The sequence below is a fragment of the Solanum lycopersicum genome, chromosome 1 (assembly GCF_036512215.1).
Source record: "Solanum lycopersicum chromosome 1, SLM_r2.1".
Lineage (NCBI taxonomy): Eukaryota > Viridiplantae > Streptophyta > Magnoliopsida > Solanales > Solanaceae > Solanum > Solanum lycopersicum.
The window spans coordinates 39,414,915-39,487,003 of NC_090800.1; positions in this window are offsets into that span (position 1 = coordinate 39,414,915).

Here is a 72,089-nt window from a genome sequence, read left to right on the forward strand (position 1 = left end):
CCTCAGACCGCCCAGGGAAAGCGTAACAATGGGCCCTATCGTTCGTCTGTCTGTTGCCCTTACCATGTTGTGATGTAGTGGCCCCAGTTATCCCATTACCTCTGCCGTTTTGGTGACCACCATTACCTCGACCACCACGTCCTCCAGAATAACGGCCTCTACCATGACCACCTCTACCTCTAGCTATTGGGGGTCTATAACTTGGTCTGGGACAATTTCTCCTAATATGTCCAATATCCTCACATCCATAGCACTCTCTGGGTTCATGCATAGGTCTCTCAGAGAAGTGTTGACCGGTCGGAGGTGGACCCCCAACTACAGTCTGTAGTGAAGACGAAATGGGTCGAACGGCGTAACTTCCCGAACCCTGTCCTTTAGTGTAAGAACCATTAAAGTCACCTCCCTTTCGAACCCTTTTTGATGTCGATGTTGTGGTGAAGTCATCTGACTTCACTCCTTCCACTTCTATCACAAAGTCTACCACTTCTTGGAAGGATTTTGCCGTTGCCGCTATCTGTAAGGCCGAAATCCGCAATTCTGACCTCAACCCCTTTACAAACCGGCGAATCCTCTCTTGAGGACTGAAACAGAGTTGAGTGGCATATCTGGATAGTGCACGAAACTTAGCCTCATAAGCATTAACCGACATCCTACCTTGCTCTAGGCTCAAGAACTCATCCCTTTTCCTATCCCTCAAAGTCCGGGGGATATACTTCTCCATAAACAAACTAGAGAATGAGGCCCAAGTCATAGGTGGTGCCTCTATTGGTTGACACTCGATATGTGACCGGCACCACATTTTGGCGTTCCCTTGAAACTGATAACTCACGAACTCAATACCAAACCGTTCCACTATACCCATCTTGTGTAGTAGCTCGTGACAGTTAACCAGAAAGTCATAAGCATCCTCCGATTCAGCACCCTTGAAGACCGGAGGTTTCAATTTCAAGAACATACTGAAAAGTTCATGCTGATCATTTGTCATTATAGGCCCAGTAGTCAGACGTGGAAATGTGCCTATGTCCAATGGAACATCCATGCGGGGAGCCACAGTAGTCGCATGTTGTACTTCTGAAATCGGAGGTGTTGGCGCAGAAAACACTGGAGGTGCCTGAGCTTGATCAGATAACCCGCTAAGATAAGCCAGAACCTGATTGATCATCTCTGGGGTAAGTTGGGGTGGCATTTCCTCATTTTGTACTTGTTCAGTTTCCCCATCCTCCCCTTCTCTTATTACTTCCTCAGTCAGTGGAGGAGTCACCGCCCTAGTACCAGATGGGCTCGATTCTCGTCCTCTTCCTCTAGAGGACGTCCTTCTACGACCTCAACCACGGCCCCTTGCCGCTGTTCTCCCTCGAGCCACAGCCCCATTGGCTGGCTCAGTTGTTTCTTGTCTGTCCGGTGTTGGTGTTGGCGTAGTCGTTGCTCTAGTTCTAACCATCTGCGAAAGAGAGTGAAGATGGTCAGATACCAATTCATATCGCCTAGATACCAATTGGACTCAAGTAGTAGCACGAAAGAAAGAATGAAAGAGTGAAATTTTTCCTAAAGTCTTATAGCCTCTCAAGGAAAAGTAAAGGTGTCCCCCTACCGTTCCTTAAGACTCTACTAGACCTATTCTTGTGTGATGAGACCAACGAACCTAATGCTCTGATACCAAGTTTTATCACGACCCAAATCCGGGCCGCGACTGGCACCCACACTTACCCTCCTATGTGAGCGAACCAACCAATCTAAACCTTAACATTTCAATATAATATAAACAGAAAGTAATGCGGAAGACTTAAACTCATTAATAAAAACCAATTCAATAACTATCAATATTCAACATTTATTATTCCCAAAACATGGAAGTCATCATCACAAGAACCTCTACTTTGAACTACTAATTCTAAGAGTTTCTAAGAAGCTAAAAATACATAAGAAGCTAGTCCATGCCGGAAGTTCAAGGCATCAAGACACGAAGGAGAAGATCCAGTCCAAGCTAGAGGCGTTAGCTCACCCTGAAGATCCGGTGTAACGAAGACTGGCTTGACTTACTGTTGAGTCGAAGATGACGGCACGTTTGCTGCACTCCACAAATAACAAGAAGAAAAGCATAAAAGTAGGGGTCAGTACAAAACACGGGTACTGAGTAGATATCATCGGCCAACTCAAAATAGAAAACAGTATATATCAAGTAATATCATAAAATTAACTATGATACTCAACATGTAGCAACAACAAGCACTATATCATTAACAATTACCGTCAAGTTCACACATGAGGACTCAAGCCCCAATACCATACTCATTTGGGAATCAAGTTCGTTAGATTGAGTATATTAACATCTTTGAAGATTCATTATCTTTAATTCTCTTGTGTCGGTACGTGACACTCCGATCCCTCATATTCATTATTCCTCTTGTGTCGGTACGTGACACTCCGATCCCCTAAATCTACGTGTCGGTTCGTGACACCCGATCCCCTAAATCTACGTGTCGGTTCGTGACACCCGATCCCTTAATTCTACGTGTCGGTTCGTGACACCCGATCCCCTAATACTACGTGTCGGTTCGTGACACCCGATCCCCTAATTCTACGTGTCGGTTCGTGACACCCGATCCCCTAATACTACGTGTCGATTCGTGACACCCGATCCCCTAAATCTACGTGTCGGTTCATGACACCCGATCCCCTAATCTCTTTTTATCAATTTATCAAGCCTTCTTTCTCATCAAGGCATCATCATTAACAAGAGATTAGGTTTTTATCAAGATTTGGGATTCAATAGCTTCATCATGCTTAATATAATCACAATTATATAATCACGTTCATGCATGCATACAAATAAGCATATAGCAGGGTTTATAATATTATCAATACATATCATTCTCTATTAAGAGTTTACTACGAATATCGTAAGAGAAACCATAACCTACCTCCACCGAAGAATTGGAATCAACAAGCAATTTCCCAAGCTTTGATATTTTCCTCTTCTTCTCGATTTTTTCTCTCTCTCCCTTCTTGTTCTTTCTATTTTCATATTCAAACCCTTTTTCTTTTACCCTAATTAACATATAATTAATTGTAAAAGATGGCAATAATACCCCACTAATTAACCCAAAGTTACCTCTTTTATCCCTCAAGAATTTGAGTTATTAATATAAACCCACGAAATCTATAATTAAGGCAAGAATAGTCAAAAACGTCTCTTAAAACTTAACCAGAAATCCGATTCTGCCTGGGATTTGCGCAACCTGTGACGGGCCGTCGTGCCTGCGACGGTCCGTCCTGCAGGTCGTCGCAAGAGTCAGAGAGTAAATTTCCACTGAACAATCTATGACGGTCCGTCACGCCTGTGACGGTCCGTCCTGCCATTCCGTCACAAAGTTGAGAGAGTCGATTTTCAGTATTCAATTTTAGATTTTCTAAGTGTTTTGAAACGAGACCCTGCGACGGTCCGTCGTGCCCATGACGGTCCGTCGTGGGGTTCGTCGCCTCAGCCTGTTTTCCCAGAAATAAAATCTGCTGCTCAAAGTGACTAAACAGGTCGTTACGCTAGGTATTGCAGGTGTTCACACTAGCCTATGAACAAAATGAAGTGAAGTATGTATGAAGAAATGATGTAGACTCTGTATTTTCGAAAGAAGGCTCCCTAGTTGAGGTCCCATATGTTCAACCCTCATTTTGGGAAAGTCTTATGGTCAAGACCATGGTTCAGAGGTCTCATGGCATATGAATAAATGTTATGAAAGATGTTATGTTCTATGTGCAGGATGTTATGTGATGTGTTCAATATAATAAATATAATAATGCATGTTACTCTCATAGCATGACTTTCCTAATCCAAATTTGGAATGCTCACTAACATTCCTAATCCCAATTTGTCAAGTTTATTGACTTGACTTTCCATAATCATGTTATTATGAAAGTAATGTTCTTACTCATGCATGTCCTTGGTGTGTGCTTTCATATAACCATACACAGTACAAGTGTGTACTAACCCCATAAGTTTCTACAATTTTAGGTGCAGACACAGGTGGATTCTAGAGTTTACAGGTTGACGTTTTAGCTATCCAGACGCTGAGCTTTCATCCCAACTTTGTAGGATCTCATGTTTTCGACGATTTCTACCGTCATTATCTAGCTTAGATTTAGGCTATACCTAATTGAGCATGTTCCACTAGCATTTCTTTCCTCTTTGTTTAGACTTTGTATTAGTCCCGTTATTGCAAAAATATGTTTAATAAAATTATGATCCGATTGTTTTCATTTGATCATCTCTTGATTTTATGGTTTATTTGTTAACGCCTATGATGTTAGGCAATATGTATACAGGTGTGTTAAGAAACCAATAATTTTAAATTCTTGCTAAAATTAACCTAGATGAAGTAAGGATGACGAATGTTGGCTTGTCTGCGACCTATCGGAGGTCAACATTGCCGATCTTGTCTGGGTTATAGACTCTGGTCGTTACAAGCACATACCTCAAACCCACTCGGGATACATCATAATAGAAAACGGAGCCCTTCTTACCCTCTGATAAAGTCAACACGGAGAGGAAGTAAGCTATCTTTCAAGATTTTTAAGCTCTTCTCACATCCCTCCGACCACTTGAACTTCTTAATCTTTTGGGTCAAAGTAGTCAAGGGATATGCAATGAAATTAAAACCATCAAAAAACCTCAGATAATAACCTGCTAGACATATGAAACTTCTAATGTCGGTTGGATTCAATGGTCTTGGACAACTTCTCACCACCTCCGTTTTCCTTGGATCAACCTAAACTCCCTCACTAGATATGATATGACCAAGAAACGCCACCGACCTCAACAGAAACTCATATTTTCTATACATGGCTAACAATTGATATTCATTAAGTACTTGCAACACCACTCTCAAATGAAGACAATGACAAATGAAATTAGGTGAATTTGAAATATCATATTATTAGGTCTATAAACGTCGTCACAACATAAGTGAGAACTAAAGACATTACTAAGAACTCATAGTGACCATATCTAGTTTGAAATGTCATCTTTAATATATCCTCACCTCTCACCCTAAGTTTGTGATACCCCGATCTCAAGTCAATCTTAGAAAAGTAGGTTTCCCCTTTGAGTTGATAAAGAAAGTCATGAATTCGAAGGAGAGTATACTTCTTCTTAATACTAACTTTATTGAGTTGTCCATAATCAATGCACATTCTAAGGGACCCATCCTTCTTCTTCACAAACAATACCAGAGCACCCTATGGAGAAATTCTAGGTCTAATGAAGCCTTCTCTATAATGTCCTTGAGTTGAGACTTCAACTCTTGCAATTCGTATTGATCCACCCAATAAGAAGGAATTGAAATGGGGTTGGTATCTGGTAGCAAGTCAATTACAAAATCAATTTCTCGTTCGAGAGGAATTATGGGAAGGTTATTAAGAAAGACCCCCAGAAATTCCTTTACTACGAGAATTAACTCAATGGGAGGATTTTGGAGTCTATATATTTGACTCTTACAATATGGTACAAAACACCCTTTTTAGTTCAATTTAAAATAGATAAGACAAGAGATAATACAACCTCTAGACATGAAATTTCCCCCATCCAGTTGAGATGGGTTCGTTTGGAAAATTGAATTTGACAGTTCTTAATATACAATCAATGGAAGAAAAACAATCATGTAACCCATCCATTGCCATAATGACATAAAAATTTACCATATCAAGTTTTACTAATTTGACATGAGTTACTCTACTAGACAACATCATAGAAAAGATTATGTATACCCTCTTTTAAACCACCGACTAACTTACCTGGATAGTTACCATAAAAGGAGCATTTAGAACATCTGGCAAAATATCAAACATTCTAGATAACGAAGGAGTAAAAAAGGATAATATAGCACCCGGATAAGGTAAACCATATACATTAATAGAGAAGACTTGTAACATACAATCACCACATCGAGAAAACTATCTTGTTCACCTCTAAAGCGAAGTTCATGGAAGCCATTCTTTGTTGGAGTATCAACATTAGAACGGCTAGCATGAGCTTGCCCACTTTGCTTGTCTTGCCCCTTAAAATTAGGTAAATATTTAAACTTGTGGTCACACTTACGACATTCAAAGCAATTATTTGTCCGAACGAGGCAATTACCATAATATTTCTTGCCACATATTCCACAAGTTTATTTCTCTCTTGGTGAACTAGTACCTCTTTCATTTTGAGACATATGGTTAGACACCCTACAACCATTAGCCTTGTTGAACTTGAAATAAGCTTGGTTAGAAAACCACTTCTATAAGCTAGGCTTCCCTTGAATGTCAACCTATTTTTATTAGATTCACCTTTATATGACATTCCCTTCTTGGCCTCCCTATTCTTCCTCCTTAGCCAACTTTCTTCCACTTGTTTAGCATGGACCATGAGATGAAAAATATTCATATCATCATGAATCATAGAGGAAAAACATTTTTTATCAAGTCTCCGGACACCCCCGTAAGAAACGACTCATTTCATCCATAAGATTATTCACCAAGGATGGAGCATATTTGGACAATTTAGTAAACATAAGAAATTTTCAAGTACACTAACACCTCTTTGACAAAGGTTGATAAAATCTTCCACCTTAGCTTCCCTCAACTGTATTGGAAAGAACCTATAAAGAAAGGCCTTCTTACAGATCTCCAAAGCTACCGGACAACCTCTTAGTGCTCTATTATCCCTCCATTTTAAGTACCAAGTCTAGGATACATCTTTCAATTGATAGGATGCCAACTCGGCCTTCTCTATTGAGGTCACACCCATAGCATAGAGAATTTCATATACCTCATCGAGGAGATCATTAGGGTCCTCGTACGAACATGAACCGAAGAACATAGTTTGTTTCATTCTAGTAAAGATTCTCAAACAAGAATACATGGTTGTAGCATATTGATTCACTCATGTCCAACCTCCCAATTCACTCGGGCAGTCATAGCTTGGAAATGTGAACAGATGACATTATCATATGAGGTCATGGCTTGGGACAAATTGTGAGAAGCTTATGTTATATCTCCATAGGTAATTGGTAAAGGAATTAACGGAACTTCATCACCCATAGCAACTTCTTCAAATGGAGGCACTTGGTTGTCTTGTGGAGGAACTTAGTTGTCATGAGCCACCACATTAGCTATCTCTTCCTTGTACCTTCTTGTAGATGCTTTTTGAGTATTCATACCTTTAACCACGATACATGGTTTAAGTAAAAACACATAATATGACTTTAGAAGCATGACATAGCAATGCAAGAAGTTGAGAGTTTTCTAAGCATAACATAGTATCTCATTCATAGTGTGGCGCACTTCATGATTATGAATAAGAATTTACATAGACGTGGTTTAATGAGACATCAACCCTAAAGAAATTAAACCTCATGCTCGGATACAATGTTTTTCAAATCCTAGGAAAACCCCTTCGTCGTGACTGGCGTCGTCGTCCTCGAAGAGGACTTAACTAGCCTCGTAGCATTTATCATTACATTCATAGCTTAAAAAGTACGGATAATTAAAACTTTTTTCTATATCTACATCACGAGGTTTAATTAAACCTCTTGCTTACACATAACAAACACATCGGGAGTTTGCATAGACTCCTCGCAATAAGAAACCTACTTATACTTCTACATTAATAGCACATATAGATAACATACATAATATAGTGTTCATAGGCATGTCTCATATTGAACCATCTAAACAGAATAGAACAATCTGGGCATATCCCTTACATATGTATAAATATCACTCAAGGCGTACAGTAATATATTGAATCAATAAGAGTGAAACGATTGTCATTAGGCTATAACAATGTAATATAGCTAGAGTAAGAAATAACATCATCCTTGAAACTTGAGGACATGCGCACACTTTGAGAACTGATCCAAGTCTTCCTTGCAAAGTGGTCACGAACCCTACAACGAACAGAACCTAAAATGTTGGGGAAAATGGATAAATAAGGGTTAGAACATCATCTATACAAAGTGTGGAAACATATGCACACACAACATAAAAATCATGCTAACACGCGACATTTGATAAATCATGCCAAATTACTTTGAAAAGCCTTATGCATAATCAAGAAACATTACAAACCAATAAGCAATTATCTCTTCAGTTAAGATCATGTACAACACAAGACCAACATCATCAAGTATAGTAAAGTCAACATGCATATCTACATAATTAGTACATACTCAAAAAAACTCTAACATCAAGTTATAACACCAGCAAAAATGCATAAGAGTTCATGACATAATAACCTTAATTAGCAAGACACTTACTCATATACACCCATTAAGTCCACTAGTGTATTGACTAAGTAAGGTCCCATAACCTCACTTAACAAAGTAAAACAAACAATGACCATAAGCAATACCTAGGTTATTTATACCATAACATCAGGAGTAGTCATCAACATGTAAGACCAACATATGCATATCATTTACATTATAAGAACATAAAAACATAATAACTTCCTTCTAAGACATTCATTAAGTTTAAATAGTGTACTATATCGGTAAAGTCCCATACCCAATGCTTGACAAAATCAAACCCCCTAGGTCATCCTAGATGTAGTTCATTTTTTTACTTAATTTTACTTTTGGGAACATCTTGCCTTAAACTACATAGACTTAATTTTTACTTTTGGGAACATCTTGCCTTAAACTACATAGACCACATGAGCTTATGTGGAACCCCACACCGAAATATGTTGGACTACTTGACAATGTAGTACTGAAACATGAACATAGCATCTATGTAGATTAACGAGCTAGTTTTTCTAGAGGGAAACATAGTTTATGAACCGAAAGATGTGTTTGGGACCATATTTATTATAACTGCATTATAGTATCCGGTCTCTTTAGTACAATAGTGAACCTACCTTCCCTATGTGGGAAGGAGCACTCCTCACTACTAGTTTACTCGGTGCTAAGCTAAATTCGCTTTTGAAATGTTTTTCTTTAATAATCATAACATAGTTTAGGTCTTGGGAGACTAGTCCTCATGTTGTCATATTCTTTAGCTTAATAAGAATGAGAACATCCTTTAAATAAAACCCTCACATGTGAGATTAACATGTTAAGATCGTAATAATATAGTAAGGCATACATGTATTTCGTAACCAACCCTATATCATTACATATGAGCTTCATCTCACAATTTACATATTCAAACAAATTTATATTCCATCACAATACAAATACCTACTTAATTCAATCATAAGGTATACTTCAATTCAACATCATCACGAAGTACAAGCAATCATAATGGAAGTAAGTGTTTGAGATTACAAAGACTTGCCCAATCTCATTCAGAAACCATCATCCATGTTTTTACAATCAACAATCCAATTTAATACAAAAATGGGTTTAATATCATTACACAATAGTAATTAACACAGTAGTGAAGTCAATTGCATAACTACAACTCAATTCAACACTAATTCATAACCTATGGTAAGGGACTTGGGTCAATTTCATTATAGATTTCACATACTAGATTAAATCATTAATTAATAGAAAAATTGAATTATAATACATCATAATATAAGCTTAAAAATCAAAAGAAAACATATATAATACAATTTAGAAGATCAAATTCGTTTAATGAAACCCATAGGAAATTTGGTCTTTTAAAACCAATTTTTGAGAAACCCTTGGGGAAAGGAATCCATAAGGTTAAGAGTTCCCATACATTGGTATTTTATTAAGATTTATGGAGGAAATTTGATTTCTTTCTTCCCAAAAGACCTTGAAATAGTTCTCCAATGTAGTTCTTTGTTTTTCGCAAAGAGAAAGAAGAGAGAAGGAAGAACAATTTGAGTTTGGGAATTGTGGGAGTTGGGTTAGTTTAATTAGGTTTAGGTCTTTATATAAGTCCTTATTTAACTTATTTAGAACTACCTTAAAAAATAATTATCCAACTAACCAACTAATTAATTAAATGAAGCAAATTAAAATAAAACAGTGAAACTTGGACTTGACGTACGAGGCCTCGACTTACGGGTCGTAGGTCAGTTGACGGTGCCTTGGACGAACTGTCCTGCAAAACCGTTGTTTTAGACAGAGAGTTGAAAAAATGTATTTCATGAAAAATGGTTATGTGACCATCAATGGAGGCAATCGACTCCCCATCGATTGGTGCACACGTCATTGCCTGCAACAGTTGATGGCCACTGTCCCAAGAGAACTTCTTAGACAAAATGGAAGGGTCTTCCTCAAGGAATCTTTGGGTAGTCCTTGGGGAGTTGTACCCAGATGTTTCAACCCTAAACCTACTCAAATACGTGTTAGACAACTTACATCAAATTTTAACTCCTAAAACCTTGTTAAATAGACTAAGGCACACTAGCACCTCTTGCACTAGTCTCCGGACGTCAGGGACGTTCCTTGACGTCATGCCTTTACAACCTCGTCACTAAACTTTACAGACTATTACTGAACTTAAAACATTCTAACACTCATCTGATTCTGTAGATCAGGTTTTATTCTTTCAAAGTGTTACACGGACCCGTGCTTCTATTGAGCCACCTGTAACACTTCAAAAGGCCAAGACGTGTTCTAGAGACTAAACTATGTTTCATAAGGTGTAGACAATGTTTTAAGGTATATTTTAATTAATATAAGTCATTTAGGAAGTCTAGAAACTAAAACGTCCATGACCTCAGGAAATTAGTTGAATGAGGTACTAGCGTGCCTTATCCTATTTTACTAGCTTTTAGAAATCAGAAAATGATAATAATTGGTTGAAGGGTGTGTAACATGTGTTTAATTTTATTCACGGTAGAAACGTCTAGGTACGACTCCCCAAGGACCAACCATGTGCCCTTGAAGATGACCCTTTCTTTGTGGGGTAAAAATCATTGCCTCTGTACTGTGCACCCACGAGGGGAATTGACTGAACGTGTATGGATCGATGAGGCAGCCATGCCATCCGTCTACAAAAATATAGAAATTTTGGCTAATGGTTCTTTTGGACCACTATCTTAAGTTTCCTACGAAAGTGCAGCACGGAAAGGGGGTCTTGTCATCGACTAATAAACGGACTGGTTGTCTAGGTCTCGTTTGTGAGGGTTGAGATTTTCTATGGGTTGAGATTTTCTACACGTTTTAAGTTAGTTCCAATTAATTAATTAAATGGTTAGTCAATTAGTTTGGGAATAATGAAGGTCTAATTAACATAGTTATCAACCTATATAATGTCATAACCTAATAAAGACTAACTAAAATCTCATAACTAACAATCCCAAAACACTTGTCCTTCTCTCTTATTTCTCTCTCTAATGAACAAATCTATTAAAGACCAAGTTAGGGGAGGGTTTAAAGGATGCAAAAAGTCACTTTTGACCATAAATATTCATCAATTCTTAAGGTTGAGCTTTCAAGTGGGATTCATCCAATCTCGAAATTAATGTTACGAATTGATTTTGGTATGATTTCATTTAGATATTATAAATAGATTAAGATTTTGTCTAACATAATTATGATATATCTTTATAATTTTGTCTAGTTCGTAGAACATGAACGTTACCCCTTAACCCTAGGTTATGATCTTGATATGAATTAGGTTATATTGGTTTAATTGACTTGGTTATAGGTCGAGTTAATACTATATGATGTTCTTATACTAATCATGAATGAATAAGGGTGAATTCTATTCCTTTTATACTTTTTCTTGAGAAGTTGATCTAGTTTATAAAGGTATGTTGTGAATTTACCTAAGTATCTTGTCTTAAGCTATGAACTAGTATTGAATTGTGATGTACTCATTACTTTAGTGTTGTTTATCATGTTGGTGATTGAATTATGATGATTTTATACCATAATTAGGTGGAATTAAGGGTTAATGGTAATACCTTTGATGATGAATTATGAAAGAGACTTGGTAAGATGATCCCTTTCCTTTACTTCAAATTATGGTTGTATTGGAGTGTGCCTTTTATTAGGATTGATAGGGTGGTATGATGTTGAAGTCAAATTGCTTGACTATGATTTGTGAGGTGTTGAATTAATATGTAAATGTTATAAGGATGGTGAATAATTTAACAATGTGCCTTATAATGATAAGAAAATTTTATTGTGTTAACTTAACCTATATGAAAATTAATGAAAGGAGAATAGTGATGTAATTCCTATTGAGCTATGATGATGATGATGTTTATACAAGGTTTAGACCCTATGACCTACAATAAGCTAAGATGATTAATAAATATATTAAATACATTTTAAAAGGGACTCTAGCTTAGCACCGAGTAAACTAGAGTGAGGAGTGTCCCTTCACACTTAGGGAAGGTTGGATCACTCATTTTCTCTAGTGATTGGAGACTACAATGCATGTATCATAAAGAGGGTCCCAACTATATCTCCTAGTTCTTGAACTATGTTGCCCCCCCATAGAAGTGCAAGTTAGTGGATCTACGTAGTTGATGTGTTCATGTTTTGGTACTACTTTAGCAAGTAGTCTACCATATTTTGGTGTAGAGTTCTATGACACCAGATCCACATAAGATCATGTGTCTATGTCGGTTAGGGAAAGATGTTCCCAAAAGGTAAAATGAACTAAAGTAAAGAACTAAAACTAAGATAACCTAAGTGGTCTAGCTTAATCAAGGTAGGGGTGTGGGACTCTACCTAAAATTAACACTAGTGAGCCTTGAGGGAAGTCTTAGGAAAATGTTCTTATGGATATAATTATGATGTATATGATATGTATATGATGAACTTGCACTTTTTTTTACTATATGTTTATTTGTTTCACTTAAGAATATGTGTTGGTCTACATTGTTAAAGTAAGAGTATATGCACTCCTAAATGCTATGCTGTGTGAAGTAGGATGTTAGCCATGATTCTTTTTGGGTAACTTGATTGAGTAAGGTTGTGGGGATTTACTTGGTCATTGCACTTGTTGACTTGATAAGGGTTCATGGCTAAGTATCTTGCTTTGGTTATGTTGGAATGTACTTTTATTAATGCTTTTTTTATTATGACTTGATGATAGTGTTACTTGACTATGTCAAATATATGATATGCATGTTGACTTGACTAGACTTGATGTTTTTTATTGTGATCTACATGATTATGACTTAACCAACATGTATTATTGTTTGGTATGGTCTTGTTGAATGAGTATAAAGGTTTTTTTAATGAAAAGTGCATACTTATTAAAATGTCCCTTTCTTAGTATGATTTCAAAGTATGCGTGTATATGGTCTCATACATAGTACAAGTGGTTTACTAACCCCATTTGTTCCTTTTCCCTAACATTTTAGGTCCTCGTCTTTGAGTGCTTTTGGAGACAATTTTGAAGAAGACTTGGAATTTTTGATTATCAAAATTTGATAAGTCCTTACTTTCTGAGGGAAATGTCACGTTTAAGCCAATGATGTTATTTTTTGTAATAAGACTTTTATGTTTCTTTCCTTTCATTTGAGTAATAAACATTGTATGACCTATATGTGGTCTTACTGTGTTGATGTATGGGTTAGGACCAATTTGAGATATCCTTGTTAGATGGTTATGAGATGAGACAACTATTTTGAGACTATGGAATATTGTATATGTGTATGTGCAATAAAAATAGAAGACTGTGTAATTTTCTTATACGAAGGGTCTATAAATACTCGATATATATGTGCATGTAGAGGTCTACGTAAACCTTCAATTAGATGTAATGGAAAGCGTTAAATTTTCCTCTAAATTTTACCTATGAATTTAATGATGTAAGCTAAGAGGTTAGTCTTAGACCTCAAAGAGGAAGACAATGCCGGTTACGTCCAGCGGTAATTCCCAGATGTCACAAACTTGATATCAGAGCATGAGGTTGAATATCTTTGAGTTGATGTTTCTCAAAACCACGTCTATGTAGGTTTGTAGTTATAATTGTGATGTGTGCCGCACTTATGAATAGGAATATATGAGATTCTTAGGAAACTCTCATTTTCTTTGAAGTCCAATATCGTTTGTTTAGACTGTTATCTCTGTGTGCTTTTGAATATAATCCTATTATTATAATTATAAGGACTGAATACTCGAAGGAATGCGACAGAACACTTGAAGGAGAGATTGCCAATGTGGGAGTTCCTCGCCGTGGTTATCAAGTTCCTCCTCTTATGGAAGATGTGAATGATGACCAAGCCCTATCAATCCTCCTCCTTTGAATGATGAGAACTTAAGTGTCAGTCTGTACCAAATGTCCCTAACCATTATTACCCAAGCACAAGCTGCCACTACTCAAGCCAAAGCCAAGACGGCCCAAGCTAATCGAGAGGTTGTACCGCAAACACACCAAAAGTTTCTTCCTTGACCTCATGTATAAGGGATTTCACTACAATGAATCCTCTTAATTGCTATGGATCCATGGCTTAAGAATGACCAACAAGAGTTCGATGAAATCTAGAAAATCCTTTATGCTATAGGGTTCTCTACTACAGAGAGACTGAGTTAGCCACTTATCAACTCAAGAATTTGTCTCAAGCATCCTACTTCCAATAGAGGGACAATAGGAATTTAAGAGGTGGACACCTGACTTGGGAAGTGTTCAAAAAGCCTTTTTTTGATAGGTTAATTCCTAGGAAGAAGAGGTAAGCTAAAGTGGTGGAGTTCAAAAACTTTCACCAAGGAGCTATAAGTGTGTTTGAATACTCCTTGAAATTCACTAAATGTTAAAATGTGCTCCTTCTTTGGTTTCCGATCCTAGGGATGAAATGCGTCATTTTGTGACAGGGGTGTCGGATGATTTTCGCAAGAGGAGTGTCCTTCATCCATGAACATTACAACATGAAAATTTCTCGACTCATGGGACCTTCTCAACATGTGGAAAAGGTAAGGGATAAGAGGAAGACTAGGGATGCCAAAAGGGCAAGATGTTTTGATGGTGATTTTTCAAAGGGAAGGCTTGAGATTCAAAACAATCCTAGCTTTAAGAAGAGGGTTTCTAATAAATTTCGTTACAAGTTCCCTATGTCTAGGGATGATAAGGTTTATAACTCTCAGACTAAATAAAGGGATACTAGTTCACCAACCAAGAAGTCAACTAGTGGAAAGTGAGGTAAGAAGCACTACGGTGATTGTCTTAAGGATTTAGATAATTATTTTGGTTGTGGTAAAAGTGGGCACAAGGTTAGGGATTGCCCTAATTTTAGGGGTCAAGGAAAGGGTAATGGTCAAGCTAAAGAAGGTTGTTCAAATGAGGCTCCGAAGAAGAACCGCTTCTATGCTCTCTCTATACGGGTGAGCAAGAGACTTCTCTCAACGTGGTGACAGGTATGTTGAAAGTCTTCTCTATTTGATGTATATGTCTTACTTAATGCCGGGGCTACCTTTTCATTTATTACTCCTCTTGTAGCAAAAATGTTTGACATTTTTCAAAATATTTTGAATGAACCTTTTGTAGTGCTTACCCCGGTGGGTGAGTTGGTTGATGCAAATAGGTTGTATAGAAATTTTCCTATAGTATTTCTCAAAAGAGTTTCTTATGTTGAGCTAGTAGAACTTGATATGCTCAATTTTTATGTCTTTTGTGTATGGATTGGTTGAATTCTTGGTTTTCCTCTATTGATTGTAGAACGAGGGTTGTGAAGTTTAACTTTCCAAATAATCCCATTTTAGAGTTGAAAGGGAAAATTCTATTCCTAGAGGTCGTATCATCTCTTTTTTGAATACATGCAAACTGATCTCTAAAGATTTTTATAACATATAGTAAGAGTCAAAGATTTAGACTCCGAAATTCCTCCCATTGAGTTAGTCCCCGTAGGGAGGTTATTTCCGTAGGTATTCCCTAATCATCTTCTCGGTATCCCTCTTGAACAGGAAATTGAATTTTGTATTGACTTGTTACAGGATAAAAATCCCATTTTTATTCCGCCTTAGTAGATGGCTTCGGCTGAAGTGAAAGAGTTGAAAACTCAACTCAAAGATCTACTAGACAAATGCAACATTAGACCTGTTATATCTCCATGGGGTGCTCTAGTTTTTTTGTGAAGAAGAAGGATGGATCCCTTAGAATGTGCATTGATTACCGCCAACTCAATAAGGTCATTATTAAAAATAAGTATCATCTCCCTTGGAATGCCGAATTTTTTTATCAACTCCAAGGGGAAAGCTACTTTTCTAAGATTTACTTGTGGTTGGGGTATCGCATACTTAGGATGAGAGGTGAGGATATACCAAACACGGTATTCGAACTAGATAAAGTCACTATGAGTTCGTAGTAATGTCCTTTGGTCTCATGAATGCCTCAACATCATTGATGGATCTCATGAATATGGTGTTTTTAAGTTACTGCAATTTATTTGTCATTGTCTTCATTGATGACATCTTGGTATATTCGAAAAATGAGTGACCACATAAACCGATTAAGGATGGGGTTACAAGTTCTTAAGGAGAATCAATTATTTACCAAGTATAGCAACTGTGAGTTTTGGTTTAGGTTGCTGGTTTTTCTTTCTCATATCATCTGTAGTGAGGGAGTTGAGGTTGATACAAGGAAAACTGAGGCGGTGAAAACTTGTCCTAGACCATTGCCTCCTACCAATATTAAGAGTTTCTTAGGTCTAGCGGGTTATTATCTGAGGTTTGTTGATGGTTTTACGTCAATTGCATCTCCCTTGACTACTTTGACCCAAAAGAGTGAGAGACTGGTCGGAGGCATGTGAGAGGAGCTTCCAAATCTTAAACATAGGCTTACTTCCGCTTTAATGTTGACTTACGGTGAGTCCAAAGGGTTTTGTTATGTATTATGATGCATCCCGAGTTGGTTTAGGGTGTGTGCTTATGTTACACGGGAAGGTAATAACGTATTCTTTTAGGAAACTTAAGGTGTTTAAAAGAAACTATCCAACTCATCATCTTTAATTAACGTCCGTGGTATTTGCCTTGAAAATTAGCGTGCCTTAGCTTATTTGACTAACTTTTAGATGTCGGAAAATGCTGAAAATTTGTGGAAGGGTGTCTAACATGTGTTTAAGTTTATTCATGGTCGAAAACTCAGGGTACGACTCCCCAAAGACCAACCACGGGCCCTTGAAGAGGACCCTTTTCTTTTGGGGTCAAAAGCACTACATGGGCGGTGTGTACCTACGAGGGCAGTTGATGGAACGTGTGTGGATCGATAAGGCGTCGATGCTACCGGTCGACCAATTATTTGTCATTTTTCCTAATCGTCTTTTTGCACCAGTCTTTGAACATACCTATGAATGTGTAGTACGAAAGGGGGGGCTGGTTGTCAACTCACAGACAGACTGGTTGTCTAGGTCTTGTCTGTGAGGGCTGAGATTTTTTGCACGTTTTATGTTAGTTCCATTATTTTATTAAAGGGTTAGTCAATTATTCTGGGGATTAGGAAGCTCTAATTAACATATTTAACAACATATATAATGTCCTAACCTAATTAAGACTAACTAAACTCTCATAACTCACAATCCCAAAACTCTCGTGCTTCTCTCTTCTTTCTGTTTGTGCTGAAGAAATCCATTAAAGACCAAGTTAGTGGATGGTTTAAGGATGCAAAAATTCAATTTTCACCATCAATCTTCATCAATTATTAAGGTATGAGATGTATTTTATCTTTGAAACCTCTTTCCTCAAAGGGTTCTATCAAATTGATTTCAAAAGATGAGCTTTCAAGTGGGATTCATCCAATCTCGAAATTGATGTTATGAATTGAATTTTGTATAATTTCATTTCGATATTATGAATAGATTAACATTTTTTCGAACTTAATTATGATATATCTTTATCACTTGGTATAGTTTGTAGAAGATGACCTTTACCCCTTAACCCTAGCTTATGATCTTGATTTGAATTATAATGATGTTATACCATAATTGAGTTGAATTAAGCGTTGATGGTAACACCTTGATGATGAATTATGAAGGAAACTTGGTAAGTCTTGTGTGTCCTATCCTTTACTTCAAATTATGGTTAATTGTGAATAAGTCATGATGTTGTATTAGAATATGCCTTGTATTAAGATTGATAGGGTGATTTGATGTTGAATTAAAATGTATTGACTATGATTTGTGAGGTATTACCTTAAGATGTAAATGTTATAACGATGTTGAATGATTTACCAGTGTACTTTACCATGATATGAGTATGTCAATGTGTTAACCTCACCAATATGAATTGTAATGAAAGGACAATACTCATGCAATTAATATTGATCTATGATGATGATGATATTAATACAAGGGTTAGACCCTATGACCTACAATAAGCTATGATGATTATTAATTACATTAAAGACATTTCAAAAGTGAATCTACCTTAGCACCAAGTGAAATAGAGTAAGGAGTGTCTCTTCCCACATAGGGAAGGTAGGATCACTAATGTACTATTGATATTGGAGACTTGAATGCTTGTAGGATAAAGAAGCTCCCAACTATATCTCCGAGTTCGTGAACTATATTGCACCAATAGGAATACTAGCTAGTGGATCCACGTATTTATTCTGTTCATGTTTTGGTGTTACATTGGCAAGTAGTCTTCCTTTATTTGGTTTAGGGTTCCATGACACCGGATTCCACATTAACTCATGTGGTCTATGTCGTTAGGGAAAGATGCTCTTAAAAGGTAAAATGAACTAAAGGAATCGACTATAACTAAGATAACCTAAAGGCTCTATCTAAATCTTGATAGGGGTATGTGACTCTACCAAAACATGCACGTGTTATCCTTGAGGGAAGTTTGAGGAGGGTGTTCTTATCTATATGATTATGATATTTATGATATGTATATGATGAACTTGGATATTGTTGATATTATAAGTTGATAAGTTTCAGTTATGAATATGTTTTTGTCTACATTGTTGAAGTAAGATGATATGTAATCCTAAATGCTATGCTATATGAAGTAGGATGTTAGTCATGATTCTTGTTGGGTTACTTGATCGAGTAAGGTTGTGGGGCATTACTTGGTCATTGCACTAGTTGACTTGATACGGGTTCATGGGTAAGTGTGTTGCTTTGGTTATGTTTTAATTTACTCTTATTCATGCTTGTTGTTATTATGACTTGATGATATAGTTACTTGACTATGTATTAAAATATATGATATGCATGTTGACTTGACTAGACTTGATGTCGTTGTTCTTGTGATGTACATGCCTATGACTTAATGAACATGTCTTATTTGTTGGCATGGTCTTGTAGAATGTGCATAAAGGTTTTTTTAATGAAAAGTGCATACTTATTGAAATATCCCTTTTTTAGCATGATTTCAAAGTATGTGTTCATATGGTCTCATACTTGGTACAAGTGGTGTACTTACCTCATTTCTTCATTTTTCCCAACATTTTATATCCTGGTCGTTGAAGGGATTTTGGAGACGACTTTGAATAAGACTTTGAATTCTTGATCATCCAAGTTAGGTAGGTCTTTACTTTCCGAGGGCAATGCCACTATCAAAACAATGATGTTATTTTTTAGTATTAAGATTCTTATGCTTCTTTCCTTTCATTTGAGTACTAAACATTTTATGACCTATACGTGGTCTTATTGTATAGATGTATGGGCTATGTCCAATTTGGTATAATCTTGTTAGATAGTTATGAGATGATACGACTATTTTGAGACTATGACATATTCTATATATTATATGCAATAAAAGTAGAATACAATGTAATCATCCTATACTAAGGGTCTATACATACTCGATATATGCATATATATATATGTGTGTGTGTGTGTGTGTGTTTATGTATGTGTGTGTGTGTGTGTGTAGAGGTCTATGTAAACCTCCAAATAGAAGTTATGAAAACTTTTAAATTTTTCGCTAAATTTGATCTATGAATGAAATGATGTAAGCTAAGAGGCTAGTTTTAATTCTCAAAGATGACAAAGATGTCGGTTCCGTCTAGGGGGCATTCCTGGATGTGACACAACCATTACCATTCACAAGATCACAAACCCGAATGATGTGGCTGGCGACACTCGGAGCCATTATCCGAATGGAATTCATGAACGCAGCATTGGAGACTTTCTAATCTTGGACTTATGGAGCTGGTTTTGCGTTCCTGGCATTCACATTTCTAGTGTTAGATCTATGAGGAGACATGACCTGAAATGTAGAACATCGAGTTAGAATGGAATAAGATCATACCTTATGCATGATAAGGGTAACATGAAATTGAAGATTTTTAGTAAAACACTTCTAGTCTCTCACTTATTATAAGTGCTGCACTTCATACCCAAGAAAAGAACTCTCCTTTGTGTTGCTTTTCATCTCACACTCCAAAAATTCCATGACATAGACTAGAGCCTAATATATTTAATAATGCTTAAAATGATGTTCCCAGAAAATATTATTTTCCAGTTAAGAGCATATTAGGTTTTAAGAATATGTATTAAAGTACATAGGCATACCATTCTCCAATATTTAGTAATATTTGGCTTGTTAGAAAATATTGGCTTAACGGTGTTACCCATTTTCTATGTATTAACAAGTAAAATAGAATACACTTTCATGTTCAAATTCCCCAATCCAATCTTGTTTAGGAATTTTATATACAATAAAGACCCTAAACTAAAATATTGATTTCTTAGATGTACACATTAGGTACAAGGCACCCAAGTGTCAAGCCTAGGTACCATAGCACATAACCATTTAAAATTATCATGTAGATTAAGAAGGACATAGTGAGGATCCTTGGGATGACAAAAAGGGTGCAGAAACACATGTGTTGTCGGCTGAGAGACAAGAAGAAAAGCCCAACTGATTCGGTTAGGGTGGTTAAGGGGGGCAGGCACACGGTGGTCCAAGACAAATGGGGCCTAGCTCCTTAACCAGTCCTAGCTCTAGCAAACTTACATAACTAGCAAACCAACCTAGGACAAACAAAAATAAACTAACAATTTCACCCGACCAGATAAGACCTAACCGGGTGACACTTGACGAGTAACAAACTAAAGAAACATCCTAGTACCTATCCTATGATGGTCCAAATGGGTTGGTTATTGTCCTATTGATTTAGGGGTACTTTAGTAATTACCCTAGGTAACTTAATTAATTATATTAAAAACTTAATTAATTAATTTAAATCCTAGTCAAAACCTGAGACCCTAAGTCAAATGCTCTCTTAGTTGTAGTCAATCTAGGAGAGGCGTTTTAGGTAATTTAACTGGAGGGTCTTTAGGGTAATTCTTGGGAAGTATATGTATTTATATTAGCTCGGTTTTAGACTCCTTTTACCCGTCCAAAATCAGGATCAAAAGAAATTTCATTCTTTCTCAAGAAACGCTCTCTTTTTCCAAAGTCCATTGAAGAACAAGAAAAGCTCAACGAAGAAGACAAAGGTTTCAAAGCATCCAATCAGATTTTCGTGGATTCTTCATATATAAGGTATGGGTTTTCAATCATGAGATTCCTTTTCACAAGAGGTTGTTCAATATAGGTTTTCAACAACTTCGAATACTAGGGTTTTTACTCTTCAAAATTGATTGTCTTCCTAACCCTAGATTTATGATTTTTAACAAAAAGTAAATGTTTTCTACGGGTAATTGTATATGAATTGTTGAGTATTTGATTGATAATGTTTGAATGTTGCATTATACATAATATTTCTCTAAGTGATGATTCCAATTGCGTTTTTTTTCTAGTTTTTGATACCGTAAAAATATTAGGGTTAGAATTAAATGTTTTAATTAATACTTTTCGACCCGTTTACCTTCTCCTACGCTATGCATTGATTTTGTACATGATTATATAAGTTGTTATTGATTATGTCATTGGGTATATCACTAAGTTTTATATGAATATCACATTATGAATAAGGTTCTTGGAAAAAGGAGATAAGTCTTCTAAAATTATGATTTCTCTAAGATTTTTATGTTAGCCTATGAGTTGTGATGCTAAGTTATGAAAAGTATGTCTGATATTGCTATATGAATATGATGGATAATAACATGTAAATTGTGAGATCATGATAAGAACACGAATATGCAAGTTTATGATATTCCATTGTATGCTTTACACAAGGTGATTATGTTATGTTATCTCATATAATAAAGGTTACGGTGAAAGGAAAATTCTCATCTAATCTAAAAGAGCTCATGATCATGTTATGCACGGATATAATCTCCTATGACCTATGATAATTTTTTTACATAATACAAATTAAAGGTTATTTAAAAAAAGGGACTTAAGCTAAGAATCAATGAACTAGATATGGGATGTGTCCCTTCCATATGGGAAGGTAGGTTCAAAATTATTCTCATGAGATTGAGGCTGACATGTAATGTAGAACTATGGGTCTCTAATACATAACCAAGTTCTTGAACTATGTTGTTACCATAGGATACTATCTAGTAGATCCACCTAGAAAGATATGTCATGTAGGTTCTACTTTGGCCGGTAGACCACCTCTTTTCAGTGTGGGGAAGACACCTGATTCCATATTTACCTCACATGGTCTATGTCGGTTAACATGTATGTTCCCGCATGTAAATTGAAAGACAAGTAAGTGAACATCGACTAGGGTGATTTGAGGAGTTTTCTTTGTATAAGTTGTTGTATAGGACGCTACCTAGACATTGAACAAGTTTACTCTAAGGGAAATCCTACGATTATTGTTCTTAATTAATATAATGATATGAAAGATATATGTTTATGATATATGATGTTACTCTTACATGAATGTTGGCTATTATGATGAATATGTTATTTGGTTATACTGCTATATGAAGTGATGATTAATTATGTTAGAAGTTATATGAAGCAAAGTTTTATTTATGGTCTCCTATCTTATCTACTTGGTTGTGTGAGTTATGGGGCTTCACATGACCATTACACTTGTAGGTTGGGGATGTGATAATTGGTAAGTCTTTTGTATTTTGAGTTATGTAATTTATTGAATATGAAAAGTTAACATGACTATGATAATATGTCTATAATTATGTTCATGTTTGATGTCAATGAAGTCATAAATTTATATATGTTATATGGTATGTGCATTAAAGATTTTTCATATGGCTTAGCATATTTTCTAATGATATTATAAATGATTCATTTACATGAATTTCCTTATTTGTTATGTGCATATTCCAATACATAGTACATGCGACATACTAACCCATTACTTTACATTACTACAACTGTAGGTTCCGGACATTGAAACTTAAGGAGGTCGATTTGAACAAGCTTGGAACTCTTTCTCCAAGTCTTGGTAGATCGTCATGTTTGGGGATTCTATATTTCATACTCTAGCTTACATAGATTTTTAGTAGTTTTAACAATACGCTATTTCCATTATATTCTTTGGATTCTTTTGTAATAACACCTATGGCATACTAACTATTATTGGCTATGTTCAGATTTGCAGTTCTTAGATGGTTTCTTTATATTGTGAGAAAGTTATAGAGTATTGTATGTTTTTATAAATGTTAAGCATGAAGTCTATGTATACCTCATTAGTATATTATAAGTTTTAAATTTTTTCCGCAAATTTAATTTCATGATTGTGATTAAAGCTAAGAAGTTGGCTTTTCTGAAACCATTGAGAGGTTAACGACGCCGATCTCATCTAGGGTGTATTCCCTTGTTGTGACATTTCAAAAATCATCGGACACTTAAACCTAGAACACTAATACCATGTTTGTCACACTTGGAGTTACTCTTGAGATGTGGACACGAGAACTAGGACCAAAAGTGATCCCAAGCTATCCATGCTGACATAATCATGAACATACTAAATATAATAAATTGGTGGCGAAGCTAAATCATTATTAAAAAAGAAAATATGGGTAAATACCCATATACTATAACTGAGATGTCTGAGAGCTGATCAGTTTAATTGTCACATCTTGGAATACTCCCTAGACGTAACTGGCATGGTCTTCCTCTTTGAGGACTAGGACTAGCCTCTTAGCTTACATCAATACGTTCACATGTCAAATTAAGCAGAAAATTTAAAACTTTTAATTACTTTTACTCTTAGGTTTACATAGACCTCTGCATATAAATAGTGTATATATATCGACTATACATAGACCCATAATGTAATAATATTACTTTGTCTTCAACTTTTATTGCACACAAATATATAAAATATGGAAGTCTCAAAATGGTCGTGTTATCTCATAACAATCTAATAAGTGTATATGAAATTGGGCCTAGCCCATACATCAGTAAAATAAGACCACATATAGTTCATACGAATAATTAGTACTTAGTATGAAAGGATAGAAACATATGGGCCATAATACTAAAAAGACATCATAGCTTGATGTTGGCGTTTCCCTCTTAAACTAAGGACCTACCAAACTTGGATTATCAATAATTATAAGTCCTCTTCAAATTCATCTCAAATAGCCCTTGAATGACCGAAACCTAAAATGTTGGGGAAAAGAAAGAAATGTGGTTATGTAAGACCCCAAATGAGTAAGGGTGTATAGAGACTAACATGTTTGTATTAATTTTATAAAGAAAAAAATTACTAATAATATAGTTTAGCGTCAGTATCTAAATTTTGAAGTGTTTTGGAAGTTGAAAGTCAAGGGACGATCAAAAAGTTTGACGACTAGTCGCCTATGTGCCTCATGTGTCTATGCATGTTTATAGAATGTATGTCATAATCTTATTAAGTATTAAAATGATATATAATTATTTTTAAATATGTTGTATGGAATTTCTAGATGTTTGTAGGTCAAACAACCAAGAACGTCCAAGGCGTTAGAAAGATAGACCTTAAGATGCTTAATGTGTGTCTTGATGGGGCCTAACCTCTTTGGACTAGTTGCAGATTTTTTATTTGGGTAACACATCTGTGGAAGTTCTACAAATTTTTAAGGATTGTATTTACGTTAAAAAGTTTGGGGTGCGACTTCTTAAAGTTCCCTCAAAAGGCATCACAAGAATGACCAAAGGATAGTCGAGACACTAACTTGGCAGACTCAATTGGTAGACCAAAAGATGGCCTGTTGGTCAACCAACGGACCGTAGGTGAGGTATCGTCCATTGATACTTATCTTGGGCAGGTCTCAAGCTAAAAATTGTCCAAGGACAAATCAACATAAGCCAATGCATGGCTCCTCAACTAACAAATGACCAATAGATGGTTCCGGCAATGGTAGCCTGCAACCTGGTGCCTGCGTCTGTTTCATTTAAAGGGTAAATGGGAAATTCACCCAACGTCCTAACCTTACTCTATTAGTGTTTTTATCTAATTTTTGGTGTATATCATTCATCTATCACGTGAAGAACACATTCTGAATCCTGTAACACGAATTGAACCTTTTCCCTCCAAAATATTCTCCCTAGAAAAACCATTGTTGGTGAAGCTCAACAACACCTTGGAGCTTGGATTTACAGAGAATAAAAAAAATTAGAGATTTCATGTAGATAAAAGTATGGTGATCCTATATCTAACTATCCTTCCATCTGGAGAGTTAATCTCATAGTTTTCAAAGAGTAAAATATAATCAAGTTTTCTTCATCATTCAATCTATGAGTTCATTCTTAAATTGATTTCAAAAGAATAATATAAGTGTATTGATGATTATCTACTGATTTGGACTAGATTTTCAATCCTATTGCATGATGAACCCATGTTCTTTCATAAACTCGAATTTATCCTATGTATATATTTATGATCTTTATCGTATGCATATCGAATTGTGATTCAATTCCCTTAATATGCTTATGTATGCTGTATAGTATTTCTATATTATAGTTAATCATTGATGAATTATCCATGTGAATCCATGTATATGGATTTGAACAAAACTAGCCTATGTTCTATGAGTTCACTATAAGATCGGATTCATGGTGATTGTTAGGAGATCTCGAATGGGTAAAGATCATTAAATATAATGTCTTAATTTGATGTTTTGGAAAAATTTTAAATAAGATATTTCATGATTGATCAATGTTGGTTAGCCTGTGATTTTTCTACTCTCCATGGTTGTTTTCAATAACATGTTCATTGTAATCTAAAGTTTATAGCAATGGTTGTAGGACTTCGTGTATATCATATTGTAATTATCTACTGAATTATATTGATGATATTAATGTATTTTGGGTATGAATTCTTGATGATCAAATAAAAGGAATCTTGTCATGAATTGATCTAGGTTCTGCAAGCCTACAATTTTTATGTTGTAATGAACATTATGTGATCTTAATTCTAGGGTACATGGAACATTATTTACATTTCTTTTATATCTATTTGGATACTTCCCTGAATGTATATTATTGGTACATCATGATTATTGAACTAATATAGGGATTTTAGTTGATGAGCTAGGACTCTCTACTTCCGAGTACATGTGAGATGCCTTGTATCATGCTATAGTATGATCTTGAAGCAACTTGTACATGGTTCCTTTATGATTAAAATAAATATATCTACTGCCCTATATATGATTCTTGATTAGAAAGTTGTATTGATCAATGATGATCAAAGGGTTAGAAATTAGTAAGAATGGTAATCTCCTCTACTTTCTATATCATAGTAATGTTGATGCAAGCTTGTATGGTATTGTGTTGTATGGTCCACATATGGTGGCGGTGTTTACTTTATTGTCATTATATATGTGTTGACCATGGACTTGAAGGAAAATTGATGAATATATTAACATGTGATTATGATTATACTATGAGAAGATTATGCCTACTTTCCTACCTAGTTGTGATCTAGGGTATATGCGTATTGTATGAGAATGTATATAATAATGTTAGGGTAATGTATAAGTGCTGGCATTGATGAGTAAAAATGTTTAATAATACCTTACCTATGTACCCCTATGTGAATCCATGAATAGCACAAGATAGGAGTCGTAAGTGTAATATGAAGTTGACTTGTCTCTTATGCTATTATGTGTGTTGTGTGTTTATGCTTGAAGGTATATTTTTGTCCTATGTGGGTGTATGCCTCAATATGGTGTTTATATCCATTATGTGATCATGTTGACCAATGTACACACACACTCAATTTTACATGCATGTTACAAGTAGTATAAATCATGGTGTCCAAATAAAAGGTAGTTCTCATATTCACTACTGTCTACTATAAGGCATGCTAAGACGATTTCTATGATGTTAAGCATATTATATGATGAATAATGATTGTGCATAGTTTCATAATGACTTAATGTGAAAGGATTTATCATATGGTTAAACCTATTGACTTATGTATTCATGTATAAACATATGTGACATTATGTGTTATGTGAAAGGTTTGCTCACCTATAAATACACACACATGTATGATGGTCTAGTAAGTAGAGGGGCCTTGAGAAGGGTGCCTAACAATATTCTAAACTAGATAGGTGCTTGAAAATGCTATAAGAATATAAGAATCATATATTCTAAGCCTATGTTTTAAAAATAAATGTAATAATGGCTTTTCAATAAAGGGAACCGAGGTTAGCTCTGAGTGAACTTAAAATTGAGAGGTTTGTACTTACCTTGGAGGAAGATATACCATTCGTCCCTTATATAGTGTTGACTTTCCTTAGAGGAATACTCACCTATGGACCCACAAGAGGTGTTGACTATCCTTGAGGAAGATTCACCCATGTTTTGTCACGAGAGGAGGCTCCGATTACACAGTGATATGAACACGGAAGACCTATCTCTTAGTTCCATAAACTATATTTTCCATATAGGATCTAGCAAAGTGAATTCACTTTGGATAATAGAATGTATGTTAATGTTCTACCTTGTTTAGGTAGGAACACCTTCCATTGGTGTAAGGCTCTACAACACCAAATTCCATGTTAAACACCCATGGTCTTAGTTTCGGTTAAGGCTATAGTTTCCCTAAAATAAAATGGACAATAAAAGAAAATGAATAGTATCCTTACTAGGAGGACTTAAGGGATGTTACTTAGTATAGGTTGAAGTAATGAACCCATCTATACATTGCACAAGTAGCTCCTTAGGAAGTTCTAGGAAGGTTACCTAATATGTATGTTTATGCTTATGTCCATATGCATGACTTTGTGGTATTGGTCTACTTGTTATAAAGTTGTGCGTGGTATGAATCTATGAGATGTAATATTATCCATATATGCACTATGTTCGTCTAAATGACTATATGATTACGGTTTTGTAATAACATTAATGAAGTTTCCTTCACTTACTTGTTGATGTATAATTTGATTGATAAGGTTTGTGGTCTCATAAAGGGTCTACTAAGCATGTGTGGGGTTATGGGGCTTTACATGTGCACTACACTAGTATACTAAGATTGGGGTCATGAACAAGGTCTAATAAAGATTTATATGAAAATAAATAAAAGTGTGTACAAGTTGGATGTAGCTTACTGTGATTGTACTATGGTATTGGCTTAAATATGTCTAAGTTGCATTATACTCCTATGATGTTATGTGTTGTATTGTGTAGATAATATGTATGTTTCTTTCTGGCCTTAAGGTGATGCATTGCACCATTTATCACTAGAGGGTTACTTTGGAAGTTCATGAATAAAAAGGAAATTAGCTCACTGTTAAGGAAACAAAAGCTCACTCTTATTTGACTTAAAAATGTAATAAATCCTATATATGATTCTATTAAATCTTTTTCCTTTGCATATGTTTATATAAATTGTACGAATGATATAAATTCTATATTTCCAAGGTTTTATAAAGATTTACTCAGAAAAGCATGAAGTATGACTTCAAGAAAATGTCCCTTTTAAATGCATGATTTTACATGGTTGTCATACTTAGTGCATTCTTGCACTAATTCAATTCTTCTCAACTTTTTACACAAACTGTAGGTTATGGTTGCTTAAAGAATGTCTATGATTGAGTAACTTGATATGTGATTCCCAAGCTCAAGGAAAGGGGTCCTTAAGTTCCAAGGATTTCCTACTAATGTCTTAATGTAAAATTTTTAGTGATTGTATAGTTATGTCTTATGTTTTATGGGTCTTGTCCCTAATGTATTATAATGTTGTGTTATCTAAGATGGCAAAGAAACTAAGACTCTATATATATATATATGTTACAACTTTTATTATATATACATACATATATGATGTGATGTTTCTAGCAGATGATGTGCCATTAAAGATTTGAATTTTTTGCAAAATTTACTAGTCTATGAGATGAATGATAACTATAGGATTGCATAAGACCTCTGAGAGGTCATGTACGCCATGTTACTTCTAGGGGGTGCTCCCCGGATGTGACAAATGTTGTATCAGAGGTCGATGTTTTTAAAAGTTGTTTAGGCTCCAGGAAGTCTCATATTGCCATGTCTAGTAGAGTCTTAAATCATTGGTGGTGAGTCGTGACACATCAAATAGTACAATAGGGTATAGGGTGAAAGAGTTTCCCTTCTTCATCATTCTCATATCGTGCCATAGAACTTAACTCTAAAAGATCTCTCTCTTATATTTTCTTGTGAAATGGTCTTTTAGATATGATTGTTTGGATGAGATTGTTCTCTATGCTTAAAGGAGAAAAGTTGACTTTATATGCTTATCATGTTTTATGGTTTGAGTGGGTATGTGTGAAGGTGATTTTTTGTATGTTTTGATGATGTGATGCTAATTATTACTATATATGAAGTTTCTGTGAAATAGCATGTTGTGTTGAAGTATGTGTGTCATAATATGGTTAAAGCTTGATAATAGTTTTTATGGTTGACATGAAATTCTTTTGGAATGATTTGTTCCTATTGGGTTTTACATGATTGTTGCCTTATACTACGATTTTAACATGAAATACTTAGTGACTACCTATGGAAGCATGCTACCCTAAGATTTTGTACTTGTAGGAGTTCAATGTTTCCTTGTGTGTACATGTGGTCCTTGATAAGTTGCCTAGTATGGACTGGAGTCCTTTGTAATAACTTGGTGCTATATTTGGTGATAGTATGCTTACCTTGGTATATTTTTATATCTCATTTTGTCATGCTATTCCCATCGATTGCCTAATAGTTGCATTTTTTGAATGTTTAAGCATGTTGAGTATGATCATAGATAGCTTACTAGATTATTTTTGAAAAATCAAATAAATTGTTCTTTGATTAGATGTTGTACGAATTGATGCATATGAACATGATAATGAATGTAAAAAGGAGATTTTATATTTGGCATGAAGAATGAGTGCTTTATGGCTTGATGAGTTGTAGGATTGTTTCTAATGTCGTATTGTGTTTAGAGTCCCTTGATGTTTCCCTAGAATTGAGGGTAGTACTCTTATTTTTGTAGAGTGATAATGTAGGTTTGTTTCACCTAGAAGTTTTCTTACTTTAATGTTGAAAAAAAGAAAGAGTCCTTATGGCTAAGTCTTCTTGTTGTTTCCCCTAATCCTATATGACCTTGGTGTCTATTGTATTGTATGAAAACTTTATGTGGTCGAATAGTATGACCTATATTTATAAATGGGGATATCTTGCCTAGATGATAGGGGTTAAAATACCTTGGTGTTCCTATGATAAGGATCCGTAGGAATAATTGTGGAACCAAGAAAATAATAGAAAGATTTGAGTCTTAGATTTTGATTTAGTTTTCTAGATTTTGTATTTCAAATCTTGATCAAAATATATGCAATAGAATCATAGTTTTATCCGGCTCAATCCTTTTAGTTAATGTGGGCCGAATTAAATTGTAATGTAATTCAATTAAGAGAACGAAGGATAAGGTAGGGACAATAAGTTCGTAGAGACGGGAATGTAGGAATGAATGGGGATCTCAATAACTGTAAATTCCTTCCAAAGTTGTAATCACTTTTAAGTGATGAAAATGAAGGTTGTTTAATTAAGATCCTCTTAAGGCTGGGTTAGGTTTCTCTTAAATTGGGTCTATTCTATGTGGGGGATGGTGTTGGAGTAGTAAGGTTTTAGATATTTTTTACCTCTTCCATCTATTCTTACTTGAGCTTGAATGTAATGAATTTCTAGTAAGCTTGTTCATGAATAAGTGTTTTGGATAAAGTATGAATTGCATGACCTTATATGTTGGCATGTATTGATTGACATTACCTTGAAGATATTGTGAATGTTCCAAAGTGCATGAAAGAAAAATTTAGAATAAAACTATGTTTTCTCATGTTAAATTACATCTTGAATGCTAGTTGTGCATTTGACTTCATGAGATAAGATAAGAACCATGGTAATAGTCACTTGTGAGGTGAAATTTTTATCCTTATAATGAAAAGTTGAGTCTTTTCAAAATGAAATATGTTGAGTCTCTTGAAAACTACATGACTTGTATGATTTGGAAAGAATTATTGTAGGCTCATTCTTGAAAAGTGAAAGCATGTTTAGCTAAGTGCTAATGTGTATGCCTATGATTTGTCTGATTCTTCTTGAATATGCTTACTGTGGAAGTGAGTACTATGCTAGAAATTGACATTTTGTGAAATATATTCCTATTTATTATGATGTATTTGGTGTAATTTTTTATTTAGACTTCACTAGGAAGGAAACATGAGCATGCCTTGGTCTAAAAGTTTAGAATTTCTCATTTTTAGACGAAATTGACCTTGTACCTTTCTTAGGTGTGAACTCATGATACATGAAAGTGAGTTGAGGAGAAGTAAATTTTTCCATGGACACCACTTAACATGGTATGGTTTAGTATGACCATCATGGCACTACGTCTAACTAATTAATATCTTTGTTGATGCAATTAACTCAAGTCTATGTTCAGTGAAGTATGAGTGCCTACTTGTTTTGAGTATTGTTGAAATCTACATATGTCTGGCCTTGCAAGATGATTTATTAATGAATTAAGGTATAATGACTATGTTATGAATAGGAGAAGAATCTTCCTCCTATTAACATGATAATAGCCTGTGTTTGATGCATTAAAGTGTGAATGGGTAATGGTTTTTCTTGCTTGTGTGCATTGAGTGCTAAAATGATTTGATGTTGTTATAAATGCTATAAACTTCTCTATGATGCCTTGAAATCCTTATTGTGATTAAAGAGCACTAAGTGTCATTTGAGGATGAATGTTCCCAAGTGGGGGATATTGTAAGACTCCAAAATGAGTTAGGGTGTCTAGATTCTAACATGTTTGTATTAAGGTTCTAAGTTCCTAAAATTACTTATAATATGGTTTATAGGCATTGTGCAAAGTTTTAAATGATTTGGAAGTTGAACGTCAAGGGACGACCAAAACGTTCAATGACTAGTCGCCTATGTGCCTCATGTGCCCATGCATTTTTATAGACTGTATGTAGTGAGCGTATTAAGTAATAAAAGTAGTAATAATGATGTTCAAATATCTTATATATATATATATATATATATTAAATAAGTTTGAAGGTCAAACGACCAAGAACGTCCAGGCATTAGAAAGATAGCCCTTCAGACGCTCAATTTGTGTCTTGATAGGGCCTAGCCTGTTTGGACGAGTTGCAGGTGTTTGGTTTGGGTGAAACATTTGTGGAAATTCAAACATGTTAAGGTTTGTATATACGTTTGAATCTCGGGGTAAGAATTCTAAAGGGCCCCGCAAAAGGCCCCATAAGAAGGACCCAAGGCTGGTTGAGACACTGCCTTGGCAGTGTCAATTGATGGACCAAATGACGGAAAGTTTGTAAAACAACGGCCTGTAGGTGAGATATAGTTTATTAGTACTTATATTGTGCAGGTATAAATCAAAAAAAATTTAAGGACCAATTGACGGAAGCCAATGCACGGCCCGCCAACTGACTAACGATCATAGATAGTTCAGTCGATGGTGGCCTTCAACCTGGTGCTTGCGCCTGTTTCATTTAGAGGGTTGAATGGAAAATTCATCCCACGTACTAAACTGACTCTAATAGCTTTCTTTATCTACTTTTGGGTGTATATAAGTCATGTAACACGTGAAGAACCCATTCCAAATCCTCTCCGACGAATTAAACCTTTCCACTCCAAAATATTCTCCCTAGAAACCACCATTGTTGGTGAATCTCAATAACAACTTAGATCTTGGATTTCCATGGGTGAATCATAAATTTTTATAGATTTTAATGTAAATAAAAGTATGGTGATCCTTCATCTGTAGTTATCCTTCCATCTAGAGAGTTAATCTCAAAGTTTTAAAAGAAAAATATGATCAAATTCTTCTTCCTCATTCAAGCCATGGGTTCTTTCTTAAATTAATTTCAAGAGAATAATATTAATGTTATTATTATTATAAACTTATTTTGATGTTATGTTCAATCATATTGCATGATGAACCTATGCTCTTTTACAAACTCGATTTTAGCCTATGTATGGTTTTATGATCTTGATCTTATGCTTATGGAGTTGTGATTCAATTATGTTAATATAATTTTGTATACTATATAGTATGTATGATTGTTAATCATTGATGAATTATCCATGTGAATCCACGTATAAAGATTTGAACAAAACTAGCCTATGTTATATGAGTTCACTGTAGGTTCGAATTCATGGTGATTGTTAGGGGATTTTGACAGGGTAAAGATCATTGTATCTACTGTATTAATTAAATATTATGTATTAATTGTAAATAAGAGTTTTCATATTTATTAATGTATGTTAGCCTATGATTTTTCTACTCTCTATGGATGTCTTAAATAACATGTTCTCTGTAATCTTAAGGTTATAGAAATGGTAGAAGGATTTCGTGTAGATTATATGGTCATTAGCATTATGTGGTCTTAATTTTAGGGGTGGATGAAGCATGATTTAGATTTGACATATATCTTTTTGGATAGTGATGGAAATTTATATTATTGGTGCATGATGATTGATGAACTAATCTAGGGAGGTTAGTTGATGACCTAGGACTCTCTACTTCCTAGTACAAGTGAGATGCCTTGTATTATGTTATAGTATGATCTTGAAGAGACTTGTAGATGGTTTCTTTATGATTAAAATACATATAGCTACTGCTGTATATATGATTGTTGATTCACAAGGTGTATTGATCAATGATGATCAAAGGGTGAGAGATTGGTAAAAATATTTTTCTCATCTACTTATTATATCATAGAAATGTTGATAAAGACTTGTATGGAATTGTATGGTAGAGTCCACTTTAGGTGGATGTGTTTACTTTATTGTCATTATATATTTTTTCCCATGTCCTTTATGATGATACTTTGAAAAGATTCTACCTACTTTCCTATTCTAGTTGTTATCTACAGTATATGGTTATTGTATTAAACTGTGTACATCCAAGTTAGTGTAATGTAAAGGTGTTTCCATTGATGAGTAAAATGGATAATAATCCCTTACCTATTTACTCTTATGTAAATCCATGAATAATACAGGTTAGGAGTCATAAGTGTAATATGAAGTTGACTTGTGTCCTATGCTATTGTGTTTGTTGTGTGGTTTATGCTTTAAGGTATGTTGTGGTCCTAAGAGGGTGGATGCTTCAATATGTTGCTGATAGCCATTATGTGATAATTTTGACCAATGCACACACACACACACACACTCTTGACATGCACGTTACAATTAATATAAGTCACGGTGTCTAAATTAAAGTAGTTCTCATATTCACTAATGTCTACTACTAGGCATGGTAACATAATGTATATGATGTTTAGAATATGATATGATGAAGTATGAATGTGCATAATGTCTTAATGTGTTAATATGAAAGGATTGCTCATATGGTCACACCTATAGACTTATGTATTGATGTATGAAGATGTGTGACATTATGTGTTATGTGAAAGGTTTACTCATGTATAAATACACACATACCCATGTATGATGGTCTAGTAAATAGAGGGGCCTTGAGATGGGTGCCCAAGAATACTCTAAACTAGATAGGTGCTTGAGTATACTTTAAGCATACGAGAATCGAATTTTCTAAGCCTATGTTTTATAAATGTATATAATAAAGGCTTTTAAATAAAGGGAACCAAGCTTACAACCGAACATGATACTGAGAGGTGTTGACTTCCCTTAGAGAAATATTCACCATTTGTCCCTTATAGAGTGTTGAATTCCCTTGGAGAAATACTCACCTATGGACCCACATCAGATGTTTACTACCTTTGAGGAATATTCACCAATGTTTTCTTAGAATACGCGTAGGCCCTAATTACCAGTCGTATGAAGAGGTAAGACACATCTCTTAATTTCATAAACTATGCTTTCCACATAGGGTCTAGAAAAGTGAATTCACTTAAAATGGTAGGATGTATGTTAATGTTCTACCTTGGCTAGGTAGGAATACCTTCCATTAGTGTAAGGCTCTACAACACCAAATTCCATCTTTATCACCCATGGTCTTAGTCTCGGTTAAGGCTATAGTTTCCCTAAAATAAAGTGGACAATGGAAGTAAATGAAAAGGATCCTAACTAGGAGGACTTAAGGGAGGTTGCTTAACATAGGTGGATGTAATGAACCCTTTTAGACATTGCACAAGTATCTCCTTAGGAAGTCCTAGGAAGGTTACCTAATATGTGTGTTTATGTTTATGTCCATAGTAATGAATTTGTAATATTGGTCTACTTTTTATGAAGGGGTGCATGGTATCAATCAATGAGATGTGATCTTATCCTTATATTCAGTATGTTGGTCTAAATGACTATATGATGAAGGTTTTGTATTGACATGATTAAGTTCTATTCACTTACTTGTTGATGTATGAATTCAATGCTAAGGTTTGTGGTCTCATGAAGGGTCTACTAAACATGTGTGGGGTTATGGGGATTCACATGTGCATTGCACTAGTAGACTAAGATTGGGGTCATTAACAAGGTATAATGAATATTTATATGAAATGAAATAAAAGTGTGTGCAAGTTGGATGTAACTTACTCTAATTGTACTATAGTATTGGCTTAAATATGTCTAAGTTGTATCATACTTCTTTTTATGGTATGTGTTTCCTTATGTAGATGATATGTATGTTTCCTTGTGGCCTTAAGGTTATGCATTGCACCAATTATCACTAGAGGGTTACTTGGGAAGTTAATGAATAAAAAGGAAATTAGCTCATTGTTAAGGGAACAAGAGCTCACTGTAATGTGACTTAAAAATGTAATCAATCATATATGTGATTCTTTGAAATGTTTGGAATTTAAAAATGCTTATATGAAGTATATGAATGATATAAATGCAATTGGTCTAAGGTTTTATAAAGATTTACTCAAAAAGGCATGAAATATGATTTCAAGAAAATGTCCCTTTTGAATGCAATTTTTTGCATGGTTCCCATACATAGTGCATTAATGTAGTAATTCCATTATTCTCTACTTTTTACACAAAGTGTAGGTTATGTATGCTTAAAGGATTTCTATGATTGAGGAGCTTGATAAGTGATTCCAAATCTCATGTAAAGAGGTCATTGTGTTCCAAGGATTTTCAACTCATGTCTTAATCTAAATTGTTTCAAGATTGTATATTTATGTCTTATGTTTTAAGATTCATGTCCTAATATATTCACTTAGACTCTATATATGTATTTTGACATATATTATATGTACATATATATGAAGTGATGTTTCTAGTATATGATGTGCCATAAAAAAAATTTATTATGTCAATACGATGAATGATAACTATGGGCTTGTATAAGAGTACGCCATGTTACTTCTAGGGGGTGTTCCCTTGATGTGAAATGTTATTACACACTTGTACTAGGAATGAGACCATATCCACACATAATTTGAAAACATGCTAAGAAAAGGGACATTTCATAAAGTATGCACTTTTCCTTTAAAACGTTTAAGCAAATTCAACAACACCATACCAACCAATAGGACATGTTCATTAAGTCATAAGCATGTACATCACAAGAAAAACAACATCATGTTTAGTAATATAAACATGCATATCATATAATTAAATACATAGTCAAGTCACTATATCATCAAGTCATAATCAACAAGAATAAATAACAGTACATTTCATCATAACAAAAGCAAGACAATTACCCATGAACCCCTATCAAGTTGTAAGATCCCAAAAATGACTGAGGCAAAGGTAGAGACTAACATGTATGTAATTATGGTAAAAGGTAATTAAATGAGTTATAATGGTGCACATAGGAAGTGTGTCAACTTTTGTAATGTTCGGAGGTCAAACGTCCAAGAACCTCCATGACGTTCGAAAGATGTTCCTTGAAATGACCTTGTGTGTCTTGGCATTTTTCATCGAGGTTTATGTGTTCCTTTTTGTGTAAAATTAATGTGATAGGTACTAAACTTGTATACGATCATGTTTAGGTTGTAAACCTCCAGGCAAACATCCCCACGGTCCAATCTAGGGTCATTAAGGAAGGACTCATATTGGCGGCAAAGATTGTCCAAGACATCCAACCTAGGAATGGCAATCGATGCCCACTGGGTCAGTCAACGCCCTGTAGGTGAGGTCCCATTGATGGAAACTTAGGCATTGGAATTTTCAGTCAAACTACCAGCCTCACTCCCAAACTACGAACCAGCAGGACGGTCTGTTGGTCAAGGGACGGGTCGTCGGTGGTCCTTCTGTATGTGAGGTTGTTTTTGTGCAGCTTCGCTCTAAGTTGAGGGGTGAAGTTGTAAATTCACCCCAAGTATAAAATAGAAGATTGGTTTTTTCTTAAGGGTCTTTTGGGTATTTTGGACATGTATATAAGTCATTTACATTTGGAAGATTTCATTCTTCAAAATCAAAAACCCCAAAATCCCTTAGAAATTACATAAGACTCCATTAAAGCCAAAACTCAACGAATATCTTGGGTTGGAGATTTGAGTGGTGATTCTTTATCATAATGGAGAAATAGCTTTATTGAGGTATGTTTTTTTTATTCTTGAAACTCTATTCATCAAGGAGCCCAAATTCAAAGAAGTTTTCTAAATATTTCAAAGATGAATTGTCCAAGTTTATGATCTATTCATGGGTTCATGCATTAAAGGTTTTAAAGTAGTGAATATTGATTGAATTTTTGTTTATTAGATGATTTTAAATTAATTAACCTATGAACCCATGTAATTGATGAACCCTAGTTTTGACTACTTTATGGGTTACTTGATATTTACTTAATTCTTGTGAATTCTAGTGTAGTTTTCTATGGGCTATCTAATGATGTATGTATTGTATTTGATTGATATCTAATTTGTGTTAGATTTATAAATATATATTTAATTTACTTAGTCATTGAGTATTATGATTTATGCATTGAATTGATGTTCATGGCCATGGGCTAGGGCCTTATGGTATTGAATTGGAAGATTTAAACATGGATTGAAGTGAGAGAATGGATTGGTGGTACGCTGCCCTATTTTTATTTTTTTTAAGTATTATATCTCTTTAATTAAGTTGTGATTGTTATGGTCCACTTATGATGGTGGTGTTATGTTATTGACATAGGATGCTAAAGACTCTTAGTCTTGTATGTATGAATGATATGTGAGACCTTGGATGATGATAAGAGGGTGCTTTATATGAAACCTCGAAACTAGTTGTAATATTATTAAACTTGAAGTTTAAATCTGTAATATTATCCTTCATGTAATGAATGATGGACTTAAGGTTCATTGGCTGGATCGGCATCATATCAATCGTTAGGAAAGTCATGATGAGCTTCTGTCGCCGTTGTACGGCTGCCCTACGGGACCTCTTTTGTCGGGTAGATGTAATTGGGTTATAAACCTTATATTGAGCCCCTTTGTATGAACCTTAATGTGAATTATTCTATGGGAACAAAGGATATCATCGAGTGCGTACGGTAAGTGAAATAGTTCTACTTAAAGAATGAGGATACAGTACAAAGTAAGCCCTTCATATTCAATAACCATGTGCCTACATGGGATGTGTCAAAGTTATACCATTGGCAAGTAGAAAAAACTCATTTGAGTAGGATAGAACTTTGGATTCAATGTTTTGCTACAATGGCCTATATCGGTTATTGACTATTCTCATCACGTGCGAATCCTATTAGCATTAGAGAAGTTCAATGAAGTTTAGGTTGTTGTATGGGACACAATATTTACATTGCATAATAGGCATTGAAAATTTTAGTGAGAGTCCCTAGGTCTTCTGCAAGACCATTACTTAAATGTCCTTTATGTGATTAGTGTCTCTTAATGAACTAATGAAACAATGACTTAAGTCAAGAAAGCATGTAAATGAATGTGTATCGAATCTAGAGTGACTTGAGGATTCCTTAGTTAAAGTGTGAAGAGGGCATAAGGGATGATCTCTTAAAGTCTTATCTATGGAAGTCTCCACAATGACTATAGTTAGGGATGTTTGTTGATTCTTTAAGAATGATCTAAATTTAGGAAGTCTTAAGGATTATTTATGTAACCTCGAAGAGGGTGTATGCGAGTTCTCTTCTAGGATTACTTAAGTAAGTCTTTTGATAGCCTTGGTAAAGACAATTTCATATCTTATACATGTTTTTGTTTGGTGTCTTGTAAGTTTGTATTTGTCTAATTATATGTTGTATTGAGGATCATTTAGGTATGCTTAGAGAGAGTGTATGGGTAATATCTTTTTGTATGACTTAAGTGAGTCTTAGAATACCTTTTATTTGGATAATTACATGTAAGAAGGTGTCTTAAGTGAAGGTAAGGAATTTCCTGCACTGTAACAGTGAATGGGTTCACTGTAAAGTGACCATAAAAATGTACTAAATTGCTTAATGTTATCTTATGTGTTTCTAAGTTGGTAAATTTTGTTTTAATGATTATATTACATTATCTAACTAAAAATACGGATATTTCCGTTAAATGTTTGTTTTCATGAATTTTATGCACTATACCATACTTATTACATGTTGTTGTACTATTTTATGCTCTTATCTATCTCTATAGTGGTTAGTAAGTGAGGAGCATTTGGGAAACAAGACATGGATCGTAGCACAATTCAAGTGAACTTAAAGTAGGTCCTCAATTTACTTGAGTACATAGATGTCTTTTATTTTTCTTATTGAAGTATTGTAATAGACTTAGTAGTGGTATATTTCTATTTTTTATGAGTCGTGTCCGAAGTACTCTTTTGTCTATGCTTTGATGAGATTGAGACTAAGTCTTTCTATGAATTTTATAAGCAAGAGTTTTTAAAGACAATGATAAGTTTTATGAAAAGTTTAAGTTCCGCACTACTTTTCATAATATATGTGATGAACAATATGAAAGGGCTTGTATAAGACCTCTGAGAAGTTGAGTACGCCGCTTGCACTTCGAGAGTGACATATATTCTAGGGTGTGGTCTTAGGATGTGACAAGCTTGGTATTAGAGACAGGTTGTGAAAGTAGTCTTAGAGATCAAAAAGTCTCATAAAGTCGTCTAGTAGAGTCTCGATCATCAGTGTGAGTCACGACACATCTTTGGACGAGATACTATAAGATGATAGATTTTCCCTTGTTTTCTACTCCTATGTCGTGCCTTAGAATAAAAGATTTGAGTACTCTTTTCTTATGGTTTTCCTTGTTTTTCTAGGAAGATGAATATAATGAGGACAACGGCTAGGATGTTTAAGGAGAATGACGTTCATGAGGAGATTCCTCCTCAAGTTGAGATAGTTGAGAAAGTTCCTCTGATGGGCGAGGATTCCAAGGTACTCAAGGTGATCTAGTGCCTCCCCAAGGCTATCAAGTCCATATTGTGGAAGAAGGCAATGAGGTTCTAGTGGTTCCCTCGGAATTGTCTAATAGAGATACTAGAGAGGCTTTGATTGCTTTATCCCGAGCCGTGACTACTCAGAGGAATTTGAGTATGGTGACTAGGATGAATGTTGTGAAGAGCACTATGACCTCTAGGTTGAGAGAGTTTTTGAGGATGAATCTTGCTATCTTTCTTGGCACTAAAGTGGGAGAGGATACCTTAGAGTTCCTTGATGGTGTGTACAACGTGTTGAGTGTTATGGCGGTTACGTCAAGGGAGAAGGCGGAGTTGGATTTGAATCAATTGAGGGATGCTTATCAAATATGGTACACTCAATGGAAGGATAATAGGTGGGTTGAGTCGGATCCTATTGGGTGGGTCGAATTTAAGGAAGATTTTCTTGGTAAGTACTTTCCCCGTGAGTGGAGAGAGATTAGGGTAGAGGAGTTTATCAATCTCAAGAAAGGAAATATGAGTGTTAAGGAGTACTCTTTGAAGTTCTCAATGTTGTCTAGATATGCACCGTACATAGTGAAAAATCCTAGGGATGAAATGAGTCGCTTTGTGACAGGGGTTGCCGATTTTGTGAAGGAAGTATTTTGTACGCCTATGATACATGATGATATAACCTTAGCTAGACTCATGGTTTATGAATAATCAATTGAAGAGTCTAAACTTGGTAGGATTGATAGAAACTTGAAGAGAAGTGGTTCAAGTGATCAAGGGCAACCTAGATTCAAAAAGAGGGCTCAAACTCATGATGGACCTAGTGCCCGTACGGTGAAATTTTTGAAAGGAGGTGGTTCCCAAAATGTCAAGCCTACATGTGTCACTTGTGGCAAGAAACATTATGATGAGTGTCTAAGGGGTATCGAAAGTTGTTTTGGATGTTGAAAAGACAGGCACAAAGTGAGAGATTTTCCTAATAGAGATCGTAAGAAGGTTGCTCCTAGTGTTCCAAAGAATGATGTTCAAGAAACAAGGCATTCCAATACACTGCGGACTAGAGGACAGATGCCAGATGAGGATGATGATGATGTTGGTAAGTCCTTGTATATTTCTTTTTAGTGATATATTTCCTTCTAAGTGGGGGAATAAGGTTGGTCATGGGATAGAAAGTCCTAGAAGTATGTTGCATGTGAATGGTGTTTAGGAGTTTTGTTGGAATTGAATTTCATTATCTTCTTTCATTGTATATATTATGAATCCATAATCATGTTGTAAAAAGGTGTTTATATTATTTTACTTTGCATAATAGCATGTTTCTATCATGAATTACATAAAAGTTGCATTTTTGAAAAATTTACAAAATTCACTATAAGGACTGCCTCTTCACTGTGAAATTTTTAAAAATTTGTCTAATTCATACTTTGGTAGAAAATTTTTATAAATTGGTTAGAACTGATTTATATCATTACAATAATGAATATAAAATATTTTTTTGCTAATTTGAACTAAGGAGGTTAGTTTTATAGCATAATGAGTTACATAATTTTCTTCTAGTTTCTTGTTGTGTTGCGAATGTCTTAATTATGTAAAATTGATGTTTCCTCCTTGATTATGTGTTATATGGTATGTTTATATGAGTTTCTAATTGAATATTTATTCTTGGAATTTTTCGAAGAGTGGCAAGTGTCATTCGAGGACGAATGTTGTCCAAGTGAAGGAGATTATAAGATCCCACAAATGAATTAGGTGAAGGTAGAGCCTTACCTGGTCACTATGATGTCATAAGGTCCTTCAATGATATATTATTGTGTATGTAGGAACTGAGTCAAGTTTCGTGAAGTTTGGAGGTCAAACGTCCAAGAACGCCCATGATGTTTTGAAGATATGCCTCAAACTGACACTGTGTATATTGGCATGTTTCATCAAGTTTTACGTGTTCGTTTTTGTGAAAATCATGTCAGATATCCTAAAATTTCATATGAGCATGTTTGGGTTGGAAACGTCAAGGCAAACATCCCCAAAGACCAACCAAAGGTCCTTGACACATGTTGGTTGCAAATATTGTCCAAGACAGCCCACCTACTGATGGCAATCAATGCCCAATGGGTAAGTCGATGCCCCGTAGATGAGGTATCATCGATTGAAACTTAGGTGTCAGAAAATATAAGCCAAATACCAACCTCTAACAAACCACAGACAAGAAGGACGCACCGTGGTGTAACAACCCTAAAAATGGATATGCTGAGTGATACTTAATGTTCAAGAATGCCTATGATTAGAACAGGGTTCACACGGATTGATGTGTGTAGAACCAGACTTCCGAACCCTTCCTACATCAAAAACAACTAACTTTGAGAGTTAGTTGAGCTAGGAAAGGTTAGGTCCAACCATGTAGGGCTCTCGAATACGAAGATTTACTTTAAGGAGTCTTTACAGAAATAAAAAAGGGAAAATCGTAGGTTTTGAGGGTCTAGAGGTAAAATGGTCTTTTCCAGGATAAGGGTATAATCATAATTATACTAAATATATAATTAAATATTTAATAAATAAGGTGTAGGGGCATTTTTGGGAGAGAGGGCCGAAATTGGGCTCTTGAAGTGAAGTTTTGCTCCACCAGGGTTCGAACCTAGGTGGAAGCAATGAATTAAACTATTTTTAATTGATTTTTGTAAATTTATATTATTAATTTATATTTATTATTTATTATTTTATTTAAAATTAAATTAAATAAGATTTTTAATAATTATATAAAAATCTTATTTGACTAAATCCTAAACTAGACTCCTAATCCTAAGAAAACTCTTTTCTCCCACACTAATATCTCTCACACGTCTCTATCACTCTCACTCACGATTCTCTCTGCCAAATAAATTCTATAAATAGTAGGTAAACTATAGTTCTTCACAATTGAAGAACTCACAACGAAACTATAAGAAAACAAACAAAATCAATCATGTAGGCAAAGTGAAGTTTGTCCGTCGAGTTGGTGTTGACATTGAGGGGGTTTGGACATGATTTTTAGAGAATATTTTGGGAAGAAATTAAAGGTTTGAATGTCATAAAAGGTATGGGTTTTCTTAGTCTTGGTCCATTTCCCAAGAGACCCTTAAGGCTCAGATGAATCCACTAGAAAACTAGGGTTGTTCTCGTTCCTTTCGCACTCCTTGTCCCTAGTATACAATTGATCTCAATGTGAAATAGGTTAGAGATCATGTTGTTTGTATGTTTGCTGGTATTTTAAGTATGAAGTTTGATTTTTTTGGTAATGTGTTCTTGATTATGTGGTGAAAATTGTAATCATGTTAAGTTATGTCAACCAAAAGTAAGTAAAAAATGATATGTTTTTATGGTTGAATTTTATGTGCTAATGTTTGTGTGAATCATGAGGTGTAAAATTGGTGTAATGTTGCTGGATAAAATAGTAATTCTTGGGTTAATATAATCATAAAAATATTACACTTAAAAGATGCACCAAATGATCCACGAAATGTCTTTAGAATTAACGTATGAATGATGATAAAAAGAAGCTGAAAATAGTGAACAAAATTCAAGCATTTGGTAGGATGGGTTCGGCCAAAAAATTGGTAAAAAATGCAATGAAAAATTAATGTAAAATAAGTGAGATCAGTAAGGATTGAACCCAAGACATCATTACATGAAAGCTACAAAAAAATCAACAAAAGATTAAGACTAAAATGGATTGGAAGAGACTAAATTTTCAGCCTGCATGAAATTGTAGTCTCGGCTAACTTTTTTAAAAAATGAGCTTCGTTCAAAAAAATTTTTAAATATGAGGTCATTGGGGATTTAACCCATGAAATCACTAAATGAAAATTTCATAAAAATTTCGTCATAAAAATGTAAGGAAAATAGATGTGGTGAGTGGGGATTGAACCCACAATTTCTATAATGGATGAGACTTAGGAGAAAAATAAAGGAGAAAATAAATTTAGAGAGTGGGGAATGAACCCACAAACTATTCTATAGGTGATAAATTTAAGAGAGAATTAAAAAAAATAATGAGATTGTGGGGGATTGAACCCACAACCTCCTTGACTTAAACGAAAAAGGAGAGGAGAAAGAGAGTGAAAATATTATGGGGTTGATGGGGATCGAACAACGATCCCCCAAATCTGAAAAAATGTGATTATCAAGTTTAAAATAAGGTTAAGTGTTGTCCAAGGGATTCGAAATTGGGGTCTCTTGACCAATTCGTATTGACATATAAGTCATACGTAAATAAATATTTAATGAATGCTGCCTCTAAACATCAAAATCAATATCTTGGCATATCTACAAGATGCATAAGTCTTGTACAACATAATCTTGGGTAAATATAAATCACTTATACACACTATGAATGAAGCCCCATGGCTTGTATGTATAGACTGATAAATCTAGCATACGTTTAAAAGTATGTGAACCTAAGTTTTATATGATGATATGATGTAACCCGAAAGGGATAAGTAAGAGTCAAAAACTGTAACGACCTGTTTAGTCGTTTTGAGCAGCAGACTTTATTTCTGGAAAAACTGGCAGAAGCGACGGACCCCACGACGGACCGTCATGGGCACGACGGACCGTCGCAGGGTCTCGTTTCAAAACACTTAGAAAATCTAAAATTGGGTACTGAAAATCGACTCTCTGAACTTCGTGACGGAATGGCAGGACGGACCGTCACAGGCGTGACGGACCGTCATAGATTGTTCAGTGGAAATTGACTCTTTGACTCTTGCGACGACCTGCAGGATGGACCGTCGCAGGCACGACGGCCCGTCACAGGTTGCGCAAATCCCAGGCAGAATCGGATTTCTGGTTAAGTTTTAATGGACGTTTTTGACTATTCTTGCCTTAATTATAGATTTCGTGGGTTTATATTAATAACTCAAATTCTTGAGGGATAAAAGAGGTAACTTTAGGTTAATTAGTGGGGTATTATTGCCATCTTTTACACTTAATTATATGTTAATTAGGGTAAAAGAAAGAGGATTTGAATAAGAAAATAGAAAGAACAAGAAGGGAGAGAGAGAAACGATCGAGGAGAAGAGGAAAATACCAAAGCTTGGGAAATTGCTTGTTGATTCCAATTCTTCGGTGGAGGTAGGTTATGGTTATTTTCATGCTATTCGTAGTAAACTCTTAATAGCGAATTACATGTGTTAGTAGTATTGTAAACCTTCTATATGCTTAATTGTATGCTTGCATGAATGATGTGATTATGTAATTGTGAATAAATAAGCATGATGAAGCTATTGAATCCCAAATCTTGAAAAGAAACCCTAATCTACTTTGTTAATGATGATGCCTTGGTATAAAAGAAGGCTTGATGAATGAAAGTAGTGAGATTAGGGGATCGGGTGCCACGTTCCGGTACCAGGATAGTATATGAGGATCGGAGTGTGACGTTCCGACACAAGGATAGAATATGGATCGGGTGCAACGTTCCGGTACCAGGATAGAATATGAGGATCAGAGTGTCACGTTCCGACACCAGGATAGAATATGGATCAGGTGCCACGTTCCGGTACCAGGATAGTATATGAGGATCAGACTGTCGCGTACCGACACGAGGGGAATAAAGATAAAGAATATTGAAAGATATTAATATACTCAATCTAATAAACTTAATTCCCAAACAAGTATGGTATTGAGGCTTGAGCCGTCATGGATGAACTTGATGGTAATTATTGATGATTATAGTACTTGTTGTTGTTACATGTTGAGTTTTATAGTTGATTTATGATATTACTTGATATATACTGTTCTCTATTTTGAGTTGACCGATGATATCTACTCAGTACCTGTGTTTTGTACTGACCCCTACTTTTATGATTTTCCTTCTTGTAATTTGTGGAGTGCAGCAAACGTGCCATCATCTTCGACTCAACAGTAACTCAAGCCAGTCTTCGTCACACCGGATCTTGAGGGTGAGCTAACGCTTCTAGCATGGACTTGATCTTCTCCTTCATGTCTTGATGCCTTGAACTTCCGGCATGGACTAGCTTCTTATGTATTTTTAGCTTCTTAGAAACTCTTAGAATTAGTAGTTTAAAGTAGACGTTCTTGTGATGATGACTTCTAGGTTTTGGGAATAATTGATAGTTATTGAATCGGTTTTTATTAATGAGTTTATGTCTTCCGCATTACTTTCTGTTTATATTATATTTAAATGTTAAGGTTTAGATTGGTTTGTTCGCTCACATAGGAGGGTAAGTGTGGGCTCCAGTCACGGCTCGGATTTGGGTCGTGACAAACTTGGTATCAGAGCATTAGGTTCGTTGGTCTCATCACACAAGAACAGTTCTAGTAGAGTCTTAAGGAACGGTAGGGGGACACCTTTACTTTTCCTTGAGATTCTATAAGACTTTAGGAAAATTTCACTGTTTCATTCTTTCTTTCGTGCTACTACTTGAGTCTTATTGGTATCTAGGCGATACGAATTGGTAACTGACCATCTTCACTCTCTTTCGCAGATGGTTAGAACTAGAGCAATGACTACGTCAACACCAACACCGGCCAGACAAGAAACAACTGAGCCAGCCACTGGGGTTGTGGCTCGAGGAAGAACAGCGGCGAGGGGCCGTGGAAGAGGTCGTGGGAGGACGTCCTCTAGGGGAAGAGGACGAACACCTAGCCCATCTGATACTAGGGTAATGACTCCTCCACCGACTGAGGAAGTAATAAGAGAAGGGGAGGATGGGGAAACTGAACAAGTGCAGAATGAGGGATTGCCACCCCAACCTACCCCAGAGATGATCAATCAGGTTCTGGCTTATCTTAGCGGGTTATCTGATCAGGGCCAGACACCCCCAGTGTTTTCTGCACCAGCACCTCAGGCTCCGAAGGTACAACATGCGGCTACTATGGCTCCCCGCATGGATGTTCCATTGAAAATAGGCACGTTTCCACGTCTTACTACTGGGCCTATAATGACAAATGATCAGCATGAAAATTTCAGTAAGTTCTTGAAATTGAAACCTCCAGTCTTCAAGGGTGCGGAATCTGAGGATGCTTACGATTTTCTGGTTGACTGTCATGAGCTTCTACACAAGATAGGCATAGTAGAACAGTTTGGTGTTGAGTTCGTGAGTTATCCATTTCAAGGGAACGCCAAAATGTGGTGGCGGTCACATATCGAGTGTCAACCAATAGAGGCACCACCTATGACTTAGGCCTCATTCTCTAGTTTGTTTATGGAGAAGTATATCCCCCGGACTTTGAGGGATAGGAAAAGGGATGAGTTCTTGAGCCTAGAGCAAGGTAGAATGTCGGTAATGCTTATGAGGCTTAGTTTCGTGCACTATCCAGATATGCCACTCAACTCTGTTTCAGTCCTCAAGAGCGGATTCGCCGGTTTGTGAAGGGGTTGAGATCAGAATTGCGGATTTCGGCCTTAGAGATAGCGGCAACGGCAAAATCCTTCCAAGAAGTGGTAGACTTTGTGATAGAAGTGGAAGGAGTGAAGCTAGACGACTTCACCACAACATCGACATCAAAAAGGTTTTGAAAGGGAGGTGAGTTTAATGGTTCTTACACTAAAGGACAGGGTTCGGGAAGTTATGCAGTTCGACCCATTCAGTCTTCACTACAGACTGTAGTTGGGGGTCCACCTCCGACCGGTCAACACTTCTCTGAGAGACCTATGCATGAACCCAGAGAGTGCTATGGATGTGGGGAGATTGGACATATTAAGAGATATTGTCCAATATAGAGTTACAGACCTCCAAATGTTAGAGGTAGAGGTGGTCATGGCAGAGGCCGTTATTCTGGAGGACGTGGTGGTCGAGGAAATTGTGGTCACCAAAACGGCCGAGGTGATGGGCAAACTGGAGCCACTACATCACAACAAGGTAGGGGCAACGGACAGATGAACGATAGGGCCTATTGTTACGCTTTCCCTGGGAGGTCTGAAGCGGAGGCATCTGATGCTGTCATCACAGGTAATCTTTTGATTTGTTGTTGCATGGCTTCTTTATTGTTTGATCCTGGATCCACATTTTCTTATGTATCTTCCTCATTTGCTAATGGTCTAAATTTACATTGTGAATTACTTGATATGCCTATTTGTGTCTCTACTACGGTGGGTGAGTCTGTGGTAGTTGAAAAGGTATATAGGTCTTGTTTGGTAAACTTTGTAAGGAGCAACACTTATGTAGATTTGGTTATCTTAGAAATGGATGATTTTGATGTGATTCTGGGTATGACTTGGCTTTCTCCGCAATTTGCAATCTTGGATTGTAATGCTAAAACGGTGGCTTTAGCCAAGCCTGGGACAGACCCGTTAGTGTGGGAGGGTGACTACACTTCCAATCCGGTACGTATCATCTCCTCTCTTTGTGCTAAGAAAATGGTTAGTAAAGGGTGCTTAGCTTTCTTGGCACATCTCAAGGATGACACTACCCAAGTACCTTCGATTGAGTCAGTTTCAGTAGTTCGTGAGTTTCTGGATGTGTTCCCTGCAGATCTTCCTGGTATGCCACCGGATAGGGATATTGACTTCTGTATTGATCTCGAACCGGGCACACGCCCCATTTCTATACCCCCTTATAGAATGGCTCCCGTGGAGTTAAGAGAGTTAAAGGCACAACTTCAAGAGTTATTGAACAAAGGCTTTATTAGACCAAGTGCATCTCCTTGGGGTGCTCCGGTTTTGTTTGTAAAGAAGAAGGATAGCAGTTTTCGAATGTGCATAGACTACAGACAACTGAATAAGGTAACCATAAAGAATAAGTACCCTCTTCCCCGCATTGATGACTTGTTCGATCAGATACAAGGTGCTTGTGTCTTCTCTAAGATTGACTTGAGATCCGGTTATCATCAAATGAAAATACGGGCAACGGATGTACCAAAGACTGCTTTTCGAGCGAGGTATGGGAATTACGAATTTGTAGTGATGTCTTTTGGCCTTACGAATGCCCCTTCTGCGTTCATGAGCTTGATGAACGGGATTTTTAAGCCATATTTGGACCTCTTCGTGGTCGTATTTATTGATGATATATTGGTATACTCAAAGAGCAAGAAGGAACATGAAGAGAATTTGAGAATGGTATTGGAAATGTTGAGGGAGAAAAAGCTTTATGCCAAGTTCTCTAAGTGTGAGTTTTTGTTAGATGCAGTGTCCTTCATGGGGCACGTGGTTTCCAAGGATGGAGTGATGGTGGATCCTTCTAAGATTGAGACAGTGAAGAATTGGGTGAGACCTACTAATGTGTCAGAAATAAGGAGCTTTGTTGGATTAGCTAGCTACTACCGTCGATTTGTCAAGGGATTCTCTTCTATTGCTTCCCAACTGACGAACTTGACTAAGCAAAATGTTCTATTTGTATAGTCGGATGAGTGTGAGGAAAGCTTTCAGAAGCTCAAGACATTGTTGACTACCGCACCTATCCTTACCTTGCAAGTAGAGGGTAAGAACTTCATTGTTTATTATGATGCATCCTATTCTGGTTTTGGTGCAGTACTAATGCAACAGAAGAGTGTGATTTCTTATGCTTCAAGACAATTAAAAGTGCATGAAGTGTAACTATCCCACTAATGATTTGGATTTGGCTGCGGTAGTGTTTGCATTAAAGCAATGGAGACACTATTTATATGGGGTTAAGTGTGAGATCTATACGGATCATCGTAGCCTTCAGTATGTCTTTACTCAGAAAGATTTGAACTTAAGACAGAGGAGATGGATGGAGTTACTAAAGGACTACGATATCACTATCTTGTATCATCCGGGGAAGGCGAAGGTTGTAGCGGATGCTTTAAGTAGAAAGGCTGGAAGCATGGGAAGTCTAGCTCACTTGCAAGCTTCTAGACGCCCATTGGCTAGAGAGATTCAAACTCTAGCTAATGACTTGATGAGATTAGAAGTAAATGAGAGGGGAGGATTGTTGGCTTCTGTGGAGGCAAGATCTTCCTTTCTTGACAAGATTAAGGGAAAACAGTTTGATGATGAGAAGCTAAGGCGAATCCAAGATAAAGTATTGCGAGGGGAGGCTAAGGAAGCACAAATCGATGAGGAAGGTGTTTTGAGAATCAAGGGAAGGGTATGCGTACCCCGCGTCGATGATTTGATCAACACTATTCTGACAGAGGCTCATAGTTCAAATTATTCGATACATCCGGGTGCAACCAAGATGTACCATGACCTAAAGCAACACTTTTGGTGGAGTAGAATGAAGCGTGACATTGTGGATTTTATTGCCAAATGTCCAAATTGTCAACAAGTAAAGTATGAACACCAAAGGCCCGGAGGAACACTTCAGAGAATGCCCATTCCGGAATGGAAGTGGGAAAGAATTGCAATGGATTTTGTGGTTGGTCTTCCGAAGACAATGGGTAAGTATGACTCCATTTGGGTGATTGTTGATAGGTTAACTAAATCTGCTCATTTTATTCCGGTTAAGGTGACTTACAATGCCGAGAAGTTAGCCAAGATCTATATCTCAGAAATCATTCGATTACATGGGGTTCCACTATCCATCATATCAGATAGAGATACGCAGTTTACTTCTATGTTTTGGAAAACATTGCATGCGGAATTGGGTACTAGGTTGGACCTTAGTACTGCGTTCCATCCTCAGACCGATGGTCAGTCTAAGCGAACGATTCAAGTGTTGGAGGATATGCTTCGTGCATGTGTGATAGAGTTTGGAGGTCATTGGGATAGCTTCCTACCCTTAGCAGAGTTTTCATATAATAATAGGTATCACTCAAGCATTGATATGGCTCCATTTGAAGCATTGTGTGGTAGGAGATGTAGGTCTCCCATTGGTTGGTTTGATGTATTTGAGGTTAGGCCTTGGGGTACTGACCTTTTGAGGGATTCGATAGAGAAAGTGAAGTCTATTCAAGAAAAGCTTCTAGCGGCGCAAAGTAGACAAAAAGAATATGCAGATCGAAAGGTTAGAGACTTAGAGTTCATGGAGGGTGAACAAGTCTTGTTGAAAGTTTCACCAATGAAAGGGGTGATGCGGTTTGGTAAAAGGGGTAAACTAAGTCCAAGGTACATTGGACCATTTGAAGTACTTAAGCGAGGAGGAGAGGTGGCTTATGAGTTAGCCTTGCCTCCAGGGCTGTCCGGAGTACATCCGGTATTCCATGTGTTGATGTTGAAAAGATACCAAGGGGATGGAAACTACATTATCCATTGGGATTCAGTTTTGCTTGATGAGAACTTGTCTTATGAGGATGAGCCTGTTGCTATCTTAGATAGAGAAGTTCGCAAGTTGAGGTCAAGAGAGATTGCATCCATCAAGGTGCAATGAAAGAATCGACCGGTTGAAGAATCCACTTGGGAGAAAGAGGCGGATATGCAAGAAAAATACCCATATCTGTTTACAGATTCAGGTACTCTTTTTCGCGCTTGTTTTCCTTCTTATGATCGTTTGGGGACGAACGATGGGTAAATTGGTATCTATTGTAACGACCTGTTTAGTCGTTTTGAGCAGCAGACTTTATTTCTGGAAAAACTGGCAGAAGCGACGGACCCCACGACGGACCGTCATGGGCACGACGGACCGTCGCAGGGTCTCATTTCAAAACACTTAGAAAATCTGAAATTGGGTACTGAAATCGACTCTCTGAACTTCGTGACAGAATGGCAGGACGGACCGTCAAAGGCGTGACGAACCGTCATACATTGTTCAGTGGAAATTGAATCTCGGACTCTTGCGATGACCTGCAGGACGGACCGTCGCAGGCACGACGGCCCGTCACAGGTTGCGCAAATCCCAGGCAGAATCAGATTTCTGGTTAAGTTTTAAGGGACGTTTTTGACTATTCTTGCCTTAATTATAGATTTCGTGGGTTTATATTAATAACTCAAATTTTTGAGGGATAAAAGAGGTAACTTTGGGTTAATTAGTGGGGTATTATTGCCATCTTTTACACTTAATTATATGTTAATTAGGGTAAAAGAAAGAGGGTTTGAATAAGAAAATAGAAAGAACAAGAAGGGAGAGAGAGAAACGATCGAGGAGAAGAGGAAAATATCAAAGCTTGGGAAATTGCTTGTTGATTCCAATTCTTCGGTGGAGGTAGGTTATGGTTATTTTCATGCTATTCGTAGTAAACTCTTAATAGCGAATGACATGTGTTAGTAGTATTGTAAACCTTCTATATGCTTAATTGTATGCTTGCATGAATGATGTGATTATGTAATTGTGAATAAATAAGCATGATGAAGCTATTGAATCCCAAATCTTTAAAAGAAACCCTAATCTACTTTGTTAATGATGATGCCTTGGTATAAAATAAGGCTTGATGAATGAAAGTAGTGAGATTAGGGGATCGGGTGCCACGTTCCAGTACCAGGATAGTATGTGAGGATCGGAGTGTCACGTTCCGACACCAGGATAGAATATGGATCGGGTGCCACGTTCCGGTACCAGGATAGAATATGAGGATCGGAGTGTCACGTTCCGACACCAGGATAGAATATGGATCGGGTGCCACGTTCCGGTACCAGGATAGTATATAAGGATCGGAGTGTCGCGTACCGACACGAGGGGAATAAAGATAAAGAATCTTGAAAGATATTAATATACTCAATCTAATAAACTTAATTCCCAAACGAGTATGGTATTGAGGCTTGAGCCCTCATGGATGAACTTGATGGTACTTATTGATGATTATAGTACTTGTTGTTGTTACATGTTGACTTTTATAGTTGATTTATGATATTACTTGATATATACTGTTCTCTATTTTGAGTTGACCGATGATATCTACTCAGTACCCGTGTTTTGTACTGACCCCTACTTTTATGATTTTCCTTCTTGTTATTTGTGGAGTGCAGCAAACGTGCCGTCATCATCGACTCAACAGTAACTCAAGCCAGTCTTCGTCACACCGGATCTTCAGGGTGAGCTAACGCTTCTAGCTTGGACTGGATCTTCTCCTTCATGTCTTGATGCCTTGAACTTCCGGCATGGACTAGCCTCTTATGTATTTTTAGCTTCTTAGAAACTCTTAGAATTAGTAGTTTAAAGTAGACGTTCTTGTGATGATGACTTCTAGGTTTTGGGAATAATTGATAGTTATTGAAAAGGTTTTTATTAATGAGTTTAAGTCTTCCGCATTACTTTCTGTTTATATTATATTGAAGGTTTAGATTGGTTGGTTTGCTCACATAGGAGGGTAAGTGTGGGTGCCAGTCGCGGCCCGGATTTGGGTCGTGACAAAAACACACTAAATGTCCAAGTTCATTGGCGTGTGATGAAATGACAAATGAAATGATGCAACCCTAGAAGGATTAAGTAAGAGTGTGAAACACACTAAATGACCAAGTACATTGGCATATGATGAAATGAACATTCACGTAAAATGGGGTGAGTAATTATTAAGAGAAAATGTGCTAATGTTAATTAATGTTGTGAAAACATGATATGAGGCTAATGTAAAATATTAGAGCAATCTCAAAAGAGCCAGAGTAAATGTTATCAAAATGTACTCACATATGAGAGTATAAATTTAATGAAGAGACCAGTATCTATGAACACTCTAATGAAAGTATTGAGATTAACACAATTATTACGAATGATGAGATCAGAACTCATCTATTGAGCTATGATGTCCTCATACTAGAAGCAAGCTTCCATGACGTATGAGTTGAATGTAATTGAACTTTATATTGAGCACCAATAGACTAGGTATGAGTGGTGATTCCTTCTTTTAGGAAGGGCGGAGGTTCACTTAACTCTCGTGAGATGAGATTGTTTGGTATGCCGTGTATGGGTCTCCTTATATCTCCTAGTCTTCGAACCTATACTGCAAAAATAGGGTTTAGGTAGGGCTCAATTCCCATGTATGCTAGCATGTTTTGGGTTACTTTGGCCGGTGATTCCACCTCTTTTTGGCGTGGGGTTTCATGACAATGGATTTCATGATGCTCACATGATCTATGTTGGTTAAAGTTAAATTTCCCCATGAATGAATGAGGTCAACTCAAATTATTCACATAATGAAATGAATAATTCCAAAGGTCTTAGGATAGAATAATCAAGAGGTGAGCTACACTTATGTAATAACACTAGGTCATTCTTAATCATTACATAGCGAACCCGATGAAAGTCTTAAACTACATCCTAGGAATAGCTGGTGTTTACACTAGCCTATGAATGAAATAAAATGAAGAACATATGAATGAATGAAGCACACTCTGTGTTTGCTCAAGAAGGCTCCCTAGTTGAGGTCCCATATGTTGAGCCCTCATTTTTGGGAAATCATGATGTCAAGTCCATGATTCCAAGGTCTCATGGTATATGAACGAATGATATGAAAATGGTTATGTGCTATATGCATTATGTTATGTGCTTTATGAAAGATGTTGTGTTGTATGCAATGTCATATGTATAATGATGCATGTTACTCTCATGGCTTGAATTTGCTAATCACAATTAGGAAATGTCACTCACTTTCCTAATATGTGTTTGGAAAGCTCACTATCTTTCCTAATCAAAATTTATTAAGTCCACTTACTTGACTTTCCATAATCATGTTGTTTGGAAAGAACTGTTATTAATCATGCATGTCCTTGGTGTGTGCTTGCATATACCCATACTTAGTACAAGTGTGTACTAATCCCATAGAACTCTAAAATTTTAGGTGCACGCACAGGTGGATACTAGAACTACAAGTGGACACTGAAACTATCCGGACGTGGAGCATTCATCAGGACGTGGTAGGCAGTCATGATCTCGAGGATGCTTGCCCGTTATATTCTAGATTAGTTATAGGTTATGCTTTCGAGGATGCATTCACCAGCGTTTCTTTCCACTTTTCTTCAGACATTGTATTGGTGCCATTTTGGCAAGTATACATTTAATTCTATATTAAACTATTTCTTTCATTTGATGATCATAATGTTAGATGGTTGATGGTGAAAAATTATGAATCAAATAGAATGATTAGTATGTATGTTAAGAAACAAAATGTTTCAAATATTCTGCTAAAATGAACCTAGATGAAGTAAGAATGATGTAAGTAGGCTTGTCTGCGACCTCTCAGAGGTAAACGACGCCGGTCTCGTCTGGGCTCTAGACTCCGATCGTGACACGTTGGTCAAGGCCCGGACCGTCATTGGTTCTTCCGTCTGTGAGTCTATTCATACACAGCTTCACTGTAGGTTAAATCGATGAGGACTCACCAATACTTCATCTTCAATACTTAGAAACCTATCTATCCTCCATGGCACATTAAGACTTCCAATTTCCTACACTTGAGTCAAAAAGGAAAAAGAAGGGGTTAGCACCTTAGATGTACTAAGTATGGAAGCCATGCAAAAACCATGAAAAAGGGACATTTAGAAATTAACATGTTTTTCATGAATTTGGATTAAAATATTATATATAATCATAAGAATAACATTTAACAACTTAAAAACATATAAGAAATCACTTAGGAAATAATCACATTTTTGGAAACATTACAGTGAATTCACTTCTCTGTATAGTGAAGTTCGTTCACTTCACATTAGACATCTTCTAGCATGTAATTATCAAACTTAAAGCTATCCTAAGACTCACTTAAGCAACGCAAAGAGAGACCGCCCATGCAACTTCTCTAAGCATGCCCAAATGATACTCAAGACTACTTATATTGAGTCATATATACACTTACAAGACATCAAACATATTAACATATAGATACTATGACATTTCCTCATCAAAGACTATAAAAAGACTTACTTAAGTAGATCAGGAAGATAACATCCATGATTTACCTCTTCAAGACTACCTAAATAATCCTTGAGACTTCATAAGTTTGGATCATCTCCACATAAACAATAATCTCCTCTAACAAGACTAATTCTTAAGACTCATCTAGGTAAGATACGAAGTGACCATTCCTATGCCCCCTTCATGCCTTAACTAGACAACCCTTAACTACTGTAGATAAGTACTTATTCATTTTAACATACTTTCATAACTTAATTCATTGCATTCATTAGTTCATTTAAGACTCATTCATCATATAAAGGACATTCAAGTAATGATCTTTGACAAGACCTAGGGACTCTAACTAAAATATTCAAAGCGTATTTCACAATGTCTAGATTGTGTCCCATACCACCACCCAAACATCATAAAACTTCTCCAATGCTATTAGTTATCCCATATGATGAGAATAGGCAATAACTGATATATACCATGATAGCTAGACATGGAATACGTAGTTCTAAACTACTTCGATGAGGGTGTTCTAGTTGCCAAGGTTAGAACTAGGACACATCCCATGTTCGCACATGATTAAGGAATATGAAGGGCTTTTATGCACTCTAGTCTCATTCTCAAGCATGAATTACGTTGTACTCTAGTTTCATACTCAATTAGAGACACTTTCTTTAACATAATAACTGGGTTCACATTAGAGGATCCCATGAAGAGGTTCCTTATCTAGTTCATAACCCAATCACATTCACCCTACCAAAGTATTGCACTAGGGCTACCTTTCAATACCAACTAAGATAGCTCGATATAACTTTATTGAGGATTAATATGATGTAGTTCCATCAAATTAAACTTAAATCAATCATTCCTTTACATGAAGGATACCATTTATGACACTCGACTTCAACATTCATAAATAACCTTTACCACGTACATGACCTTCTTAACATCTTCTATAGTCTCACATATCTTTCATTCTTAAATGAAAAGGGTTCACTAAGCCTACCTAGTCATGAAATATCATAATATCATAAAATTCATACATACATCAACGAAGTTACAAAAGACTACCAAACAAGACACAATATTCTTTTACCTTATCATATATTATTAATCAAAAAACTTAGGATGACCCTTATAATCTTAAGTAATCCTATAAGCTACCATATCATCATTAATATATCCATTATGGATTCATATAGTCTAGTAGGAGCAACCATCTATCAAACCTAAGACTATACATAGAAGCACATAGTCATAGACTACATGATTTCCTAATATACATAGAAAGAACACATACTTTCACATTACTTTACATATAGATAGATATTATCATATTTCACATAAGTTAACTACACAAATCAATATATTACTTCACGTAGTGCCGACAAGGCCTTGATCATCATATTGCATAAAGTAACGTCGACAAGGCCATATCAATTCACATAGCACCGCCACCATAAGTGTACCATACAAATCAAAACGTAATTTAAGTCAAATTAACATGAAATAAAAGGAATTAGGGCAGCATACCCCCACTCCATCTTAACACTTTGATTCCAAAGATAAATCATCCAATTCGATACTATTAGGCCCTTACTCATGGCCATGAACATCAATTCAATACATAAACTATAATACTCAATGACTAGGTCAATTCAATATATATTAATCAATATAAGACAACCTAGATATCAATTGAATATAATTATCACATCATTAGATAGACCATATAAAACTACATTACAATTCGTAAGTGTTATGTCAATTTCAATTCATACAGCCTAATATTCAATATATCTAAGAATGTACAATATTCAATTGAAATATTCAAACATCATATAAGCCAATTAACAATAATCTATACGTGAATCAAAAGCCTATAACGATCTACACATGAATTCATCAATATCAAAGCATGATCACATAACCCATATTTTAGTGATATTGAGAGATTTGTGAAAGTCAAGGGTTCATGGAGGATTTAATTGAAAAATATATATTTAAACATTAAAAACATTATATCTTAGTGTTTGAAAACGTTTCATGCAAGAACCCAAGAGTAGAAATGAGACTTTTCAACTTTTTGAAAACATTAAAAATCATCTATGAAATTTTCTCTAAGATGTTAGAAAGCCTTATATAAAGAACTATAATACCTTATTTTGAATTAACCAATGAACATTGAATAATAAATTCCACTGAATAAACATCTTCAAGCTCCATCTTCACCTTGAACTCTCATAGAGGTTTTTGAATAAGCTTTGGGAGGAATGTGTTTTGATTTAGGTGTTAGGGTTATAAAGAGAGCTTAATGACTTACATAATATTAAAATACACATAAACATTCAAACAACCGTAAAAAGACTTATTGGGGCTTGGGTTGAATTTACAACTTCACCCATCAACTTAAAAGAAAACTGGCAGGAAACAGAAAGGACCATCGACGCCAGCATGGATGGTCTGTGGTCTCACCCACACCATATTAATATGGTATCGTAGGTTGCACCTAAAACTATTCAACCTTAAGACCAAGTGCATCCATCTACAAGAACCACCGACTGGCCGTCGCCTGGTTGAATGGCCATCGCCTTGTTGACTGGTCGTCGTTTATGGGTTAATGGATTGTCACTGCCTCGCAATGTTAAGCACCAGTTGGGTTCCTCCTTTAGGTCCCCTTGTGGGTCTTACTTGGTGTCTTAACCGGACGTCTCCAACGCAAACATGTTCGCTTACGAGTTTAAGAACTACCACATGAGTTTTCTCCAAAAGAAACACGTAAAATTTGATGAAACATACATAAACACACATGGTCATTTCAAGGCAAACCTTTTTAACATTATGGATGTTCTTGGATGTTTCACCTCCAAATTTCACGAAACTTTACACACTACCTATATACACCATAATAACTCTTATAATTACCTTATAACATCATGAATCTCACATAAACGCAAAAAACCATATATGAGGCACATAGGTGACTTAGTCGTCGAACGTCTTGGTCGTTCTTTGGCGTTTGACTTCCAATGCACCTAAACTCTTAGAAACATCCTCAAACACAAATTATAAACTGTTTTAGGATCTTATAACATCATTACAACAATTTCAGACTCTAGCTTCACCTAAGTCATTTTTGGGGTATTACATTCTCCCCTACTTTGACAATATTCGTCCTCGAATGACACTTGCCACTCTTTAAACAGTTCCAAATGTAGAGACTCAATTTAAAATCTCACGACCATAAAATATAACTTCACATAAAATATAAAAATCCAAGATAACATAACTTTCATATAATTAATAGAATCACAAAACAACAAGAAACTAGAAGACATTTCATAACTCATAATGCTTTAAATTTTACATGCCGCATTCAAAATAACGAAGACTCATTTTATATTCAATATCATACTAATTTTCATCCTTTATAACCACATTACAACAATTTTATACCATAGAATGACATGGTAAATTTATGCAAAATGTTACAGTGAGCAGAAAATTCTTACAGTGAACATGCTTCACAATTTTTAACAATGCAACACTTATGAAATTCCTTTTAAATGCTCAACAAATCCATCTCCTGTAATAATTTAGGAATTCTCACTATTAATCTATTTGAAAATTTTATCAACATACACTAGATGCACATGAATCATGAAGAAGATACCATACTCTTCACCATACTCCCCCTATAGGAGAACCCCATTCTATGGTAAACATAACATTCACTATAAGCTACTCCCTCAAGGCACCTTAAACTTTACTAATACTTTCTTACTATGGTGTACCACATAAAAACTAAAGACTCTTAAAGGCTTAATCATCTAACCACTACATCTCCCTTACTAGGAGAACTCACCTTCCCTCTTTCTACTCTCTTCAACTTTTTTTCTATGATTATGGTATTAAACAACTTCAAAATACCTTATTAATCACTCCTTCACATTTCTTACAAAATACCTTACCATTCTTTGCAGCTTAACTACCCTAAAAAAAGTGACTAGGCCAATCTAAGTTCATCAACACCTTCTTTCACACCTCATCTTTTCTCTCGTTTTACTCATTCTTCATAAAGTTATTCTCAAGGGGCCAAAACATAATAGAAACAAGGGAAAGACACCTTATACATAGCTCCTAGGCACGATTAGATGAATGAAGAAGTAAAATATTCCTAGCAGCCAATAGCCACCAATTTATAATGTGGCGTGCGTCACATTATAAACAAGACTCTGCTATATGTGGTTCATAAGACAACTAAGATACTTCCTAAACCTTATGTTCTGTTACAAATTTTTCAACAATCTACAAGTACACCCTAGAAGTTAGAGTGTCTGTGTCTCGTCACAAGTCCAATGAGACTTCAAGAAGTCTCATCTAAGCCTCTCTTATCATTCATTGCCTACTAAACATACTAAATTAGGTAAAAATTTAAGACTTTCTTCACACATGAAGAACTCATTCATAAAGATTACACAAGCTGAGGGAAGATTTTCATTTAAAACATTAAATCTTTACAACATTTACTTGAACCACCTAAATTTTAAAGTATACAATTTTTGGGACTAATCCCATACAGGACAATAAAATAAAAACTATGACATAAAGGGGCATGTGGATATTGTCCTCAGATCGATGAGGACTCACCAATACATCATCTTAAATCCTTAGAAATCTGTACATCCTCAATGGAATATAAAAACATCCAATTCCCTACACATTAGTAAAAACGGGAAAAGAAGGGGTTATCACATTCGATGTGCTAAGTATGAAAGTCATGCAAAAACCATTAGAAGGGGACATTTAGTAAATAACATTCTTTTCATGAATTTCGATTAAAACATCATACTATAAGCATAAGAATAACATTTAGCAACATAGAAACACATAAGAAATCATTTAAGCAAATAATCACATTTTTGTAAACATTACAATGAATTCAATTCACTGTTACAATGAAGTTCCTTCACGTCACTTTAGACATCTTTTAGCATTTAATTATATCACTTAAAGCTATCCTAAGACTCACTTAAGCAACACAAAGAGAGACCACTCATATATCTTCTCTAAGCATGCCTAAATGATCCTTAAGACTACTTACAATGAGTCACATACACACTTACATGAAATCAAACATATCAACATATAGATAATATGACATTTCCCCATCAAAAGTTATCAAAAGACTTACTTAAGTTGATCAAGAAGATAACGTCCATGACTGACCTCTTCAAAACTACCTAAATTATCCTTAAGACTTCCTATTTTTATATCATGTCAACATAAACAATCATCTTTCCTAATTAAAGTCATTCTTAAGACTCATTTAGGTAAGATACAAAGTTACCATTACTATGCCCCCTCATGCGTTAACTAGACAACACTTAAAAGTTCTAGTTGATTAATTATTAATTTTAACAAACTTTCTTAACTTAAGTCATTACATTCATTAGTTCATTTAATACACATTCGTCACATAAAGGACATCTAATTAATGGTCTTGAACAAGACCTACGGACTCCAACTAACATCTTCAAAGCCTAATGTGCAATGTCTAGATAGTGTCCCATACCACCACCTAAACTTCATAGAACTTCTTTAATGCTAGTAATTATCCCATTTGATGAGAATAGGCAATAACCGACATACACCATGATAGCTTGACATGGAATTTGTAGTTCACTATAATGAGGGTGTTCTACTTGACAAGTGTAGAACTAGGACACATCCAATGTTGTCACATGGTTCAGGAATATGACGGGCTTTTATGCACTCTAGTCTTATGCTTAAGTAGAGATACATTGTACTCTAGTCTCATTCTCAAGTAGATCCACTTCCCTTAACATAGTCACTTGGTTCTAGCCTTGGTTATCATAGAGTAATTGACATTAAAGGATCTCATGAAGAGGTTCGTTATCTATTTCATAACCCAATCACATTCTCCCTCCCAAAGAGGTTCAATTGGGCTAGAGTTCAATGGAGACTAAGATAGCTCATTATAACTTTCCTAAGAATTAATATGATGTCGTTCCAGCCAATTAACGTTAAGTACACCATTCTATTACATGAAGGATACCATTTAGGGCTCTCGATTTCAACATTTATAAAAAAAAACCTTTACCACATACACGACCTTCTTAACATCCTCTAAGGTCTCACATATCTTTCGTTCATACATGATAAGGGTGCACGAAGCCTACCTATTCAATAAATATCGTAATATTATAATATTAATATATATATCAATAAAGGGACACACATCTACCAAACAAGACACAATATTCATTTACCTTATCACATATAGCATATCATTCTTTAAAGCACTTAGGATGACCCTTATCATCATAAGTCATCCTATACACTACCATATCATTATTAATATAACCATTATAGACTCATATATGGAAAGTAAGAATAACCATTTATCAACTGTAAGACTACACATACAACGTAAACTAAAGAAGTATTAAATATAAATTATCATTCTACATTATCCATATACTTATCATCTTTCACAATTTATATAGAACATTCAAGGTATAGTGAGTTTAGGGAGGATATATAAAGTTATTAAAACTATTAGCCATAATAACATAGTTAATTAATAACAAAATAACATAATTCTTTACAATTGAATAACAATTTTGTTGTGAAAAAAGAACCAATGTATATATGGTAACCCTAGTCTTGGGGAACGTGGAAATCATCGTTTGGAAGGACCTCTTGGGGACAGAATCCCAAGAATAAAATAAATAATACCTTGAGGATGATTCTTCCCTTTATTTGAGGTGGATTCCTTGGTGAATTATTCCTTCTCTTGGAAGTCTAGTGTTCTTTTAATGGGGGTTGAGTTTGGGGAAAGAGACTAGAGAAAAGTTTAAGCTAAGTGGTTTTGGGGAATTAATGGGGTGTTAAGTAAGTTAATAAGTTTACAGTCCCTAAACAACTAATTGACAACCCATTAACCCCTAATAAATTACCTAACTAATTATCCAACTATCCCAACTTAATAAAAAAGTTGGCAGTCAAGTGGGATTCCAAACGACAGAACCTCGTCTACGGTCCGTAGACCAAAACACGGCGCCATACTGGAAATATATGGTTTTGGTCAAAGACACCTTCTTGGAGGTTTTTGGGCATTTTTCTATTTATCAACTAATGACACCTTCGATGAAACGATTGCTCGCTGATCGTTCTCATGGATGCACTCTGCCAAGGATTTGTTTTTAGTGTCAATCGATGTTTCCTCTTCAAGGACCCCTAGGGTGGTCCTTGGTGAGTCGTACCAGGAAATTTCCACCCTAAAAACGTCCTAGTATTTATTTTAAACTTTTTTACAAAATTTCACTACATTATGACTCTTAAACCCTTTGAAACACACCAAGGCATACCACTTTCATTTTCACTTGTCTCCGGATGTCGTGGTCATTTCATGATGTTTATGTTCTAATACTTCCAAATGGTTTGAATACATTATTCTAGGCTTAGAAACCATTTTAAGGCTTAGTTCGTCAAGTGAGGCTCTAGACTAAGTCATGAGTGCTAGAGTGTTATAGAATTAACTTAGGTTCATTCTATTTTAAAGTTTCTACGCTTAAGAAATATTTAGGCTATACAGTTTATATTCTCCCTATTGAAGAGCTAGGGGTGAATGATATCCTCTCCTTTGAAGTGGTTCCGGTTGAGATCCTAGATCGTCAAGTCAAAAAGATAAGGAACAAAGAGGTACACTCCGTAAAAGCTCTATAAAGAAACCATCTAGATGAGGGTGTAACATGGGGGGGGGGGGTAAGGCCGACATGAAGTCCTCCTAACCTCATCTTTTCATTCTTAAGAATAAAAATTATGTATAGCGATAACTTTGGCTTGTTCTTTTTCTAAGTGTGTGTATAAATTGTTAATGGTTTCATGCTAATATGAATTTTAATGAAAATATGTGTTTTTATGTTCTACTTGGATTTATATGAATTGTGAATATTTTTCGTCGTGAGATTGGAATATTTGATATTGTCTTTAGAAGAAGAATAGCATGTGAACTCTTTCGTGTCATGTTGGGCTCATGTTGATATTGAAAAGGCAGTTTCTCATCATATGATGTAAAATGTTGAGCTCTTATATGTGGTAAATTGTTAATTGAGTTGCTATGTGTAATGTCATGTTTATGTGTTGAAAGGGGTTGTAAAGAATTACTATGAGTTGTGACTCATGAATAAATTCATGTTGTTATTATGGTTGTCATTGGTAAGGATGCTAGTATTGAGTCTCGTCTCTCCCTATAAAAAGATATAGGTGTTATTTGGGACGAATTTTCCTAAGGGGGGATAATGTTATACTTTGGAAGTCCTATGAACTATACTAGAGCCTAACCTATTTAATAACATTAAAATTTATGTATAAGACATAGACTAATGTTATAAACTCAATTAGGAATGGTTAGAGCTAAAATGCCAACGAAAGACCTTGACGTCCGAATACTAGCAAAATTGAACTAGTAGATGTCCCTGTGTATTATGATGGTTTGGGTGTGTCGTATGAAGTCTATAACTAGTAAATAGACTTTAAATAGGTTAAATAAAGTTGATAGGGTCTAAACATCAAGTAATTACTCCCCAAGTACCACCTAAAAGGTCATTGATGAAGAAGGCTGCCAAAGCAGATTTCCAACAACCAAGAATTTAGGGTCATTGCGTGTCTCGCCCTCAACACTTGGTAGGAAAAATGTTCCTCCCGAAAGGGGGACTTCATGAGGCTCACATCCTCAAACTATATTTCACATAAATGATTTTGAAGTGCCCCTAGACATGCAGCCAAGTCCTAGATTAGTGCACGTCATTTTCAAGTCAATTTGACATCACAAAAAGACCCAATTAACTGAGGGGTACTTTGGATAATTTAGGGTATGACTATATATTTATTTAGGGTCATTTTTAAGTCATTATTACCCACCCAAATCACTCTCACTTCTCTCTAAATTCTCTCTCTACTCAACCTACATTAAAGAGCATTGGAAGCTTTGAGAAGAAGACCAACTTCTCAACTCGTTTTCTCAAATATGTGGATAAGATCTTCACTAAGATATCGATTTTTCACTATCGAGATTCCTTTCACAAGAGGTCAATTAAAAGTTAATTTCTAAATCACCAGTTCGAAGGTTTTCTCTTTTATTGAGTTTTTTTCTAAACATGAAATTGATGATTGGTTATGACAAATTCTACTTACAGAAGGCTAATGAATTGTATATTGTTGAGAATTTATGTTGGTTAACTGGAATTCGTGTGATCCATGTCTATTCCCCAATTTTCCCAAATTTCGAAACCTTTTTACGAATTAATTTGAAGTTATCAATGCATTGATTATTAGGCTTCAGCTAACTATGCCATATCATTCATGGATTTCCTATAGTCATGTATTGTTTGGGTTGGATCAATGTCTGGAAGAATTCATGGATGAATTTCTTTCCCTAACCCTATATATGAATTGGACTTATAGACGATTAGGGTTGTTACAATTGAATATGTCATTGTTTAATGCACTATTAATTGATAATGGTTATTGGGTTATTTGATTATTTTGATGAATTGAGGGTAAGACCTTGAAGGAGGCTTTGGAAGCTATTTGGTAAGACCTTTATGGTTATGAGTCCTCTCTTTCAATAGTAATGGTTTATTGATGATGATGATATCAATTGAAGTATAATTACGTGAATAAATTAAAAATATGATGATATAATGATTGTGATAACATGTTATGAATATGTCGAATTGTGAGATCATGATAAGTGTATGATAATAGAAGGGTAAAATGATTCTCTTGTGTGCCTTATAATTATATTACTATGATGTGTTGATCTCACTAATGATTGTTGGTGCTTAAAGGAAGTTATCATTACATACCTAATAAGCTAATGATATGATTATACAAGGGGTTAGTCTTCTATGGCCTATGTTAACATTAATGATTAATATTTACTTAAAGGCATTTAAAAAAAAATACTCTAGCTTAACATGGAGTGAACTAGTTACAAGGGGTGTGCCTTCCCAATATCGGAAGGTAGGTTTAGAAAGTTCCTCATGAGATGTAAACTACAATGCAACTGTTCGTAATTAGGGTTCCTAGTATATGCCCTAGTTCTTGAATTATGTTGTCCTAATAGGAATACTAGGTAGTGGATCCACCTAGAATGCTATGTTCATGTTTTGTTCTACTTGAACAAGTAGAGCACCTTTTTTTTTTGTGTAGGGTTTCATGACACCTGATTCAATGTTTAGCTTACATGGTCTATTGTCAGTTAAGGCGATTGTTCCTAGAAGTAAAATTATTGAATAAACTATGAACATGAAAAATCAAAAGAATGACTTAATGGGGGGTTGTACTTATTTTAGGTAGTGGTATGAGACTCTACCTATGAATTTCACAAGTTGGCCTTGAGGGTAGACCGAGGATATCATGAAATGTATATATGTTTGTTCTATATGATGTTGCTCTTATATTATGTTGCCTTCACTTGATGAGCATGATATTGGTATAAATTGATATATGATGATGACTACACATTATGATAGGTATATGAAGCAAGGCTTTAGTTATGGATTCGTTTTTTATTTACATGATTATGTCGGGTTATGGGGATTCACATGAGCATTAAACTTGTAGGCTTAGGATAGGGATGTTGGTAAGGGTATTGTGTGTTTATCAAATGAACTATTGAACATGAAACGTGAAGAGGACTTTATGATAATGCTATCGTTGTTCATGAACATGTCTTGTTTTTTTGGTGATCCTTGACTTGTATATGAAGTTTTATGTGTGTATAAAGGCTTTCAAAATACTTAGAATGTTTTAAGGAAATGGTCCCTTTCATGCACTTATTCAAACATATTATTTGCATATGTCCAGAATTAGTATAAGTGGTTGTACTAAGATGTATTCCTTATGTTTCTACAAATATGTAGGTTCAGGTCGTTGAGGTGGTATGGCCCATTATCAAGAAGACTTGGGATTTTACCCAAGTTGTTGGTGGGTACTCACTTTCAAGCCAACTTAAGAAAAACTCAAAGCAACCCTATATGGGGATCATTCTATTCAAAATACATTAATCTAAGTCATCAATGTTTATTAAGAAATTTAAGAGACATTTCATCAGCAAAGGACTTCACATAATGGTCTTGGATAAGACCTAGGGAATCTACATCCTTGAATCTTCAAAGACTACTCGTGCAATGGATAGCATCCCATTCCACTACCTAGACGTTGTAGAACTTCTCCAAAAACTAGAATATATCCCACATGATGAGAATAGGAATTAACCAACATAGACCATACTATCTAGGCATGGAATCCAAAGTCTAGCTTACTCTAAAGGAGATGTTCTACTTTCCATGGGTTGAACTGGAACACATCCCATGCAGGCACATGGTTAAGGAATGTAAAGGGCTTATTTTTACTCTAATTCCAACTAAAGTAAAGTCACCACCACAAGCATATTATCTCGGTGCTAGCCTTAGTTCTCATAGAGTAAGTTCAATCACACAAGATATATGTAAAGGCAACACTTCTATTCCTATATCCCCTTAATTCAACTACAAAAGATGGGTCCGCTAGGGCTTCCACTTAGTGGTTTATAGTATAGCTCAATGAATTTCTTAGATATGGTTTCATTCCATTCAACATAACTTATCCCTAAGTCCATCATTCACACAAGAAGGATAGCATTCTTACTTTAAACATCAATGATAGCATAACCTTCGTTATATATTGAAAGTTAAAAGTTATTGACCTTCTTTATATGTTCAAGATCATTAACTAGTCTTACTTAGAAGGGTACCATCTTAGTTCTACTGATCGTAGACTATGTCCCTCTTCGAACCATCCTACCAATAGACCTCTTGAATATGATGATATATTTGGTGGCACCTGAATGAATAGAATATCGGGAGCCATGAGCTTCTTCCAAAATTTGTTTCCTCAAATCATCAACATCCGATACATACAACCTACCTTGGAACCGAAGAATATAATCCCCCTCTTCCTTGGGAGAATGTCTCATTTCACTTACTAAGCACCGACACCTTTAATTCCATCGATAGAGGATCAAGGTGTTTCTTCGACTTCACCTCAACAAATTAATATGATTTGGAGTTATGATGATCAATAAAACCTTTGAAAAATATTCTAACCAAAAACCCAACCGAGGAAATCTATGAACCTTTTTCACTAGTTCTTTCTTTTCATTGAAGACATATGCTACACTACCCATAATCATTCTACTCAAGGCGTCCTCCAAAGCATTTGCCTTTCTGGGGTGATAAAGGACACTCACGTCATAGTCTTTAAAATATTCTTAACCACCTCCATTATCGGAGATTCAACTCCTTTTGAGTAAAAGGACATATTGAAGATCGTTGTGGTCGGTAATACATCCACATGTACCCCATAGAGATAAAGCCTCCAAATTTTTAAAATTTATATAACGTCCGCTAATACAAGATCATAAGTTGACTAGTTCTTCTGATGCACCTTTAGTTTTCTAGAGTCATAAGCTATCACCTTAATATGATTCATGAGGAAACAACTCAAACCTACTCGTGAAGTGTAAAAATACATTATAAAATCCTTGTTACCCTCCCGTAAAGTGAAAACTGGAGTGAAGGTAGGCTTATCTTTCAACTTTTGTAAGCTTCTTTCACAACCCTCCAAATATCGGTTGGAGCGAAAAATCTAGGCCAATTTTTAACCGCTTCCTCCTTCTTCAGATTGACCTATATATTCCCAATTGAGATAATATGACCAAGAAACGCCAGCGATATCAACAAAAATTCACACTTACGACACTTATAAAAGAGTTGATGTTCGTTGAGGATTTTAAATACCACCCTTAAATGTCCCATATGGCCGTCCTAACTCTTAGAATATAAAAAGATGTCATCAATGAAGACAATTAAAAAAGAATCGAGGTAATTCAAGAATACGCTATTCATGAGATCCATAAAAGCCGCCAAACCATTAGTTAACCCAAAAGACATGACTCGAAACTCATAATGACTATATCTAGTTTGGAAAGCCGTTTTAGGAATGTCTTCACCCATCACCCTAAGTTTATGATATCCTGGCCTTAAATCAATTTTTAAAAAGTAGTTTTCCCCTTAAAGTTGATTAAATAAGTCGCCAATCATAGGGAGAAGATCCTTATTCATTATGGTGACCTTATTTATTTAACAGTAATCAATGAACATTCCAAAGGAACCATCTTTCTTTTTCACAAAAAACACTGGAGCACTCCATGGAGAAATACTAGGTTGAATGAAATCTTTGACCAGTAAATCTTTGAGTTTAACCTTCAACACTTTCAATTCGGTCGGATCCACCCGATAAGGAGGAATTAAAATTTGATTTTTATCTGGCAATAGTCAATACTGGAGTCTATTTCGCGTTAGGGGGGAATTTCGAACAATTCATCGAGATAGACTTCTAGAGAGTCCTTACTATGGGACAAACTCTAAAGGAGGAGTCACGGATTCTAGGCCCTTGAACCTGACTATATGGTAATGGAATCAATTAGAGATTATATTATAAGCTTTAGGACATGAAGTAATTTGACCTCAAGGGATTGAGTGTCACGACCCTAAAGCATCCCCTAGAAGTTAGGGAGAACCCTCGTTTCGTGACAGGGCGTACTTGACCCTTTGTGGTCTTTTACAAGCCCTTCACTATTGTTCATCACATATGACATGAAAAGTAGTGCAGAAATTTGAAACATTTCATGAATAATTAATAAAAGACTATATTTAATAAATACATAGAGAATCTCGTAGTCACAAGCCAACTTAAAGACATGACATAATACACACAATATCTTAAGGACGTGGACCTCTACAATAAAGTAAAATACATAACAAGTCTTTAAGTAAAACTACAAAAAGGACTATGCTCTAGAATATATTAGGAAATACTTTGTCTTGAGAGAAACTTTCCCAAGCTCTTCCTTCTAGCCTTCAAACCTTCAAAAACATCCAACCTATATTTATATATTACAGAAAAGTATGGGGTTAGTACAAAACAATGTACTAAGTACGGCATATGCATAAACATGTAAAAAGGGACATTTTAGTAAAAATAGATTTTTATGCAATTTAAGTTAAACATTCATGAATTCAAAGGCAAAACATCATACTAACCATCATTTACATCTTATATAAGAATTCCCATAATTTTTAAGCCAGCAAGAAACATTATAGTAAACCAACTTGACCTTCATAGTATACTTCTTAAGCATTTACATTATATACATTTGAACATTGACAATGGATAATTTAAGTCATTCACAATAAATTCAACATGAGCAATTACAATGAACTATCCTACACTAAATGAGTGAACATCCAAGGCCAAGCGAAAGAGAGAGTGAACTCATTTTCCTTAAGAGATTCCATACCTCGGGATTATCCTAACACTCACAACGGAAATACATGAAGCAAGTATGCATATGACTCCTCCAATACTCACCAAAGTAACCCTCAAGAATACCCCTTTCGGCTTATTAAACTCCGGAGAAACAAGCCCCTCAATCAATGGCAAGATATTAAAAGACACCCAACAAACCACCAATGTCTTACCTTTCAGAATACCTACTTAGTGGAATGAGTAGATAGAATCCCATACCACCCCCTACCCTAAGTAGTATATTCTTTTATAAGGTTTTACACTAAGTCTTTCCTTACGAAAGGTCCTACCTAGTGCAACGAGTAGATAGAGTCCCATACCACCAGCTACCCTAAGTAGTACGTTGTTTTAGAAGACTTACTTCAATCAATTCTTTGTGGGGGATTTGCTGAACCGACATAGACCAAGAGAACGATACATAGAATCCCGATATTAACCCCTATCGGATGAAGAATCCTCACTTGCCTAGAGTATGATCATCCTTCTTAGATTTTACATAGGTTTCCCAATAGTTACACCTATGTGGACACATATTTAAGGGATAAGGATATTGCTACTAAGTAACTCATTCTCTACTAATGCGGAGTACTCATCTCAACAAGTACTTTGGACTACAACACCTCGACTCACAAAGTGTAATCCACCTCCCCTTCATATCCTCTCGGTGATAGACATAACTCCAACGATTTTTTAACATAGTAGTCTATTATATAAAGCTCACTAGCAATGGAGAGGTGTCTAATAGACACCACATCTCAACTCATGAAGTGTGTCCACCTCAAGATTCCCCATTTTACTCAACTTGGTATAATACATCTTTAAAGTGTGTGTGTGTGTGTGTACATTTTTACACCTTGAATATAAGATTCATTTCATTTCCATCAAGTTATACACATACTTTAAATTTCGTTCGTCAAGTTACACACCCTATATGCTTGTCATAATCATATACTTCATTTAGACTTAAATTAGGTCAAGCATGCAATTCAAGCTACACCAAAACACAATACAACACCCATTTCCAATATATCTTCATTTCACATGTTAGACCTGCAATATTAAATATTCAAACATACTAAATAACATCAAGTTCCTCAATTAGCACAACCATCAATGAGATGGGCAATACCACTCAATATCAATTCATAATAAGAACTATATAACGAAAGCAACTCAACATCAATTCAAACAATCATCACCAATAAGAAATTTATCAATATTTAACCATGTTAAGGCTCTTAGGGCAGTATATACACTAACATGACAATTACAAGGAGACCCAAGTTCATACTCTACTCAAATCATGCTTACAAAACCCATTTTCAAGCCAAAAGTTGAAGTATACATAAACAAGAGTTTTATTAGATTTTAACATTTAAACAATCAATTCAACTCAATATAAATACATTTAAACCATTAACACTTAACTACAAAAATACCCTTAATAGAAACAAAGTTAGAAGGAGTTTGAGTTTCGAAACCCTTTTTGGAAGTTGGCTTCTTGTATGAAAAGATATTCAAGAATGGATATCATACCTCTCTTAAGGAAGAAAAATCCAAG